At 54.1% G+C, this 65,768-nt stretch overlaps 1 protein-coding gene across 3 annotated transcripts; it reads right to left on the reverse strand.

Moving 5' to 3' along the window:
* Positions 1-2,854: 2,854 nt before the first annotated feature.
* On the reverse strand, positions 2,855-36,499 carry RPH3A (rabphilin 3A). Of its 3 annotated transcripts, none has more exons than XM_054172883.1 (20): positions 36,287-36,499; positions 35,559-35,573; positions 34,366-34,509; positions 20,202-20,331; positions 18,675-18,761; positions 17,838-18,003; positions 17,077-17,118; positions 14,446-14,598; positions 14,070-14,168; positions 13,422-13,478; positions 13,111-13,350; positions 11,189-11,268; positions 10,393-10,467; positions 9,187-9,296; positions 7,706-7,832; positions 7,045-7,101; positions 6,705-6,856; positions 4,926-5,007; positions 3,583-3,679; positions 2,855-3,210 (listed from the first exon to the last, which is right to left on the reverse strand). In XM_054172883.1, exons 1-20 carry the CDS (start codon positions 36,361-36,363, stop codon positions 3,080-3,082), a joined length of 2,121 nt encoding a protein of 706 aa, XP_054028858.1. In that variant the 5' UTR covers positions 36,364-36,499; the 3' UTR covers positions 2,855-3,079. The 3 variants fall into 3 exon arrangements, with proteins under 3 accessions (XP_054028858.1, XP_054028857.1, XP_054028859.1); XM_054172882.1 differs by having other exon boundaries at positions 13,422-13,481; XM_054172884.1 differs by lacking the exon at positions 17,077-17,118 and having other exon boundaries at positions 13,422-13,481; positions 14,446-14,594; positions 17,834-18,003.
* Positions 36,500-65,768: the final 29,269 nt, after the last annotated feature.

Below are 65,768 nucleotides of genomic sequence, written 5' to 3' on the forward strand. Positions count from 1 at the left end.
AAACAAAACCCAAACCCGCCCCAAAGCACCCACCTCTACCAACCCCGGGGGGGGGGGGTTGATACTCCCACAGGGAAGGAAACAAGCAGACTAACTAAACACAAAGCAATTCCATTTGACTTTGGATTCCTTTTTCCTTTTGTCCTTTTCCAATAGTCTCACTTTATTAGATGCCACATCGAGAGAGGACGTTGTGCTGCATGCAGCGGAAGACTGGAGGGTTTCTAGGTCCTGTGTAACATTTCCTTGGTCTCTTTAAGAGTTGTCAACGGAGTACTTGGCTGTAAAATCACTGCATGCAACTCAGAATGCAACCAGCAGTAGAAGAGGCTCTTTTTTTTTTGTTGTTGCTGTTTGTTTGTGTTGCTATTTCCCCACACCCCCACCCTATTTTTTTTGCCTTTTTGTTGTTGTTCTTGTTGTGTTTTTATTGTTTTCTTGCACCATTCCCAATTCCATACCTGCATGCTTTATTTACAATGCAAAAGGAGTCATTCAGGGCAGAGATTACCATCAGAAACCAAAAAAAAAGAAAGAAAGAAAGACACCCCCTTCCCCCCCCAAGAAATGGAGACAAAGGAGGATGAGCTGGGACAAGGGGGACCAGCAAGCTGCGTGGCTTTAATTTCGTGGGTGCAAGGAGATGATTGGAGCCTTGTTTGCCTGAAGGGAAAGCAGGCTGAGGGGAGAAGGGCAAGACAGGAGGTAGGGAAAGGCAACCTTAATTGCTCTGCACACACAAAAGAAGAGGCTGGGCTGCTGCAGGGCTCAGATTTGGGGGGGGGGGGTTGTTTTTAAAGGTAAATTCATCCCCCACCCATTTCCCCAGCACAGCTCAGAAGGACACAGAGGCCAACTGCTGCTCCAAGAGGTTAGGGAAAGACCAGCAAAAGTTTGGGGCAGGTTCCTCACTCTGGAAGGATGACACCACCCTACAGCCCAACCAGCTCTGTCCAGAGCAGTGAGGATTTGGGAATGGCTGCACTGAGGACCATGGGATGCAGAAGGAAATGATCCAAAAGAACCAGGTCATTCCCATCTGGGTCCTCCATGCAGCCCACAGTGAGGGTAACATGGCTCAGCGTCTCTTGCACTTACTCATGCAGAATTGAGAACTGCCTGAAGAGGAGGGGAAAGCCAATTTGGAGTGTCCTCTCCCACTGCAACACTTCCATGCACTATGACCTGAGGAGTTCCCCTCGTGGGAGCCATGCCACTGGGCAAAATCTAGAGTGATGGAGCAGAGCATGCACATGCTGCTTTAAGGTTTCTCCATCTGCGGTCCAAGGGTGGCTCCTGGTGGAGAGATGGCAACAAAGAACTTGCAGCAGCCAGCTGGGGCTGGAAGGAGGAAAAAGGACTTCCTTGCATGTGCAAGGTCTGAGCTGGGCTGGGAAAGGGCTGCTCTAAGGCAGCAGGATCACACAACCAATGTGGACATCACGCAGTGACATGGAGATCATGCAGCCCTGCAGAGATGCTCATTGCAAGCCAGCACTCAGAGCAAATTCTGCTGGGGGAAGAGTGGCGGTGGTAAAATAATCAAGAACAGGACAATAACTCAGCCAATTCAAGAAGAGCAAGCTCTGCAGTACAGCTGCATCAAGATCACATGAGAGGCCAGCAGGCCACGGCAGCAGGTTGCAAGGGCAGTGATGGGACAAGGAGCTGGGGTCCAGGGGGCACAGGACATGCACAGTGTGTAGCTGACCAATGACATATTCCAGATGTGCTTATTGTGCTACTAGTGACACCTCTGTGCTTGAGGTGGTCCAGAGACAGCCAACAGTACCCAACCTGATCAGCATCAAGTCTGAGAGCAGCTTGACTCTCCCGCTACTGAGAACACATCAAACATCTCCAGATGATCCTCAAAGTGCAGGCTGGAGACAATGGTCCTTGTGCATATTTCAAACAAACCCAGACCAACCCAAAGTCTGGAAGGCCTCTAACTGTGCCAGCTCATTTCAGTCCTTGAGGTCTTGTGTAGCAATAATCCTTGCAGACATCAGCTAGTTGGTGGGAAGTGTCTTCTCCTTCAGCTTCCCTCCTGAGTGTGGTAAGGAAAACAGAAAGGACAGTCTGAGGAGGACCAAGGAACTGCCCTGGGGGGTCCAGCTAGTCACTACTGCACAGCTAGGAGGTGAAGAGGAGGTAGTCACAAGCTTGAAACGTGAGTGGGCTCCTACAGCAAGGAACACAAACCAACCCAAATCTCTGTTTCCCTGCGAGCGCAGAGTGGCTCCTGCTCCTCCTCCTCAGTTTATCATTATAGGTGGCTCTGTCTCAGCAAGGGACTTGTCAGGATATTGCTCAGGTGTACCAGGTCAGAACTCAAGCTCAAGCAGGACTCACAGGGTTACATCAGTGACTCAGGCTTTAGCCTAATCATGACAACACAGATGCCGGGCTACGGCCACGACCCACACCGAAGCCAAAAAGAGCTTTGAGGTATCGATATCAGGCAAGCAGGAGGAGCCCACGCTCCCACCCCCCCGGTGCTCAAACCCACCCCGAAGGCTGGAGGAGAGCACAGCCAGGCTGGTGGCCGCGCACCCCCACCGGGAGATCCAGGGGCCACCAGCGGGCGGCGATCGGAGGAGCCAGGCGAGCAGGGGCTGGAGGAACACAGAGCATCACACACGCACACACACACACACGCACAACAGGAACGCTAACCACGGCGGGCGTGAGACTAGTGAGGAAGAGGAACAGGGAGGGGGCAACTATTGCTCGGCAAAATTGCACACCAGGATAAGCCAATGACTTCCCCCCCCCCCCCCCCCCGAAAAAACAACAACAACCCCTCCCCCCCAAAAAAAAACCAACACCCCAACCAACCAAACCAAACCAGAACCAAAACCAAAAGGAAGTGAATAGAAAAGATCTGGGTTAGTTTTGAGGTGGAGATAAGGAGCGGGCACGGAGGATGCTCGGAGAAGACAGGAGAGGGTCGCTGCCCTGTGACCAGAGGCGGGTAGCAAGACATGGCTGCGCTGGAAGACGGACATCAGGGGATCTACGGGGGCTCGGCAGAGAGGATGGGCTGCTCCGGGGAGGTTCAGGCAAGCAGCTCCTTTTAATCACTGGCAACGTGGTTCTCGTTCTGGAGGGTGTGCCAGCGTTCGATCTTCTTGTCCTTGTTCTTCAAGCACTCGTACCAGTGTTTCAAGCGCTCCCCCTTAGCCGTGATGCCCAGCTGACAGCCCCCTGGGGGAACGAGAAGGGAAGACACATCACATTCAGAGAGGAGGCTGACGTGAGGGGGAACCACTTCCGTGGGGACAGAGCTCACACTTGGGGCATTTCTCTTCTCCTCCTGGATTTAAAACGCAGTGGAAACAACTAGAGCTGCTCTGCTTGCACTGAAGACCCCCCACCCCCCACCTGTGATGCTGGAGATGGGGCAGTACAGTACCTGATGGACTGACACAAGCACCCAACCAACCTGCATGGTCCCTCCTCAAAGCCCAACCCGGGGTGCCTCAGAGGGGCTGGTGACCTACACATCCCTCCTGCAGAGGGCAAGCAGAGCACTGGGCACTGAAAGCACATCCCAGAGCACAGGGACTCGCAGCTCACCAATGTAGTCATTGGATTTCCCGATGTCATAATCCCAGACAGAAATGTCCAGAGACTTCTTGGCCAGGTCGTTGTGTTTTATATCATAGAAGAACTCCTGCAGAAGGAGAACACCTCGGTCACCCCCAGCACCCCCAAGAAAACACAGCCAGGAATTGCAGCTCAGGAGTTGCAGAAGATCCCTGTGGAGCCTGAATCCACAATCCAGCAAGAGGATAGTTAAAACACACCAACAAGGAGCAAATGCTCCTGCCCTGCAGCACCTCTCCTTCCAGGATCAACAGGGTGGTGCTCAGATGATGATACCAAACTGGGAGGAGTGGCTGGCACACCATCAGGCTGTGGTGACATTCAGCCAGACCTGGACAAGTCGGAGAGTTGAGTGAGAAGAACCTCATGAAGTTCAACAAGGGCAAGTGTAGAGTCCTGCATCTGGGGAGGAATAACCTTCTGCACCAGTACAGGTGAGTGGGTGATCTGCTGGAAAGCAGCTCTGTGGACAGGGACCTGGGAGGACAAGTTCATCATGAGCCAACAACAAGCCTTCGTGACCAAGAACACCAATGGTCTCCTGGGTGCATTAAGAAGAGTGTGTCCAGCAGGTCAAGGGAGGTTCTCCTCCCTCTCTACTTTGACCTGGTGAGGACTGGGAGAACTGGGTCCAGTTCTGAGGTCCCTAGTTCAAGAGAGACAGGGAACTGCTGGAGAGGGTTCAGTGGAGGCTGGCAGCAGTGCCAAGTGACAGGACAAGGGGCAACAGGTACAAACTGGAACCCAGGAGGTTACACTTGAACAGGAGGAGAAAGCTGTTTGGTGTGAGGCTGATGGAGGCCTGGACCAGGCTGCCCAGAGAGATTGTGGAGTCTTCACCTCTGAAGAGACTCCAAACCCACCTGGCCATTGTGATCCTGGGCAAGCTGCTGTGGGTGCCCCTGCTTGAGCAGGGGGGCCAGACTGGATGATCCACAGAGGTCCCTTCCAAATCTCACCATGCTGGCATTCAGTGACCCATCAGCTGAGTTCATCCCTTGCCTCTAACTGAGCATTTTGCAGATGTCCCACCAAAACAGCACTACCTTGAGGATGCTCATCCCACCCATAGCCCAGGCTGAGGTGACACAGGGTTGGCAGCATGGGCAGCAGGGAGCTTTCAGGGTGTAGTGGTGCTGCCCAGCCCTGCACTGGTGAGATCACCCAGAGCAAAGTGCCTCCTGAAATATTCCTGGGTACAGTAGGGGTAAAGAGAGGAACCAAACCTGGGGCAGTTTGTCTTCTGCCTCCTTGGCACAGCACATTAATTAGCTGAACTGACTTAATAATGCAGCAATCACATCTGTCCTTACCTCGTTAAACTCAGGATTCAAGGTTTTCTTCTTAATCTGTGTCTTGTGCTTGGCCTTTTTTCCCATGTCAGGTTTCAGCCAACTGGGGGCAACAGAAAACAGCTCAAAACTCAAGTGTGACATCAGCCTGAGCTTACTGACTAAGGGAAACTGAGGTTTGGGGCTAGAAAACAGCAACTGCAGGCTTCTAGAGTGAAGAACTGGGTTAGCCAGGCTCTTCCCTCCTTCTAAAATAAACATAAAATCAGTAAAATCCTGATTGTTATTTCCCCCCCTCCCTGGACTGCCAGATGAGACACAGGAAACCATAAAGACCTCAGCAGAAACCTCTCTGGAGGAGCATCACTTGCTGGGAAATGCTCAGACACCAGAGAGCAGAGTGTCCTGCACACAACTTTTGATGTCCTTCCAAACAATGCACTGGTCCCAAGGCTTCTTTTCCCCACCCAGGAAAAGAAAGGACCTCTTGTTCTCCAGCTCTGCAGCTCTGAGTCTATGCATTAGGGAACCTATGCATTCAACAGGCTGCCCAGGCCAGTGGTGGAGCCCCTACCCCTGGAGGGATCTAAATGACCTGTAGACATGGTGCTGAGGGACACGTTCTAGTGGTGGAATTGGCTGTGCTGGGTTAATGGTTGGACCTGATGATCTTAAAGGCCATTTCCAACCCAGATGATTTGGTGATTCTATGATTCTCACCTACAGGGACTGGAAGGGCCTAAAGGTTGAGTCAGTCTCACTTAGCTTCAGCCATGGCAGTGGTACCCAAGCAGAGCATTACCACTTTGCATGGTCAACTCTGGTGGGCATCTCACTCCTGCATGAGGTCTCAAGGTGGTTGGGGAAATGCTCTCCTCTCTCCAGTGGCTTTAGAAGGAGCTCTCAGCCCATCAGTTACTGCCCAAGGACAGTGGGTGGCTCCACAACCACATGTTACCACAAGGAATCACAGACTCAGAGAACTGTTAGGGTTGGAAGGGACCACTAGGATCAGCCAGTTCCAACCCCTGTGTGAGGAGAGGGACACCTCACACTACAGCAGGTTGCTCGCAACTACATCCAGCCTGGCCTTAAACACCTCCAGGGATGAGGCTTCTACCACCTCTCTGGGCAACCTGTGCCAGTCTCTCACCACCCTCATGGGGAAGAACTTCTTCCTAACATCTAATCTGAATCTACCCACTTCTAGTTTTGCTCTATTCCCCCCAGTCCTATCACTACCTGACATCCTAAAGAGTCCCTTCCCAGCTTTCTTGTAGCCCCCTTGCCAGGGGAGGTTTAAGCTGGATGTTAGGAAGAAGTTCTTCATAGAAAGACTTATTGGCCATTGGAATGGGCTGCCCAGAGGTGGTGGTGGAGTCCCCATCCCTGGAGGTGTTTAGGAGGAGACTGGATGGGGTGCTTGGTGCCATGGTTTAGTTGATTAGGTGGTGTTGGGTGATAGGTTGGACTGGAGGATCTCAAAGGTCTCTTCCAACCTGGTTAAATCTATTCTATTCCATTCCATTCTATTCTATTCCATTCCATTCTATTCAATTCCATTCCATTCTATTCAATTCCATTCCATTCCATTCCATCCCATTCCATTCCATTCCATCCCATTCCATTCCATCCCATACTGGAAGGCCACAATAAGGTCTCTTCAGAGCCTTCTCTTCTCCAGACTGAATAGCCCCAACTGCCTCAGTCTGTCCTCATAGGAGAGGAGCCCCAGCCCTCTGCTCATCCCCGTGGGCCTTCTCTGGACACGCTCCTGAGCCGTCCCCAGCTCCCACTTACAGCTTCACGAAGGGGTCGGAGTAGCCGTTGGCATCCATGGCCGCCAAGTGCACGCAGCGCACGATGCCCACAATCAGGCCTCCCTGCTGGGTGCTGTACATGAGGGACACCAGGATCTTCCCACGCTCCTCCACATCCCCACCACGATCTACCTTCAAGAGGAAGCAACCAGAGATGTGGACACACAGAGGCTGCGTGAGGAAAACTCAAGTGCGGAGCAGATGAGACCAGATGGGCACAAGGGGACCTTGCGTCGTCTCCATGAGGGGAAAAGGGGTTTGTCCATGAGGGATGAGGGGTGAAATGTGCATGGAGCATGGTGCCCTCCAAGGCCTCTTACCTCCTCTTCATACAGTGCCATCCCACGGGATGCGCCGGTTGTTCCGGTGCGCTTCGTCTTGGATCGGGAAGGGGGAAAGAGACTTCCATGAGCGACAGTAGTGTAGTGTCCTACAGGACAAACACCCCCAGGAGCCCACCCAGATCTTTTGCTGGCCTTAGGAGAGGAAGGTGGCTCAGGAGTGTTCATCTGCTCCACCAGCCTCCCTCCCCCTCAGCACCAGGGGGCAGAGTTCAGGGATGGAGTAACCTGACCTCTCCTCCACAGTGACATCCATCACCATAGGCTGGCAACACATTCTCCACCACAAGGTCAGGTTGGTCAGAGCTCTGAGAAACCTGATCTAGTCATAGATGTCCCTGCCCATGGCAAGAGGGTTGGAATAGATGAGCTTCAAAGGTCCTTTCCAACCCAACCCATTCCACGATCCTGTAACACCAGCAGATCTGCAGCCACTGCAGAGGTCACCAGAGTCACTTCCCCTGGATTCCCACCACGCTCTTGTCTCCTGGCCTTGATGTGCCACATCAGCTCAGGCATGGATGGGAATCTAACTCCTAAAGATGCCTGTGAAGTCAGGCACCCACGGCTCCAAGCTCACCACTACCTCCCTCATGTGCCAACATCAAGGCTAGCAGAAGGAAATGTCACAGGAACTCACTGGTATCACTCTCTCCAAGCAGATGTTGAAGTTCTTTTTCTGGTTGGCTTTGAGTTTTTTCAAGGACACTCTGGTTTCTCCAATAAACTCATTGTGGCCAAATTTGTCTTCATCACACACAGAGATCCTGAGGGGAACAGGAAAGATGAACATCAACCAGACTGGAGCAGCACCTGGCTCCGGAGCACAAACCTTCTCCTGCAAGGGCACTGGTGGACAACACAAAAGCACCACCAAAGCCTCCATCCATCTGGTTCTCCTCTGACCAAAAGCAGTCAGAAAGGTGAATTTCTCTTGTGCCACCAAAACTCACCATTGTTAAGGTGTGCTTTGTGATGGGGCAAGAAATCAAGAGGTGGACATTTCCTCTAGGAGGGGAATGCCAGAGGACTTTCAGAGGCCTCCAAATGTTCTGCTGGGACACTGTCCAAGCATGTGTAGATAGGAAAGACACACATCTCTACACTGAGAAGGGTTATAGTAAAGTAAATAATATTAAATGACAAGGCCAGAATTGTACCAGCAAATCTCTTCACAGAAAGGGTTGTCCAGCCCTGGGCCAGGCTGTGCAGGGAGCTGGTGGAGTCAGCCTCCCTGGAGATATGTAAAAGAAGCTTGGATGTGGTGCTGAGGGACATGGTTTGGTGGTAGTTGATTAGCAGCAGTGGTGAGGTTGTGAGCTTGAAGTGAGCAGTTGGGACTGATGATCATAGAATCAGTAAGGTTGGAAAAGACCTCAGAGATCATCAAGTCCAACCTGTCACAGTATCACCAAGGTTGGAAGAGACCTCAAAGATTATCAACTCCAACCTGTCACCACAGACCTCATGACTAAACCATGGCACCAAGTGCCACGTCCAATCCCCTCTTGCACACCTCCAGGGACGGTGACTCCACCACCTCCCTGGGCAGCACATCCCAATGGCCAACAACTCTCTCTGGGAAGAACTTTCTCCTCACCTCCAGTCTAAACTTCCCCTGGCACAGCTTGAGACTGTGTCCTCTTGTTCAGTGCTGCTTGCCTGGGAGAAGAGACCAACTTCCTCCTGGCTACAACCTCCCTTCAGGGAGTTGGAGAGAGCAAGAAGGTCTCCCCTGAGCCTCCTCTTCTCCAGGCTAAGCAACCCCAGCTCCCTCAGCCTCTCCTCACAGGGCTGTGCTCCAGATCCCTCTCCAGCCTCGTTGCCCTTCTCTGGGCACCTTCAGGTGTCTCAATATCCTTCTTAAACTGAGGGGCCCAGAAGTGGACACAGGACTCAAGGTGTGGCCTAAAGGTCCCTTCCAACCTCAACAGTTCTGTGGTTCTATGATTCTCAAATGCTTTTATTGCTCTTAAAAGGGCCATTGAGGTCAGCACGTTCACGTGGAGCTTGCTGGGTTTTGACCAAAACCTCTGCATTTCCTCCTGCTGAGGAAGGCTGGCTTGAGATACTCCACACAAGGAGACCCACTGTCCCCACCACCCCAGCTACTCTGCTTACCTGAGGGTTTTCCTCTGCATGTCCTCATCCGTGATGCCGTGGTACACCAGGGTCTCGTTCCACACGGGGTTGCGAGTGTTGCGCAGCGTCTTTGTCCTCAGCTTGTTTGACTGCAGCATCAAAACAGAAGAGGCATGATTAGACCCTTCAGCTCCTCCCCACCTCCACTCAGGCTCCTGGCAGAGGAGTGTAAATTAGATGCTCCATCACTTCTGCCTCACAGGAGTAGCTCTGACCGGGCCCTGAAGGACGTCACCGCTGCCCGCTGAGGCTGTCGCGCCTGTGAGCCATCAACTCCAGGTGAGCATCTCCAGCCTGACAGGGTGGACCTTTGTGCAAGCACCAAGGACTCAGCTGCCTGCAGTCACCAGGGTAGACTTCACCACCTGGCTTTTGTCACTGTCTGGGGTCTAGTCCCCCAAGGACATCTATACAAGAAGTTGCCCAAGGCAGGCTGCACAGGGCTTGGGGTTCTAAAGGAGATGCCAGCAAGGGACACGAGGAGCTCTGTCACTTGGCCATGTGTCCTTCACAAGCATATATGTAAAAGAAAACAACTGGAAGAGAGATCAGCAAATGAGACTGAGCAAAAACATATCCCAAGGTCTTGACACCTTGACAGACCCTGCACAAGACCAGGAAGTCCCCACACATGAAGCAAGCCTGGAGGCATCAGGCCAGCAGGCTTACTTTCAGATCCTCACTGGTTTACACCTCTTCTTCTGAAGCCCCCCCCGAAAGTCTCCTTGGGCACCAGGCCAGCAGTGGTCAGTCCTGCACCAAAGCTTTCCCCACCAAGACCTGCTTAGCTGGGCTGGGGAATGAGATCTTCAAAGGCTGCTTTGATGAAGGGAGCCAGAGTTTGCTCAGTGGTTATTTCTCCACCGCTCTAACCAGAACGTGCTGCAGCAGCAAATGGATGGTTCAAACCCCAGGAATAATTAGAGTATGTGTCAGGTGCTTTGTGATGCATGAACAGTGTCACCTCCTCTGAGGCTCCACTCCATCCCTGCTGTTCTTTGGGTAGGGGAGAGCATCTGCAGCATCAGCCCTTCCCGGAGATACCTCCCTGGTAACACAGCAGCAGCGAGTGACAGCATGGAGAAATCAAGGGGAGGAAGCTTGAAGCGAGGCAAGGAACTCAGGGGCCTTTGAGGAACCTCTGCTCCATCTCCCAAGCACACCCAAACCAGGCAAAAACCTCACCTTGCTGGCTCCAGGCAAGAGGTGCAGCTTGACATAGGGATCTGCCAGGCCATTGGAGTCCATTGGTTTTAAGCCCTAAAAGATAATCAAGAAAATGTGGTGCATGGATCCTCCTTAAGATAAAGCAGGGAAGACAGCAAGCTGCCCATGGAGCAACTCAGCAAAGAGAAAGCATGTTCAGCAAGCCAAGAACCGCTGCTCCAAGCAGGTGGGGGTGCCATGATGTGCTGAAATATCAGACCCACTCAAGCACATGTCCCACAGACCTCCCAGACCTACTTGAGGAAAAGCCCCAGAGATCTGTTGGAGCCATTTGAAGAAAAGCCCCACAGACCTTCCAGACCCCCTCCAGGATGAGCCCCACAGACCTTCCAGACCCCTTCCAGGACAAGCCCCACAGACCTTCCAGACCCCCTCCAGGACAAGCCCCCCACAGACCTTCCAGACCCCCTCCAGGACGAGCCCCACACAGACCTTCCAGACCCCCTCCAGCACGAGCCCCACAGACCTTCCAGACCCCCTCCAGGACGAGCCCCACACAGACCTTCCAGACCCCTTCCAGGACAAGCCCCACAGACCTTCCAGACCCCTTCCAGGACAAGCCCCACAGACCTTCCAGACCCCCTCCAGCACGAGCCCCACAGACCTTCCCAGTCAGGAAGAGTGGAGCTGGGCTGGGTGTGCTGAAGAGCAGCCTCTACCTGCATCCACAGTCCTTCCATCTCATCACACTGGGGGCTCTGGGAGCCAGATGGACTTAAATTGGTGAAAGAAGGAGAAAAAGAGGACCACTTACTTTGGCCTTGATGAGGGTGCAGTGCAGGGAGCTGTTCTCCTGGTCGTAGAGCAGGCTGAACTCCAGTGCTCCCAGTGTGGCTGAGAGAGAGAGGAGTTGGGGAAAGGACCTCAGCCAATTAGTGTTTAATCGGCTCTGATGAGTAATAATTAGGCAGATTTGTGGTGGAAATGTAAGAGCCATTCGAGGCACGTGGGACCAGGCTGGCAGCAGCCAGACTGCCACACACACAAATCCAGCTCTGGACATCAAAGCTTTGCAAAGCTGCAACTGCCTTTAAGGTTCAGCAGGCAAAGGAGGATGTAACCAGCAGGGGAGGTCTAGGCTGGGTGTTAGGAAGAAGTGCTTCACAGAAAGAGTTATTGGCCATTGGGATGTGCTGCCCAGGGAGGTGGTGGAGTCCCCATCCCTGGAGGTGTTTAGGAAGAGCCTGGATGAGGCACTTGGAGCTGGGATTGTTCAGCCTGGAGAAGAGGAGGCTCAGGGGAGACCTTCTTGCTCTCTACAACTCCCTGAAGGAAGGTTGTAGCCAGGTGGGGGTTGGTCTCTTCTCCCAGGCACCCAGCACCAGAACAAGAGGACACCGTCTCAAGCTGTGCCAGGAGAAGTTTAGGCTGGAGGTGAGGAGAAAATTCTTCCCATTGGAATGTGCTGCCCAGGGAGGTGGTGCAGTCACTGTCCCTGGAGGTGTTCAAGAGGGGATTGGATGTGGCACTTGGTGCCAGGGACAGTGACTCCACCACCTCCCTGGGCAGCACATTCCAATGGCTAACAACTCTCTCTGGGAAGAACTTTCTCCTCACCTCCAAACTAAACCTCCCCTGGCACAGCTTGAGACTGTGTCCTCTTGTTCTGGTGCTGCTTGCCTGGGAGAAGAGACCAACCCCCACCTGGCTACAACCTCCCTTCAGGGAGTTGCAGAGGGCAAGAAGGTCTCCCCTGAGCTTACAGATAGGTCCCAAAGTGGCAGCTGCCTTCATGACTTGAATTGGGAAGAAGTGGGAAGGGTGGTGTGAGGATTGAGACTGAACCATCACCTGCCAGAGCTCAGTAATGTGGTGCAAAACCAACTGACGATCCCATGAGCTGCTCCCAACTGACTGAGCAGGGACAGCATGCAAGAACCTACCCCAGCTCCAGAGCAACATTCCCCAAGGACTCTTCCCACCAGAGACCCACAACCTTACAATCACACAATCATTTGGGTTGGAAGAGTCCTCCAAGATCATCAAGTCCAACCATTAACCCAGCACTGCCAGGACACCACTAAAACACGTCCCTGGGCACCACTAAAACACCTCCCTGGGCACCACATGTCCATACCTTTGAAACCCCTGCAGGGATGGGGACTCCACCACCACCCTGGGCAGCCTAATGCTGGGAGTCACAGCCCCAAGGTGACCAACTCTTCTCAATCATAGAATCATAGAATTGTTAGGGTTGGAAGGGACCTCACCCCCTGCCATGGGCAGGGGCACCTCACACCAGAGCAGGTTGCTCACAGCCACATGCAGCCTGGCTGCAAAAACCTCCAGGCATGAGGCTTTCACCACCTCCCTGGGCAGCCTGTGCCAGTCTCTCACCACCCTCATGGGGAAGAACTTCTTCCTGACATCCAATCTGAGTCTACCCATTTCTAGTTTTGTTCCATTCCTCCCAGTCCTATCAGCCTCAAAAGTCCCTCCCCAGCTTTCTTGTAGCCCCCTTCAGATACTGGAAGGCCACAATTAGGTCTCCTGGGAGCCTTCTCTTCTCCAGACTAAACAGCACCAACTCCCTCAGTCTGTCCTCACAGGAGAGCAGCTCCAGCCCTCTGCTCATCCTCGTGGCCCTTCTCTGGACATGCTCCAGCACCTCCTGATCCTGGTTTCCCCCCCAAAAAACCACCCCCTGCCCCCCAGCCGGGTGCCTCGGGTACGTACTGCCTTCATCGGAGTCGTAGCTGTTGGCATCTTCCTCCTCCTCCTCGCGGGGCTGCTGCCGCACCGAGGCAGCAGGTGCCGGGGGGACAGCAGGGGGCTGCTGGAAGGTGGAGGGCTGCTGGAAGGCAGGGGGCTGCCGGGCTGGCCTCTCCTCCCTGGTGGGGGGCACAGCATAGCCCCCTCCTCGCTCCTCCCTGGCGGCGGCGCGGGCTGGCTCTGAGGGTCCCAGCGGTGGGCTCGCTGCAGGATGGACCCAGTTAGCCCCCGGCACACTCTGCTCCCCAAGCCCCTTGCAAGCAGCTGGACTTTACCTTGTCTCTCTGGGAACCGGCCAGCTGCCCCAGGGCCAGCTCTTCCTGCTGCAGGAGCTGCTGGGGACAGATCACAGAATCGTTTTGGGTGTAAAGACAAGAAATTGTTCCTCATGTCTAACCAAAATCTCTCCTGGGGCCACTTGAGGCTGTTTCCTTTTGTCCTATCAGTTGCTCCCTGGGAGAAGAGACCAACCCCCAGCTGGCTCCAGCCTCCTTTCAGGGAGGTAGGGAGAGCAATGAGGTCTCTCCTCAGCCTCCTTTTCTCCAGGCTGAGCAACCCCAGTTCCCTCAGCTGCTCCTCACCAAACCTGTTATCCAGACCCTTCACCAGCCTCATTGTCTTTCTCTCTACCCACTCCAGCCCCTCAGTGTCGAAGCTAGGGCCCCAAAACAGAACCCAGGATTCGAGGTGTGGCCTCACCAGTGCCCAGTACAGGGAGATGATCCCTGCCCTGGTCCTGCTGGCCACACTGTTGTTGATCCAAGCTAGGATGCTGCATTACTGGGCTATTCCCTGGGGTGATGCTCCTCATCCCATTCCCATCCCAGCACTGCCACAAGCAGGGAGGTATCTGCCCATGGCAGGGCATCGAGGTGTCACCCCCACAAACTGAGCCTCCTGGCTGCATCCCTCTCGCATCCTACCTGGGGATGCTGCTGGACCAGGAGCAGCAGCAGGAGCAGGGCTGGCAGCAGCTGGTGGGGGTGGCCGTGAGCCTTGCACAGAGCTGGTTCTCTTCAGAGCTGCAAGGAGAAAGGAGCATCAGCAACAACACTGGGGGGGCTCTGCCTGGGTCAAGCACGGGGCTGCAGCCAGAACTGGCAAGGGAAGGGCAGTCAAAGGCAGGAGAGAGAGAGGCTTGGTCCATGGGTGGAGGTGGCCAACATCTCAGCCCTCACACAATGTGCAGTCCCTTGAGGTTGCTAGGTGCTGTACACTGAGCAGAGACAACCTTTGTACACCTGGCAGCTCCATACCCCCCACCCTCTCCTGCCAGGCACCCCTCAGCTCGGCTCTCACCAGGGCTCCTGCTGACCCCACTCTCGGCAGCGTAGTCGCGGCCATCGGTGCCCCCTTCAGCGACCTCGCCGCCACCTGGATCTGCTCTGCCCTCTGCTGGCTTGCGGCCGGGCACCACGGAGCTGCCCCGGGCACCTGCTGTCACGTCACTACCTGCAGGGACAGGGTTAAAGCAGTGGTAAGCCTCACACCCTGGCCGCCCATCCATCCCCAGTGTGCCACCTGGGTGATGCCCAGCCCGGGTGTGAGGAGGATGGGTACAGCCACGGCAGCATCATCAGCGCATTGGGGACCGTCAGCCATCCAGCACCTGTGGGGTGCCAGGAGGGCTCCGCACCATCCAACCTGCACACAGCGGTTGGAAAAGCACAAAGGACATCCCAAAGGACACAGGAAACCACGGGGACAGGAGAGACCCACAGGGAAAACGAGGCCAGAGGTATCCATCACCTGGTCCTCAGCACCCATCAAACCCCTAAGGACATCCCAGCTCCACGCTCCCTGGGACGGGAAGATCATATTTTCTTTCTGCTGATCACCTTCCATTTGTCAGTGAGACAGCAGCGACAGCTGCCTTTGTCTCTCACTTCCATCACCCAGCAGCGACCATCCCAGTGGATAAAGCCCAGTCGTGCGCGCCGGGGTGCCGAGGCTGCTCCGGGGTGATGAATGGCAACCCATGGACGTGATGACAAAAAAGGTCTCGGAGCTCACCTGGCTTGTGCCTGCTGACACCAGATATAAATCTTTGCTCTGACATAAATGGGATGTTTCTCCTTGGCTGGGCTCTCAGGGTCACCAGGCAGAAGGAGAAAGCGAAACGCAACAGATTGTGGCTGGGGGGAGGGGGGCGGGGAGAAGATGAGGAGGAGGAGGAAGGGAGGGGGCCGGGGGGAGGAGGGGGGGAAGGAAATGAGCATCCACAACCCTGAGCCCCGTGGTGCAGAAATAGCAACGCAAGAATTAATTTTCCGAAGGAGCTTTAGGAAACCGATGGAGACGTCACCGTGTGCCTGCTGATCACCGGGGAGGAGCCGGGCAGCCCCAGCGACTGCGCGGGCGAGCCGGTGCCTTCCCGACAGCAGCCTGTTGTGGGGCCGAGGAAGCTTAATGGCACCAGTTACCAGCGCAATTAAATAGTCTTAATTAAGTGGTTTCCCCAACTGCTGCTGCGTGGGAAGATGAAGATCATCACTTGGCTGGGCACAGCCTTGCCAAGGCTCAGCCGGAGCTTCCCGCCGGCGCTGCGAGCTGTAGCATGGGGATGTGCCTGAGCCTGGATACCCTCAAGCTGTGGAGGGATCTCACACCAAGGTGTAGGATGCGTCCCCACGGTGAGCAGTGCTGGAGCGTGGAGAGGGTACAAGGCTGTGCCACATACCCTGCTCACTGAGATGCTGCCTGTGCACAGCCAGCTTGCCCAGCACAGGGCAAAGCCCCAGGCAGCTGCAACTGGGAAACCCAACACAGCCCCATGAGGCAGCCCTTAGCACTTCCTGGGCACCTGCAACCATCTGCCAGCCAGGTTATGGCCACCAGGAGAGATCCTGAGCCAAAGGAAGGATGGGTTGAAGAGGACAAAGCCAAGGGATGGTGTCCTCAGCCCCTCATTGCCTCCTCCATAGAGCTGAAGAAGGGCAGAGGGAGAGGAGGGTTTGCAGGCACTGGGCTGCTCCCAGGCTGATCATCACCGTGATGGCTCAGACAACCTCATCACCTTGGTGCTGTGATGCTGAACTGCAAAAATGGGGAGTAAGTAAAAATGAACTCCCAGCAGCACAACTCATTCAGGAGCAGCAGGAGCCCCAGCCCTGGCTCATGTTGGTGCCCAGTCCTGGCTCATGTTGGTGCCAGCAGCAGCTAGGAAATGTGGGTCCTGAAGGCATGGATCCAGAGCAGCATGGGATAGAGCTGATGGTTGGATTCAATGATCTTTAAGGTCTTTTCCCAATCAGAATGATTCTATTATGGTAGAAATTGGTAACCCCTGGTGAGGAACGTGACTTTGACCCTGTGAGGAAGAGGCACCAGTTGCTGTCCTTCAATGCAACCCCATCCACCAGCATCATTACAGACAGAATCATAGAATGCATCAGGTTGGAAGAGACCCTCAAAGTTCATCTTGTCCAACCCCCCTGCAGTAGGCCTAGGAGGGGGGCTGCAAGGTACAACCAGGTATAACCATCAAAATGATCACAGCATCCTCCCTTTGCTCTGGTGACCATGCACAGAGCAAAGCTTTGAGGTGAGGAGCCCTAACATGACCATGCCAGAGGGCAGAACCTCAGCTGCTCCATCCCTTGCAGGCATGCACAAGCTCCCTCTGCCCCCGCCCAAGCCTCCTAAAAGCATTCCCAGAAGTTTTTCTAGGGATTTCCATCAAATACCCAGAAAAACAGCTGCCAATCAACAGTGGGAAACCAAACACCCCCGGAGGCAGCTCTGCTCAGCGTCTTCACACCAGCCCAGGCGTCTGCCGTGGGTGGGGAAGCCCCAGAATAACTCTGGTCCCCGCAGAGGGGGCGGCAGCAGCCAGCAGAGGTCCTGCCGCTGTCACCTCCCAGGAAAACACAGAGGGGAAAAGAGGGAAGGAGAGAGGGAGCTGAGCGAGGTGCGAGGGTCGGTGCTTACCATCAGAGTCCTGCTCGGCCGGGGGACTGGGGTCTGCCTGGCCTTGGGGGGCACAAACAGAGCAAGAAGTGGTGAAGCTGCAGCTCACCCACCCCACCAGCAGCAGCCTGGGATGTGCTGCCACTCTTTTACAGGGGGGTTGGAAGGGACCTCTGGAGATCATCCACTCCAACCCCCCTGCTCAAGCAGGGGCACCCACAGCAGGATCACAACGTCCAGGTGGGGTTGGAATCTCTCCAGAGAAGGAGACTCCACAACCTCTCTGGGCAGCCAGCTCCAGGGCTCCAGCAGCCTCACACCAAAGGATTTTCTCTTCCTGTTCAGATGGAACCTCCTGGGTTCCAGTTTGTGCCCATTGCTCCTTGTCCTGTTGCTGGGCACCACTGACAAGTCTGGCCCCAGCCTCTTGGCCCCCACAGCTCCTTTAGCTCTTGCTGAGCATTGAACAGATCCCCTCTGGGGCTGCTCTTCTCCAGGCTAATCAGCCTCAAGTCTCTCAGCCTTTCCTCCTCACAGAAATGATTCAGTCCTCCCAGCATCTTCAATAGCCTCTACTGGACTCTTTCCAGTAGCTCCCTGTCTCTCCTGAACTGAGAGGTCCAGAACTGGACCCTTTAGAAACCAGGCAGCAGCTCCATGACTGCTCTGGATGCTCTTTGCTAGGGCTTACTCTTGCAAATGATGGGGAGAAGCCCCAACACCTTGCTGTGTTGGGTCCCTTGCAGTGATGGAGGAGGGGTCCAGCACCTGTTGTCACCTACCTCGGGTGGGTGCACGAGAGGGGAGCTTTTGGTCCTGGACCGGTGGTTCCACTGGGCTGGGCTCACTCAGGGCTTGGGGTCCCTTGCTCTTGCTGACAGGCATCGGCTGGGGCAGCATCTGCTTGGGCAAACCCTTGAAGAACCAGGCACCAGAGCGCTTCCACACCTGGGGGAGCAGGTAGAAGGGTTGTAGCTGTGCCTTGGGGGGATGCTGGGTACAGACCCCTCCTGCACCACCAGGGGCCTCCTCAAGCAAGCAATGCTGAGGACATAGACCCCTGCACCCGCCCTGCTCCACGGTCACAGAATCCCAGCACGGTGGAGGTTGGAAGGGACCTCTGGAGATCATCCAGTCCAACCCACCTGCTAAAGCAGGGGCACCCCCAGCAGGTTGCACAGGACAGCATCCAGGTGGGTTTGGAGTCTCTCCCAAGATGGAAAGTCCACCATCACTCAGGGCAGCCTATTCCAGTGCTCCAACCCTCAACATGCAGAAGTTCCTCCTCACGTTTAGGTGAAACCCATGGTTTGTGCCCATTACCTCTCATCTGTCCTGTTAATTAACTAACTCATCAGCTTTTGGACCCTGTAGGTGTCAGGGAGCCCCATCTTTGTCCCCAAAAGTCTCTTCAATCCCGTTTGCCTCAAAAATGAGCTCATCCTACAAGAGCCAAACTTGCCAGGCAAGACAATGCTCCATGGGAGAGTTCACCAGTCTGAAGCTTGTCCCATCTCAGAGGTCTGAGTTGGGAACAGACCAAGGTGAAACCAAGGGCAGGGATGTGTCCCCACTCCAGCACAAGGAGCCCCCAGGGCAGGGGATGATGCCACACTCACCTCTCGCTGCTCGCTGCAGATCTTGCAGAGCCAGATAGTGTGGGGCCGGTTGTTGGTGGTCTGCACCCCACACTTGGTGCAGACGTTCTGCAAGAGAAAGCAAAGCACCAGGTGGGGACACTATGGCCACCAAAAAAGTCTCACAGCACCGGCATCACCCCTGGGGAGTGTGAGGTTAATGAGAGTTGGCTGATGAGAGCTGGTTAACGAGAGGTCTCCTAGCAATAACATCAGCGATCATAGAGTCGGACTGGATTGGGTGGGAAGGCACCTTTAAAGCTCACCTGGTCCAACCCCCTGCAATGAGCAGGGACATCTACAACTAGAGCAGGTTGCTCAGAACTCCAAGCAATCTGAGATGGTTCCAGGGATGGGGACTCTACCACCCCTCTGGGCAACCTGGGACAGGGTCTCACTACCCTCAGTGTCAAACATTTCTTCCTTCTCTCCAGTCTCAATCTCCCTCTTTTAAATTCATAGAATCAATAAGGTTGGAAAAGACCTCAGAGATCATCCAGTCCAACCTATCACCCAACACCTCATAATTAACTAAACCATGGCTTCAAGTGCCACATCCAATCCCTTCTGAAATGTCTCCAGGGATGGTGACTCCACCACCTCCCTGGGCAGCACATTCCAATGGCTAACAACTCTCTCTGGGAAGAACTTTCTCCTCACCTCCAGCCTAAACATCCCCTGGCACAGCTTGAGACTGTGTCCTCTTGTTCTGGTGCTGCTTGCCTGGGAGAAGAGACCAACCTCCTCCTGGCTACAACCTCCCTTCAGGTAGTTGTAGAGAGCAAGAAGGTCTCCCCTGAGCTTCCTCTTCTCCAGGCTAAGCAACCCCAGCTCCCTCAGCCTCTCCTCACAGGGCTGTGCTCCAGACCTCTCCCCAGCCTTGTTGCCCTTCTCTGGACACATTCAAGTGTCTCAATGTCTTTAAATTGAGAGGCCCAGAACTGGACACAGGACTCAAGGTGTGCCCTAACCAGTGCTGAGTACAGGTACAGAATGACTTCCCTGCTCCTGCTGGCCACGCTACTTCTGATGCAGGCCAGGATGCCATTTAGTTTCAAACCATCACCCCTTGTCCTGTCACAACAGGTCTTGCTCTAAAGTCTGTCCCCAGCTTTCTGACTGGTCCCTTTAAAGCACTGAAAGGCCACCAGAAGGTCTCCCTGGAGCCTTCTTTTCTCCAGGCTGAACAACCCCAACTCTCTCAGCCTGGCCCCACAGCAGAGGGCTTCCAGCCCTTCCATAGCTGTTGTGGCCTCCTCTAGCGCCTCTCCAACAGGTCCATGTCCCTCCCACGCTGAGGGCTCCAGAGCTGGCCCCAGACCTGCAGGAGAGGTCTCAGCAGAGTGGAGCAGAGGGGCAGACTGCCCTCCCTCCGCCTGCTGCCCACGATGTACCCTTGTGCCACCTGCAGAGGGATGCTGGGCAATCCAACACGTGCTGAAAGGCTAAGGTGCCCATTTTTCCCCCAGGGTGGGCAGCGTGGGGGCAGGGGACAGGGAGCTGTCTCACCTTCTTGCAGTCCTCACAGACGACACAGGCAGAGCCCCGTGGCCCCAGCTGCTCCCCACAGAGGATGCAGCGGTTCACCCCATCCCCCAGCACGCTCCGGCGCATGTCCTCCAGCCGGGTCATCAGTCGCCTGGCAGAAAGGGGACAGGGACAGTCAGGACAGGCACTGCATGGGCAGGACACACAGGTCCTGCTCCCAAGAGACAGATGCTGCCTTTGCTCCAGCAGCTCCTTTTCCTGGTGCAGTTTCCTACAGAGCCTCTCCTCTTCCAGCAAGCCACATCCCAGAGGGCAAGACACATCCTAGGAGACATGTTGGAGTATTCTATTCCCCTACAGCTTTAGACCACACAGTTATTCATTTCCAGCAATGGTGGCAGGGAGCAGATCCCACCCCCAGCTCCCACATACACAAACCCCATCCAAGTCAGCACAACAAGGTTTGGCATCAGTGAAGCAGCTTTTTCTCCCCCAGAAAAGCTCCTTTTTTCCCCCTGAGTCCCAGTGATCATGGAAGAGCTGCAAGAGATGTTGGAAGGACTCTGGTAGGGAACTCCATGGTGTTCAAGAAACATGCAGGCATGACACTTCATGACATGGTTTAATGGCCATGGTGGTGTTAGGTTGATGGTTGGACTTGATGGTCATAGGGGTTGGTCTCTTCCCCCTAGTGTCAGGTGATAGAATGAGACAAAAATTGTGCCAGAGGAGGTTAGGAAAAATTTCTTCACTGCAAGAGTGGTCAGGCCAAATTTGGAACAGGCTGCCCAAGGAGGTGGTGGAGTCACCATCCCTAGAGGTGTTTAAGCAAGGACTGGCCATGGTACTTGGGGACATGGTTTAATGGCCATGGTGGTGTTAGGATGATTGTTGGACTCGATGGTCTTAGAGGTCTTCTCCAACCAAAGCAATGCTATGATTCCATGAACTAAGGATCCTGCATGGTATTTACTGTATGAAAATTTTCAGCCCTGTGAGGTGCAAAAAAGCCTGCTGGAGAACAGGCTATAAACCTGAAGAAGAAGAAGAAGAAAATCCCAGTCAAGCAACTTCTAGAAGATAAATCGGCGCTGGCAGCAGCAGATCGCAGAGCAAAGGCAGGAGAGAGCTGCTGCCGAGCTGTACACTCCCATAACCCAGAATCCTGCCCCTAAAAATAGCTCTAGAAGGGAGAAATGATGCATTATTTATGCCATTCAGTGAGGAAGGAGAAGGAACCAAGAGGAGGAGGAGGAGGAGGAGGAGGAGGACAGGATACCCAAAGCCCACCAGGGAGAGCAGCAGCTCCCACGGCAGCCTGACCCAAATCTGACAGAGCTGCTCACAGGGCAGGTGGGAAAAAACCACCTGATGTTTATAAGACATTTTCCCACATGGCTGATGGCAGCTTCAGATTTATGGTGGCTGGGCTGCCAGCACCTCTGAATCACTCAGAAACAAATCTAGGAGCTCTCCTCTCTAGAAGGTGCCTCCCTACTCTGTGGTTGATCTCCAGCCCTTCAGCTGAGGGAGCTGGGGTTGCTTAGCCTGGAGAAGAGGAGGCTCAGGGGAGACCTTATTGCCATCTACAACTACCTGAAGGGTGGTTGTAGCCACGTGAGAGTCAGTCTCTTTGCCAGGTAACCAGCACCAGAACAAGAGGACACAGTCTCAAGCTGTGCCAGGGCAGGTTTAGGCTGGATGTTAGGAAGACGTTCTTCCCAGAAAGAGAGATTGGCCATTGGAATGTGCTGCCCAGGGAGGTGGTGGAGTCACCATCCCTGGAAATGTTTAAAAAGAGCCTGGAGGAGGCACTTGGTGCCATGGTTTAGTTGATTAGGTGGTGTTGGGTGATAGGCTGGACTGGATGATCTCAAATACCTTTTCCATCCTGGTTAATTCTGTTCTGTATTCTGTTCTGTTCCAGGATGGCCAGCATGGTGTGCACCACCCATGGCAATGTGACTCTGCTACTGTGCATGGGGTTTTGATCAAGGAATAGCAGCAAAAGTGGAAAAAGGCAGCACTGTGGAGCACACAGCCTACTACACATCACAGGATGGCCCATTGCAAACCTGCTGCAGTCAATGGGAGCACCTTGAACCACTTCATGAGTCAAGCCCAGCGTGGGGATCACAGAATCACCAAGGTTGGAAGAGACCTCAAAGATCATCAAGTCCATCCTGTCACCACAGGCCTCATGACTAAACCATGGCACCAAGTGCCACATCCAATCCCCTCTTGAACACCTCCAGGGATGGTGTTCCAGCCTAAACTTCCCCTGGCACAGCTTGAGACTGTGTCCTCTTGTTCTAGTGCTGGGTGCCTGGGAGAAGAGACCAACCCCCACCTGGCTACAACCTCCTCCCTTCAGGTAGCTGTAGAGAGCAAGAAGGTCTCCCCTGAGCCTCCTCTTCTCCAGGCTAAACAACCCCAGCTCCCTCAGCCTCTCCTCGTAGGGTTTGTGCTCAAGGCCTCTCACCAGCTCCATGACTCAGCATATGTTAGCTGACCAAAGTCACATTATTGCAGCACCATGTTTAGGTGGAAGATGTCAGCCCTGCTGAAACCCAGTGGTGAATTTCCCACTGCTCCATACACAGGCTTGAGAATGCTCAGGGCTTCTGATGGGCAGCTGCCTTCCAATGGTTATTGAACCTGTAGACCCTTCCCATCAAGGATCACAATGTCCAGGTGGGTTTGGAAGCTCTGCAAAGGAGGAGACTCCACTGCCTCTCTGGGCTCCAAGGCTCCAGCAGCCTCATACCAAAGCAGCTTCTCCTCCTGTTCAGACAGAACCTCCTGGGTTCCAGTTTTGCCCCTTGTCCTGTCCCTGAGCAACACTGGCAAGAGTCTGGCCCCATCCTCTTGCCCCCCACAGGTCCTTTAGCTCTTGCTGAGCATTGAGCAGATCCCCTCTCAGGCTGCTCTTCTCCAGGCTCAACAGCCCCAGGGCTCTCAGCCTTTCCTCCTCACAGGGATGCTCCAGCCCCCTCAGCATTTTTGTAGCCTCCATTTGACTCTCTCCAGCAGTTGCCTGTCTCTCTTGAACTAGGGAGCCCAGACTCAGACCCAGCCCTCCAGATGTGGCCTCACCAGGGCAGAGTGGAGGTGGAGGAAAACCTCCCTTGACCTGCTCACCGCACTCTTCTTGAAACACTCCAGGAGACCATTGGCCTTCTTGGCCAAGCACTATGTTCACATCTGCATGAGTGCTGGAAATCACCACGCTCACAGCTACAGTGTCACCAGACAGCAGCTGGCTGCACTCACAAGCTCCTCCAGTCTTCCTCACCTGAAGTTTCAGCAGTGACCTCTTGAAGTGAAGCAATTCTGCTCCTCAGCCTTCCCTTGAAAAACAACATCCTCAGAGCTCAGTGAGCTGCTTTAGTGCCTTTCCACTTTGCTCTGGCAGCCTAACTCCCTGCTCCAGTGTCATTCCCAAGGGAAGTGGCTGCCTATCCCTGCTCTTCAGCTTCTGCTTTTGGCTTTGCAGATGACCCAAAGGTGATGTCTTCCTAGAGCTGCTAGATCCACGACCCACCCTTGGTCCCTTCCTGAGCTCCATGACCCTGTTACAAAGAGAGAGATGCCAAAGAGCTCAAGAGACCTGCGTCACCCCCTGATTCCCCAGCCAGCAACCAGCAGCATTCCAACTGAACCTGGAAGCTGGCTGTTCCTCCCCCATTTCTTATTTGAATGATATGAATCACACCATGGCTGTTCCCAGCCCACATCCCACCACATGCAATGCAAGGTCTTCATGAAGAGCCCCCAACAGCAACTAATCACCAACATCCCAGCACGCTGCTCCCACCTCAGAGAGAACATTTTCTGGGGGGGGGGGGGAGGTAAACCCTTTCTTTTCCTAGCAGTGAAGGCCATGCACAAACCCATTCTCTTCCACAGCTTCCCCCTCCCACTGTGCTGCAAGAGCTTTGCTCCAAGAGAAGCAGCTTCCAGTTGGAAATCTGCAAGCCCAAACAAACTTATTATAGAAACTGGAACAAATGGCACAATCAAAGAGAGAATGAGAAGGAGAAGAGGAGGGGGGGGGGAGGGGGGAGGAAAGCTTTTTGCATTTCAAGAGATTCATTATTTAGCCACAAGAAAAAAAACCAACATAAATCTCTCCCAGTCTCTCATTTACCAGAAGCATCTCCTTAAGAGGTTGTTTTGAACTGGTGGAAGAGCTTCAGCAGCCAGTACATACACCTGTGGCACCAGTATCAAACAAAGCACATTTGCCTAATTAAGACCAACCATTCAAGATGCAGAAATTGGCCTTTTTTCTCCCTTTTTCCCCCTCACTTCAAATGCTGCAGTGAAAGGACTGGTTTAAAAAAACATAATAATAAATTTAGAGATTAAAATGTAAGTCCTGGGGTGAAGCTGTGTGATGGTTTACCCCCATCCTGAAAGCAGGGGGGGAGGGCTTCTGAGAGCTTTGCCCTCCCTGAAGGGGGTTTTCCCCCCTGGGAGACTGAGTTAGTCTGTTCCACTCCCCCTCCCTGTCCAGCAAGCCTATAAAAAGGAAGACACCACAGCCATTAGCTCTCTTTTGGCTCCTACCTTGACTGGGTGAGGGCTGCTGCTGGCTTCCTGCTTCTCTGCCATGTGGTCAGGCCTGGTCCTCCTCCCTACTTAGAATAGGCTAGGCTAGGCTAGTCTAGAATAGAATAGAATAGACCAGACCAGACCAGGTTGGAAGAGACTGTCAAGATCATTGTGTCCAACCTATCATCCAACACCATCTAATCAACTAAACCATGGCACCAAGCACCCCACCAAGTCTCCTCCTAAACACCTCCAGGGATGTTCTCCTCCTCCAGCACCTCCCTGGGCAGCACATTCCAATGGGCAACCGTTCTCTCTGTGAAGAATTTCTTCCTAACATCCAGCCTAAACATCCCCTGGCACAGCTTGAGACTGTGTCCTCTTGTTCTGGTGCTGGGTGCCTGGGATAAGAGACCAATCCCCACCTGGCTACAACCTCCCTTCAGGGAGTTGTAGAGAGCAAGAAGGTCTCCCCTGAGCCTCCTCTTCTCCAGGCTAAGCAATCCCAGCTCCCTCAGCCTCTCCTCCCAGGGCTGTGCTCCAGACCCCTCCCCAGCTTTGTTGCCCTTCTCTGGACACCTTCCAGCAACTCAACATCTTTCCTAAACTGAGGAGCCCAGGACTCAAGGTGTGGCCTGAGCAGTGCTGAGCACAGGGCAGAATGAGCTCCCTGCTCCTGCTGGCCACACTGTTCCTGCTGCAGGCCAGGATGCCATTGGCCTGCTACATCCCTGCTACCTCCACGCCTCTCCACAGGACTCTAAAAGACTGGGGTTTGTATACGTATTTTCCCCATCCATCCTTGTTCCTTTCCCTTGTGAACCCTTCCTGTTGTTGTGTTCTATGTATAGATATAGTTTAAAGGAATTTTTTGCCTCTCTGCTTCCAAGCCAGCTCGAGGTGGTGGAGTCAGCATCACTGGAGGTGTTTAGGAAGAGCCTGGATGCAGTGCCTGGTGCCATGGTTTAGTTGCTTAGATGGTGTTGGGTGATAGGTTGGACTCAATGATCTCAAAGGTCTTTTCCAACCTGGTTAATTCTGTTCTATTCTATTCTTGGTAGATTTGCTCCTTCCCTTTTCTTTCTTTCCTCTTGAATGGGGAAGAGGAGAGGGAAGTGGGGGAGGGATTCTCAGCCTTGGCCCCCATCTGAGCTCTTAATCCCCAGTTAAAGCTCAAACCACCACAACCTGGCAAAAAGAGGAGAGGAGCTGGGTGAGAGGGTACTGCACTAGGACAGCTCCTGATTAAGGTAATAACTGGGAGGGGGGAAAAAAGACCCCAAAACACCAAAAAAGCTTTGACTCCCTCCAGCACCTCCACACACAAGGCAGAGCCCCACGCAAATGCTGTTCTCCCTGGAGAGATCATAGAATGGGTTGGGTTTGAAGGGAGCTTTAGAGACCATCTAGTTCCAAAGTTCCAACCCCACTGCCATGGGGCAGGGACACCTTTTACTGGACTAGGTGAGGTGGTGTTCTTCTCCTTTCCAGGAAGGAGCTTTCTGCCTTCCTAAAAAGCTTTTCCCTCCCTCCCTCTCCCCTCAGGCTCAGTTACATTTCTCTTTTTCTGATGGCACATAAAAATCACCATCCAGGTCATCACTCTCCCTCACACATCTCTGGGACTGCAGCAATACCTTCCTCACCATTACACTCACTTCAAAGTACCCATCCCTCTGGCCTCTCTGAAGTGAGCTTCAAAGAGCAGGAAATAGGCTTCAAATTGTTCAAATAGGGGAAGAAATAAAAAGCCAACCCAAGAGAGGAGTAATTGAAGGTGGTAGCAGGGAGCTGGCTAAACCCAGCAGCTGGGAGCATCCTTGATCCCAGAGCCAGCCCTGTGGAGGTGGAGAGAATCCATCATCTGCCAAAGGAATATTTATTAATGACTGATGGGAGCAGGAGAGAAGACCCAGGTACCAAAATGCTGCACTTGCACCTGAGATGCCAGCAACAAAACAGCCCCCTGAAAACAGAGAATAATTTTGGGTTGGAAAAGATGCTCTAAACCACCCAGTCCAGCCACAAACCCAGCACTGCCAGGGCACCACTAAGCCATAGCCCTCAGCACCACATCTACACAGCTCCTGTGAGGAGAGGCTGAGGGAGCTGGGGTTGCTTAGCCTGGAGAAGAGGAGTCTCAGGGGAGACCTTGCTGTCTGCAACTCCCTGAAGGGAGGTTGTAGCCAGGTGGGGGTTGGTCTCTTCTCCTAGGCAAGCAGCACCAGAACAAGAGGACACAGTCTCAAGCTGTGCCAGGGGAGGTTTAAACTGGATGTTAGGAAGAAATTCTTCCCAGCAAGAGTGATTGGCCATTGGAATGTGCTGCCCAGGGAGGTGGTGGAGTCACCATCACTGGAGGTGTTTAGGAGGAGACTGGCTGGGGTGCTTTGTGCCATGGTTTAGTTGATTAGATGGTGTTGGGTGATAGGTTGGACTTGATGATCTTGAAGGTCTCTTCCAACCTGGTCTATTCTATTCTATTCTATTCTATTCTACACAGGATAGAAAGCCACAGTGCTTTTATAGCATCAGCATTTGGTCTTGCATTAGGACCAGAGCAACTCACAGACAGACAGAAAGCCACTGGCATTAAGGGGTGATGATCTCTGGAAACAAGACTTGCCAGTGGGGCAGGCACACAGGAGTTTGTTGTGTTTAAATATTCATTGGCACTCTGCAGAAGTGAAGGGGCTAAGGAGCTGCCTAATGGGTTTGAAATCAGGCTGGGGAGGACATTTAATGCAGCCAACCGTGAACTGCTGCATGGGGACAGGAGAAGGGCCTGGCCTGCAAGGAAGGACCTGATCTGGGGCATCATGAGCTGAGTCCTCCTCAACTCCATGTGGCAAAGAATGCATTGGGTTGGGAGGGACCTTTCAAGGTCACCTCATCCAAGCCCCCTGCACCTAGCAGGGACATCTTCAACCACAGCAGGTTGCACAGAGCCCATCAAACCTGACCTTGAATGTCTCCAGGGATGGGGTCTCCACTAACTCCCTGGGCAACCTGTTCCACTGTTCCACCACCCTCATAGCAAAGATTTTCTTCCAGTGAGGGTGGACTCCAGGCACCACTTAGGTGGCAAGAAGAAATTCAAGTAAGACACAAAGGAGGTCAAGAAAGTGCCTCCAGAATTAAGCACTGCCTTGCCTCCTTAGGGAAATCATGTGCCTTAAAGGGCTGAATATTAAATTAAGGCTAATTTTAATGGTCTGAAAGAGGCAAGGAAAGAAGCCAAGCTAAGAAGCCAAGCTGCAGATTAAAGAAAACATAATTAAAATCAGGATGAAAAATTAGAAGCAATTATTTCCCCCCCCCCCCTTACCAGCACACAAGTAACTAAAAGTAAAGCATCTTCTGTGCTTTTATTGCTCAGCTTGCAAAGCTCACCCTCCACTGTCAGCCCTCACTGTGGAGAGAATCACAGAGTCACCAAGGTTGGAAGAGACCTCAAAGATCATCCAGTCCAGCCTGTCACCCAGCAACTCATGACTAAACCATGGCACCAAGTGCCACATCCAGTCCCCTCTTGAACACCTCCAGGGATGGGGACTCCACCACCTCCCTGGGCAGCACATTCCAATGGCAAACGACTCACTCAGTGAAGAACTTTCTCCTCACCTTGAGCCTAAACTTCCCCTGGCACAGCTTGAGACTGTGTCCTCTTGTTCTGGTGCTGGTTGCTTGAGAGAAGAGACCAACTCTCTCCTGGACACAACCTCCCTTCAGGGAGTTGTAGACAGCAATGAGGTCTGCCCTGAGCCTCCTCTTCTCCAGGCTAAACAATCCCAGCTCCCTCAGCCTCTCCTTGTAGGGCTTGTGCTCAAGGCCTCTCCCCAGCCTTGCTGCCCTTCTCTGGACACCTCCAAGTGTCTCAATGTCCTTCTTAAACTGAAGGGCCCAGAACTCAAGGACACAGGGCACAGGACTCAAGGTGGCCACCTGGGCACACTGCTGGCTCATGTTTAGGCAGCTGTCAATCAGCACCCCCAGGTCCCTTTCTGTTTGGCAGCTCTCCAGCCACTCCAACCCCAGCCTGTAGCTCTGCATGGGGTTGCTGTGGGGAAGATGCCCAAGGAGCCCAGGGGGCACTCATCCATTTCCAAGTGTCCCCTTTCATGCTGGTGCGTTGCTCGTTGTGATGTGCACCACCCCAGGCGATGCCTCCTGTGCCATCCTGCTGAAGGGCTGACATTGTGCAGGCTCATCCCAGGCTCAGAAAGAAGAGAGGAGGTTTTCCTGTGCTTTTATTTTCCCCCAAACCCCACCAAAACCCAAGCAGTCGTCAGGCCATGAATGAACCTCAGCTCCTCTAGAAGCTGGCACCTCAGGAGACCTTTCCATCTGCCTGCAGCCACCACTCTGCCCCTCCCAGCCCCTATTTTTATTTGTGTGTTGTCTGAACATGAGGAAGAAAATAGGAGCCTGTGCTCCCCAGTGAGCATCCCTGCTGCTGGCCACCGAGGTTAATGGCTTAATCCCCCATGACCTCAGCCATCTGCTCCAGCATCACACACGTGGCAGCCCAGCAATAAGCAGCCAAATTAAAAGGCAATCCTGCTCCATAGAGGGTCCTCTTGGAGGGAAAGGTGAGAGGCTCTGACCCATGGAGAGACAGTCAAACCACCACATTTTGAGAGGAGACCAGAGGGAAGGGAATAGCTGCACCCAGGCAGGGGCATGGCCCAAGCCAGGAGTCACAGATCCATGGCACAAGGTCCTCTCCAGAAACAGCAATGTTTAACTTGGGATAGGTTTAATATTTTCTTTGATGCCAAGACCATGATGGACCTCATTAGGCAGCAGGGTAGGCTCGGTGGGTTATTGATGACAGCTAATTAGAGGTGCATAATGGAGCCAATTAGTGCTTTCAGATGCTCCTGTATGGAACAGGCTCCTCATGGAGCACAGCGAGAGCATCACCACTGCTGCTGGAGATGGCACAGAGCTGCCACAGAGACCTGCCAACTGTGAGCCCAGGCCAAGCAAGGAAGGAGAAGGGATGACAACACATCCAGATCCATCCCTGCCACAGGTCTGCTCCTCCCTCCAGCCCCCATCCTCATCACTTTTTGGCTCCTGCACCTCTGAACAGTCCCAAAGGACTATCATAGAATCACAGACCAGTGGGGGTTGGAAAGGACCTCTGGAGATCGAGTCCAATCCCCCTGCTAAGGCAAGATCACTTAGGGCAGGTCACACAGGCATGCACTCAGACAGGTCTTGAAAGTCTCTAGAGAAGGAGGCTCCACCAGCTCTCTGGGTTATGGAGTCTCCCAGTCCCCAGGCAGTTGTGAAGTTCTTCATAAACTCACACCCAACACACTCTCGCTCTGTCGCTCTTTCAGATGATTTCAGCTCTCATTTTCTTTCTCTGTGCCACGAGACAACGACTCAGCCAACAAAAAAAACCCCACCTCACACACCAAAGCATCCCTGTCCTACAAACCTCATCAGCATCCAGAGCACGCCTCCTGCGGGCCTCCATCCACCCCCGGTGCTAAAAATACTCCTCTGCTACATTCATCTGAGCTGGGTGTGACATCAAGTCCAATTCCACAAACATCTTCTCTACAAGCAGCATCAATTTGTTCCCACCTCACTCCAGCTGGCCAAGCTACAGGGCTGGTGTGATGGTGGGTAGAGGAGAGGGGACGTGAGATGGAGGAGTTGGGTGGTGGGTGCAGGAGAGGGGACCTGAGATGGAGGAGATGGGTGGTGGGTACAGGAGAGGGGACACAAGGTGAAGGTGATGAACAGTGGGAACATAGAGGGGACCTGAGATGGAGGAGATGGGTGGTGGGTAGAGGAGAGAGCACACAAGACAAAGGCAGTGGGCAGTGGGTACAGAATAGAGGACACAAGGTGAAGGTGATGAACAGTGGGAACACGAGATGGAGGGCAGAGGAGAGAGCACACAAGACAAAGGCATTGGACAGTGGGTATAGGAGAGAGGACATGAGATGGAGGTGATGGATGGTGAGTGCAAGAGAAGGGACACAAGATGGAAGAGATGGGTGGTGGGTAGGGGAGAGGGGACATGAGACAAAGGCAATGGACAGCAGGTACAGAATAGAGGACACAAGGTGAAGGTGATGAACAGTGGGAATATAGAGGGGACATGAGATGGAGGAGATGGATGGTGGTTGCAGGAGAGGGGACACAAGGTGAACAGTGGGAACAAGAGAGGGGACATGAGAAGGAGGCAATGGATGGTGGGTGCAGAAGAGGAAACATGAGATGGAAGCAATGAATGGCAGTAAATCAGGCAGGACTTCATGGCACGAGGAGGTTCACCTGCAGCCAGCACCCAGCTGGAGACTTCATGATTGCTCAAGTAAAGCTCAAAAGCACCCCCTCAAACATCCACTTATGAGGACAATTCCAAGTATTTACCACATGTTCTGCCTTTGGAAGGTGCATCCATTGACCCCAGCTGTTCACTGTACTCATCCAAATCCAGTTTTTAACAGATCTTCCTTTTTTTCCCCTCCCCCCTCCTTTACAGGAGCAGAAAATCCCAGCAATTGGGAGAAATCCAGGAGCACCTCCTAGAGCAGCCTGTCCAACTGCAGAACTCAGTCACAACTGCTGGCACCCCTGCCAGAGGCCAGCCTGACCAGCCTGGATTATTGTGTCTACAAGGAGCTATCCCGGATAATGCCTGAGCAGCTCGGGAGCAGGCGCTGCCGCGGGACGCCATCCGGACACCGTCCCACATTTCGGTAGCTGCAAGTCCTACAGCTCCTCTTCTGCAGGCCAACAAGCACAAAGGAGTTGGCAAAGCTCCTGCTACTCCTACACACAGGAGGCAAATAAGCTGCCACTGCACATCCCAGCTTCTCCCTGCTCTACTCTGAGGACAAGCTCCGAGTCCTCCACCCAGCTTTTTTTCCATGAATGAGGAGGAGAAAAGCTCCTCCAGCTCAGCTGACAAAGCCAAGAGGGAGAGGTTTTGGCAGGGCTGCAAACAGCTGCAGCAATGCAGCACAACAGGGAAGGAAAAAAAAAACGAATCTCCCCTCACTGCTAAAGTTGATTTAGAATCATCCAATTGGTTGGAAAGGACCTTTCAGTTCATAGAATCCTAGAATGGTTTGGGTGGGTAAAAGCCCTCCAAGACCATCGATTCCAACCATCCACCTAACACCACCACGGCCATTAAACCAGGTGCCATGGCCATTAAACCAGGTGCCATGGCCATACCTTTCTTAAACACCTCCAGGGATGGGGAGTCCACCACCTCCCTGGGCAGCCTGTGCCAATCCCTGACCACTCTGGCAGCAAAGGAATTCTTTCCTATTCTCCAGCCTAACCCTCCCCTGGCACAGTTTCAGGCCATTTCCTCTTGCTCTGTCACCTGATGCTAGGGAAAAGAGACCAACCCCCCCCAACCATGAAGTCCAGCTGTTAACCCAACACTGCCAAGCCCAAATTTAAGTGTAATCCAAAGAGCAGCACATTTGAGAGGCTTTCTTACTAGGCTATAAATAGAGAGTCACCATCCCTGGAGGGACTCAAGAACTGTGGGGACATGGCACTTCAGGACATGGTTTAATGGCCATAGTGGTCTTAGGTCAACAGTTGGAGCCAATGACCTTAGAGGTCTTTTCCAACCTAAATAATTCTATGACTCTTTGATGGGAAGCCTCTAAGACTCTCTGCTGCAGCTGGAGCTTCCCATGCCTGCACCACAAGCACACCCTCAATATTTAAGGGTCATTAAGCAGCTGGGGGGATGGATTAAAGGCTTGAGGCAAAGCTCTCCCCAAGCTACAAGAGGGGCTTTGAGGTTCTCCAGGCAATGGAGAGCAGAGTCCTGCCTGGACCTGAGTCTTTTCCCTGCAAGGGAAACCAAATCAAATTTTAAAGAGCAGTGGATGCTTAAGCTCAGCAAGAAGCAAATGCTCTGCTGTGCTGAGAAAGGCATGAGGGCTGACAAATGGGATTAGGGAGATTCCCTCTGGAAAACCAGCCCCAGCAGAGCAGGGCCACAGCCAAATCTCAGCATTATGTCACCAGGCACTGTTGACCAGGCAGGGAGGAGATGTAGTAGAATCATGGAATTACTTTGGTTGTGAAGACCTCCAAGATCAAGTCCAACCATTAGCCCAGCACTGCCAGGGCACCACTGAATGATATCCCTCAGCACCACATCTTCACAGCTCTGAAACCCCTCCAGGGATGGGGACTCCACCACTGCCACAGGCAGCATGGGACAGGCCTTGACAACTGTTTTGGGTAAGAAATTGTTCCTCATGTCCAACCTAAACCTCCCTTGGTACCATTTCCTCTCATCCTACCGCTTGTTCCTTGGGAGAGCTGACCAATCGCCACCCGGCTCCAGCCTCCTTTCACAGGGAGATGTGGAGAGCCAGGAGGTCTGCCCTGATAAAAGCAGACATGGACACTTCCCAGCCTCTGCTCCATAGAATCCATAAGGCTGGAAAAGACCTCAAAGATCAGCAAGTCCAACCTGTCACCCAACACCTCATGACTACTAAACCATGGCACCAAGTGCCACGTCCAATCCCCTCTTGATCCCACCAATCCTCCAGGGATGGTGACTCCAACACCTCCCTGGGCAGCACATCCCAATGGCTAACAACTCTCTCTGGGAAGAAGTTTCTCCTCACCTCAAGCCTAAACCTCCCCTGGTGCAGCTTGAGACTGTGTCCTCTTGTTCTGCTGTTGGGTGCCTGGGAGAAGAGACCAACCCCCTCCTGGCTACAACCTCCCTTCAGGGAGTTGTAGAGAGCAAGAAGGTCTCCCCTGAGCCTCCTCTTCTCCAGGCTAAGCAACCCCAGCTCCCTCAGCCTCTCCTCACAGGGCTGTGCTCTCCCCAGCCTCATTGCCCTTCTCTGGACATCAAGAGTCTCAATGTCCTTCTTAAATTGAAGGGCCCAGGACTGGACACAGTACTCAAGGTGTTCTAACCAGGGGCACAATGACTTCCCTGCTCCTGCTGGCCACACTATTCCTGATGCATGCCAGGTACCTCAGCACCAGGGATGCCCCAGCACCCACCAGTGATCATGGGTACCCCCCACAGATATGGCTAGGGTAGAACCAGCACTTGCAGTCCACTCAGGAGCTGGTCCCAGCTTGTGGCTGAGCATCACTGAGATGTATTCAGCCTCCCAGGCAGCTCATTTCTGGCTGGCAGGAGGGATTAACCACGAGGCAGCAGGGGATGACGGATCCTCCTCTGCTCCCAAACGAAAGCACCTTGCACCTTCTGGTGAGCCTTGGCTTGTGCCCACGGGTGCTCGGGCTCAGGACTGGGCAAACAGCTTCACACCACACAATGAGAGGTTATTAATGACCCCTTCTGGACCAACAAAACAAACCCCCCAGTAAAATCGATGAGACTCTGAAATCTCAGTCCAGAGCACAGCAACAAAGCGAGCGGCAGCAGCACACCGAGCAGCAGCAGCCCTCCCTGCGCACAGGTTCCTCCTGGCCGAGGACCAACTGCAGCTCGAGAAGATCCCCCGCAGGCTCCTTTCAGGAGAAACACTGCAGTGCAGTAGCTGCTGGCCAGAAAGGCAGCCAACCAAGAGCCTTCCAGCCACGGCCACCAGCCCGCCCCGAGCTGCCTCCAGTCCCACCAGCAGCGCCTCACCCGATCCGCTCCTGCTCCATCTCCTCCATCTTCTCGGCCCGGGCGATGACTCTGTTGATGATCTCCTTCTCTTCATCCGTCAGCTCCTCGCCCTTCCGCTGGCGCTCGGGCTGCCCACCCCGTGCTGTCCAGCCAGCTGGCACCCTGTGGGCAGAGGGGAACCAAGGCTTCACCCACAGACCCACACGTGCGCACGCCCCTGTGCGTGGCTGTGCCACCACCTCTGTGTGTGTGCGGGCACTAACCAGGCGCCGACTCCCCGGCTCAGGAAGAAGGAACACAACATCTCCCACAGGATGGTTTTGGTTGGAAGAGACCTCGAAATCATTGAGGCCAACCCTTAACCCAGCACTGCCAGGTCACCACTAAACCACTGCCCCCAGCACCACATCGCCATGGGGCTGAAACGCCGCCAGGGATGGGGCTGAAACGCCGCCAGGCACGGGGCTGAAACGCCGCCAGGCACGGGGCTGAAACGCCGCCAGGCATGGGGCCTCCACCACTGCCCTGGGCAGCCTAGGTCAAGCCTTGACAACTCTATTGGGGAAGAAATTGTTCCTCATGCCCAACATAAACCTCCCCTGGTTCAACCTGAGCTCATTTCCTCTCATCCTATCGCTTGTTCCTCGGGAAAAGAGATCTTCCAAGCTCTCCTCCAGCAGGAAGCTTGGAGACAGCCCCCTCCCTGAACTTTTATTTCTATTTTCAGGAGGTTTCATGTGGAAACACTTGTTTCATGTGGAGAAAACTCCTACTTTCAAGTGTATTCTGGTTAACTCCACGTTAACCATCAAAGGACATGGCTCATGTTGCACCTGCTCTCTGCCATGTCACAGCAGGTTTGCCAGCAAGCCACAGTACCACGGTGGTGGCCACAGGAATGAGCATTTTTGGTGAACATTTCACCCAACACAGGAGGTTTTTCCCCTCCTGACATCAGTTCCAAAGCTCCTTTTGCACAGCCTGGGCATCAGGCAGCTCTAACGTGGTGACACCATAATGTCCAAAGACCTTTCCTGGGTCATTTCCCTCTCCAAGGCTGAGCAGACTCAAACAGCCTTAAACCTGAAATCCATTAAAACCCTGTGCAATGCTCCCCCAGATGAATGGCTTTTTTTTCTTGCATCCAGAGCAAAGTCCTCTCAAGATAGCAGCAAGCAAAAAAAACCCAATAAGCCAAGTGAGATACTTACTGCTCCTTCTCGCTGCTGGGAGGGACAAGGAAAGAGAGGGAACAAGGATTAGAATGGTGGAATGGCTTTGGTTGCAGATCTGTAAGATTGTGCAGTCCAACAGTTAACCCAGCACTGCCAGGCCACCACTAAACCACGGCCCTCAGCACCACATCTGCACAGCACTGAAACCCCTCCATGGGGTGGGGACACCCTGGGCAGCCTGGGACTGGCCTTGGCAAACCACTTTGGGGAAGAAATTGTTCCTCCCCTCAGCCTCCTCTTCTCCAGACTGAACAGCCCCAGTTCCCTCAGCTGCTCCTCACCAGACTTGTTCTCTGGACCCTTCACCAGCTTTGTTGACCTTCTTCAGACACACTCCAGCCCCTCAAGTCTTTGGTGAGAGAAGGGACAAGACAGAAGCACCAGTGCTTTCGCTGCTCTGCAGGGACAGCATGCCCTTCTCCACAGACCCTCGCTGCTCCTCCAAAGCAGCATGGAGCAGTGAGCTCCAAACACAAGCTTCACCCATCCTTTGTACCATCTGGGCACCTCAACCCCGGGGGTCTGTCCTCTCCACCTTTCTCAGGGGCGGTTAGGAGGCAACATGGCAAAACATCCCCATCCAACCGGCACAAACCCGGGTCCCAGTGACCCCCAGAGGAAGAACCAAGGTGGCTTGATCCACACCTCCCACCCTCCAGGACCAGCAGCATCCCACCCACCATCCCTTGTCTCCCTCCTCTCACCTGGCTCGGAGAGACATGGTCCTGTCACTAGGGCACATCCACCGGTCAGAGCTGCCACCCACTACCGTGTCGGTCATCACAGGCGGCCCAGGGGACCGAGGTTGGGCACACCAATGCTCCACCGGCTCTGCACACTGGGGAGGTCACTCTGCTCCTCTGCCCAAGCTCTCAGACAGCAGTGACTCTGGAGAAGGTGGCTCGGTGCTTCCAGCTGGGCTGTAAGGAAATAAACCCCAAACCCACCAAATCATGCTGGGCAGGGCTTTGGTTTGGGCAGGGAGAGGAGTGGGAGCAGCGAGAGGAGTGGGAGCAGGGAGAGGAGTGGGAACAGGGAGAGGAACGGGAATGTCACTGCCTTGATGTCATGCAGAAGACACAGGAGCCTACAACCACCACCCTCCCAGGAGGGCACCTCAGCCACACTCAGCACAGACATGATTAATGAGGCACCCAACCTGCCATTAATTATTATGAGGCTTCAGAGCTGGGAGGGGAGAAGAAGTTTCCAATATCAGAGGATAAAAAAAACCCAACCCAAACCTACAAACTAGGAAGCTTTCTCCCCCAAACCCAGCAGGTCTCCCTGTCCTCCCCCAAGCCACATCCCCTCCAGAGCAGAACTCTCCTTTTGCAGTTTTGTTCACCAAAAGTTTTGCACAATGACACAAAGAGAGGCTTTGGAGGGTGTAGCAACACAACCCACAGAGGATATTGTCTACTTGTCTCCAAAAGAGTGTCACAGAATCCCAGCTTGGTGGGGGATGGAAGGAACCTCTGGAGATCAGCAGGTTCAACCCCCCCTGCAAGAGCACACTCACCCAGAGAGGGCTGCAAACCCTTCTGCTTCCACCAAACCCAACAGCTGTTGTTAAACAGAGAATTGTTAGGGTTGGAAGGGACCTCAAGGATCAGCTAGTTCCAATCCCCCTGCCATGGGCAGGGACACCTCACACTACAGCAGGTTGCTCACAGCTGCATCCAGCCTGGTCTTCAACACCTCCAGAGAATAGACTAGAATAGACTAGACTAGGTTGAAAAAGACCTTCAAGATCATGGAGTCCAACCTCTCACCCAATACCATCTAATCAGCTAAATCATGGCACGAACTGCCCCATCCAGTCTCCTCCTGAACACCTCCAGTGATGGTGACTCCACCACCTCCCTGGGCAGCACATCCCAATGGCCAATCTCTCTTGCTGGGAAGAACTTCTTCCTAACATCCAGCCTGAACCTTCCCTGACACAGCTCGAGACTGTGTCCTCTTGTTCTGGTGCTGGGTGCCTGGGATAAGAGGCCAACCCCCACCTGGCTACAACCTCCCTTCAGGGAGTTGCAGACAGCAAGAAGGTCTCCCCTGAGCCTCCTCTTCTCCAGGCTGAACAACCCCAGCTCCCTCAGCCTCTCCTCACAGGGCTGTGCTCCAGACCCCTCCCCAGCCTTGTTGCCCTTCTCTGGACGTGAGAAGGAACATCAAACTGATGTGAAATTCAGAGCCTGAGTGCTGGTGTTCCCAATGTTCTGGGAATTTTCTGGGCTTTATCCCACCCCCCCTACCACATGGCCATGGGGACTTGACAGCAAAGCCCACGCTGATGCTGGCCAGCATCGCCCAAGGCACAGGGGTAGATCCACAGGTAGAGCAGGGCAGGATCCATCCTCCTGCCCAGCCACTTGCCCCTGCCTGTGGTTACACCACAAGTCACTGTCACCTCCGGACCACTCTCAGGATGATCATGATCCCCAAGAGCAGCTTGCAGGTCCCTGGATGGCATCACCCATCAGATATCCATGGCAGAGAGAGAAGCTCAGGTTGAGCCTCCTGTTACAGTCATTACAGTGGAAATAAATGGGAAAAGGCCATCAAACCATCCCTCCCATCCTCCAAGGGCTTGGCTTTGCTGCAGCACTGATGAGAGCCCAAGGCACTGAGGAGGACACAAACCACCCCTTCATCAGGGAAAGGTTTTGGGAACTCAACTATTTCCCATTCATGGATTTTTTGTTTTCCCCCCCTGCCCATCTTCTGCCCAGATCACTCACTCCCAGCACACACTGGCATCCCACCACAGCAGCAGCCTCCTGCCTGCATTGCTGGCAAGCATCTGGATTGGAATCACTTCCTCCTGTCTGCAACATGACCAAAATCCCACAAAATCTCAAACTCCTCTGCAGAGCCCAGCCTGCAGCCAACAAGGACCCTCCACAGCCTCCCCAACCTGCTGTCCCAGGAAGATGCTGCCTCAGATTCCTCCCCATCTCAGCTACCCACATCCCACTGGGTTGCAGGATCAAAGCCAGCATCCCAGAGCTGCCAGTGGGTCCCAGGAGGATTGGAGCTCAGCCCAAGCCTGGCAAATGCACCTCAGCGAGGGCACAAAGCCCCTTGGCAGGGGCACAAAGCAGCCCCCTTGGCAGGGGCACAAAGCAGCCCCCTTGGCAGGGGCACAAAGCCCCTCCAACTCCTGGCAGAACTCCCAACAGAGGCACTGGGGAAACACCCTTGGCAGGGCACAGAGAACCTCCAGCTCCCAGCAATACTCCAGCAGAGACACTGGAGAGGCTGTCCCCAGGAGATGATGACAGAAAACAGGAGCTGAAAATCCACCCCACCGAAACCACAAGAGTCAGGAAAAGCAAAATTGCAACTTTCCTAGGAATGAGAAGGGGGGAGGGAGAATGGGAGGGGGAAATAAATGTGCATTTAACCCCCAGCTTCCACTTTCTGCTCTGCAACGTTGCAGAGGTTCCTCCACCACTCCCTGGAGCGTCAGCAGAGACTTGAGGCTCACCTTTGCTTCCCTGATAACTTCCCCAAAGACACATTTTTAACATATATCTATGTAAAAAGAAGGGAAGCACGTGGGGTAATTAGTGCCCTGCTGGTTTCCTACAGTGACTGTTCCTGTGCCAAGCCAGGAGGCTCTGATTGACAAGGTCAGTTAAATAAGCAAATTGGTCCTTTAAGTCCCCATCGCCACCTCCGTGATCTGCACTGCAGCAGCAAACTCCTGCCAGGGAGGTAGGGAATGGAGGAGGTCTCCCTGGGCCAGACATGGATTTAATGGGATGTTCCAGGAGGAAGGGCAGCACTGTGCCACCAGCACCCAGTTTGGGGCAGATGGGGGTGGGTAAAGAGCTTGTCCAAGGTCACCAGGGGGTGGCCTGGGGGTGGCTTGAGCTGGAAGGGAACTTAAAGACATCTAGTTCCAACCCCCCTGCCATGGGCTGGGACACCTCCCACTAAACCAGGCTGCTCGATGCCTCATCCAGCCTGGTCTTAAACACTCCCAGGGATGAGGCAGTCACAACTTCTCTGGGCAACCCATTCCAGTGTCCCACCAGAGCAGCAATTAGGAGGGGAAGAAGAAGAAGAGGAGCAACTAGGGGAGGAAAGATGACAAAGAGCAGCAGCTGGCGGGGGGGGAGGAAGAAGAAGAGCAGCAGCTAGTGGGGAGGAGAAAGAAGAAGAGCAGCAGCTAGCAGGGGAAGAGCAGTGGAAAATCTGTTTTCACCTAGTGAAGAGGGTAGACCAACCACCAGCCTTTCAGCTGCTGGAGGAGGACAGCTCCTTCCCCAGCTAGAACTTTCTGCCAAGACCAGCCTGGCCATGGGTGTTTCACTTTGTGGTGGATGGAGCTGAGCCCAGGGCCGGCTCCAGGAGGAATACTCAAGCCCTTCCCTCTGCCTGTAAATAATAGATTTTGAAGATCTACTTTGCATTGCTTCCAGCAACTACTCTTCCTTGTCCTAATGCTTCCTTCTGCATTTTTAGCATGCAGCAAAGAACAAAACAACAACTTACAATCCATTTCCCCCACCACCTCCTGCCAAAGTCTTGCTGGGATAAAAGGATGCGGCCATCCAGGTCGAGATTGATAGGATGCAGCAGCGGCGTTTAGTTAATGAAATGGAAATAGCCCATCCTAGGCAGATGCCAAGACCTACCAGGGTTTGGCTGGCCCCAAGAAAGGTCCCAGGATCTGCTTCCCCTCATCTCTGCATCCTCTCACCCCCACGCCGGCTGCTCGAGGTTCCCCGAGCAGGAGGGAAGGAGGTGGCAGCTCCTCGCCGGCAGGACCGCGGCGCGGCCTGGGCAGAGCCAGGAATAGAAGCAAGGTCTTAATTTCTGGCCTTAAGGAAGAGCCACATGACTCTCATCAGGCCGCTCCGCTGCTCCCGTGTGACGGAAGCCATGGATGTGGCCGTGCCCTGGCCGACAGGGACCGAAGGCCTTCCGCGAACCTCTCTGCCTCCCCCCGAGCCGCTGCCGGCGCTGCCGTCCCGTGCGCAGAGGCCGAGATGTGCCAGCTCACAGGCCTGCCGCTGGCACCCAGAGCGAGGCAGGTGCAGCATCACCAGCCTGCAGGTCCCTTTCCCCCTCCAGCAGCCTTGGGTAGGCAGCAAGAGGCAGAGGAAGCCCCCATGGAGCAGCTCCGTGGACAGCAGGAGGGGACGTGGGGCAGCGGGTGCACAGCGCGGGACCCAAAGCCACCAGAGGGACCCAAGCTGCCACCACCTGCAAAGAGATCCCACCACTGAGCTGCCCAGACACACTGGTTTTAGCCATCTGGAAATAACATCCCTGGGGTAGAGGAGAGGGGGAAAAAAAGCAGTGTTTTGGAGGCTCCTGATGCAAGAGTCAGGTTTTGATGGCGAGCTCGACGTTTCACACTTGGCGGTGCCTGCAGAGATCGGCTCCACCAGCAAAGACACTGACACAGGCAACCTATTTCTCCAGCCTTCTCAGCTCTGCAATGCAGCTTTCTTAAATATTGAATAAGTCTGCTGCTCTCCACCACCTGCCAGTGCCAATGATGAGGTAATTTTTGCATTGACAAAGCCCTAACACAATTAATCTGGGCTTGAGAAAGCAGATTTTAGAGCCCGGCCATTCACCTAGCTTGTAGACAGAGCATCAGCCAGACCCCAAACAGATCACCCAAAAACTGCTGCTCAGGTGCCAAGTGAGAGGTTATTTCTGTGTGTCATCACCAAACAGGAGGTTCTGGACTCCAATGAATCCAAACACCATCCTTTCCACACTAGCTCCAAGGCCAGCCCGGGCACAGCAGCTGATTGCCCAGAGAGGTTGGGGATGCCCCCTCCCTGGAGGTGTTCAAGGCCAGGTTGGATGGCAACTTGGTCTGGTGGGAGGTGTCCCCTGTCCATGTCAGGGGGGGCTGGAACTAGATGATCCTGAAGATCCCTTCAAACCCAAGCTATTCTATGATTGACACTCCCCAGCTGGATGGTGGGGATGGGGAGGGGAAAATAAGGTATGAGGATGAGGTTGCCTGACAGGGCTCACTCCAGCTGAGTATTTTGAGGCCACAAGGTCCCAGTGGGAATCTCTGACGCTGAGCAGAAGCCAGGATGTGCCAGCAGCCCCAGGATGGGAACTGTGCCTCCCTGAATACCACACACACATCCCCAAACACCATTTTTGTCTCTCCCAGCTAGTGGTGACATCTGCAACCAACTCACAAGCTCCTCAGGGCCAGGTCCTGTCCTTCTCTGTGCCCCATGTGCCTCCTAGGTGCCTAGAAACCAGGAAAGCTGTGCAAGCCACAGGGGACTTTGGGTCCCAACCAGACCACAGAATCACAGAACTGCCTAGGTGGGAAAAGACCTTCAAGAGCATAAAACCCAATCATTAGCCTACCACTGCCAAGTGTTGGCTAAACCATGGCTCTCAGCACACCACCACCACTCTTAAACACCTTCAGGGATGGGGACTCTACTACCTCCCTGGGCAATCTGGTTCCAATGAATCAGAGACACTGCACCCCACATCCAGCTCTGTTCCAAGCATCTCACAACACCCAGGCTCCTCTTATCCCAGCAAAATGTTTTCCCATGCACTCCCCCCTACACCCCCAGCATCCCCTATGGCATGGCTCTAGGAGCCATGGAGAGATGGCCAAGCCAACAGCAGGGTGCTCAGTGCCCTCCAGGTTAGGAGGATTTGGATTTACCTGCAGAGGTGTGAGGGGGGGAAGGTTTAAATAGCCCCCCAAAAGCTGCTGTGTAATGCTGCAAAAGCATCAGTGGAAGAGCCAGGGGAACAAGAGAGGGCAGCCCAGCTCTGGAGAGAGAGTCCTGTGCAGTGAAATTCCCTCAAAGCCTGGCATTCCTGGGCAGCCAGGGCCTGGGCTTTGCCTTGTCTCAGAGACAAATTGCTTTAGAAAGTTCGGGCAAAACTGGGCAAGCTGCTTGGTGGCTGGAGCTCCAGGAAGCAGCCCACGCCGGAGACTCGCCTTTAAAAAAGGAAAGAAGAGGCAGAGCTCAGCTGGCAGAAGTGCGTGGAAGTGGCAAACCGGAGCTGCTCGGCCTGGAGCTGCCTGCAAGCACCCAGAGAAGCCTGGCATCAGGGCACAGGACAGCAGGACAGGCACCCTGTGACTCCAGGTGAAGCACTGAGCGACCCACAGCGGGAGCAGCATGTGCTCCTGTCAGGACCTGAGCACCCCAGCTGCCCAGGAGTGCTGTTCTGGTGCAAGGTGGGATCAGACCTGGAGATGCTGAGCCCTTCAACCACACTGCAGCAAAGCAAGGGCCAGGGACCCTGGAAATCCAGCTTCCAGGAAAGACCCAGAACCAGCAAGACCTAACCGTGGGGTTGCTGCATCCTTTGGTCATTGCATCCATCAGCCCCATGCAAGAGCCTTACAGGGAACAGAAGCCCCACAGCATCCCAGGCCAGCCTGACACTAGTTGGTTAATTAAGGCTAAATGTGGCCCCAGTGGCGATGGCCACAATCCACAGATGACTCTGCTCCACAGAGCAGAGTGTACACAAAATGCAAAGCAATTGAAGTCCTGACCACCCTCTGGTGTCCCCAGTCCCATGGCTGCCCCTACGAAGCCCACCCTGGCCACAGTACCCATCCACCCAGCCCCATGGCACGTTGGGATGGGACCACCACAGCCCAGCACATAGGACCCCACTGAGCTGCTCCTGCCTCTGCCACCCTCCAGCTAAAGCCCACCACGTACCAGAGCAACTGGGCTGGAAGCCCTCCTGAATGCCCGTGCCTTTTGGTTTGACCAGTGGCTTTCCTGCCTTTAAATCCACAGAAGGTGCTGAGAGATGCCTTTCTTTGCTTCCCCTCCTCCCTGATGCACAGCTCCCTGCCACTCTCCTGACAAAGATCCCTCCCAAGGCAGCCGAGAGCGGCGCACAGTCAATTTTATTTAAGCAGCACGTTGACATTTCCTCCAGCAGCTCCTTCCCAAACCAAACACTGTTATGATGCTGTCATGAGGATTTACTCCCCTTGATTAATTACAGGAAAAGACAATGGTGAAAAAAAAACCCCACAAACAACCCCAAAAACCAAACCAAAACCAAATCACTTCTGGGTTCATACAACTTACCCTTGGCTGCTGGAGCTCAGGAGGGGGTCTTCAACTGGCTGATGCCTGAGTGCATCCCAAACCTACCCAGAGCTACAGCAGCAGCGTTGCCATCTCTCCTCTTGTCGTGGTAGAGCTGCTCCAAAGGCTGCTTAGCAACAGATTGCTGCACTGACCTGGCACACCGATCCCACCTGGAACACCAACCCCACCCTGGCCACACCAGACCCACCTGGCACACTGATCCTACCCAGCACACCACCAGGGGTAGGACACAGGGCTGCTGCCAAGCAGCATGAACCAGGCCCACGGAATCATAGCATGGCTTGAGCTCTTAGGCACCTTAAAGATGACCCAGTTCCAAACCCCCCCTGCCAAGGGCAGGGACACCTCCTGATAGATGAGGTTGCTTAAAGCCCCATTAGAGACACTGGCACAAGGACCCTCACACAGCAGCAGGAGCAGCTAAAGGAAGTTTAGGGATGGGAAAAGGTTGGGAATGATAAGAAGCATGCCTGGAGGTGATGGTCCCCACAAGATATCCCAGCAGTAGTCAAGGACCACAGTGCCAGGCTGTGCTGCAGGAGTGACAGCTGGGGGTGGCCACATGCTGCAGCCCCAGGCCAACAGCCTGGGTGGAGGATGCACAGGGCTGCAAACCCATTCGCTTTGGTGGGCAGCAGGGATGCTCAGCCAGGACCAGAGGAGCCACATGGAGCCAGGCACCTCAGAACAGGAGGAGGTTCCCTCAACACCACAGCCCAACCCTCTCCAAGAGCCTAGGCATCAAGGAGCATACAGCCATCCAGCTCAGCATCTGCACCTTGCTGAGAGCTGCTGGGCTCCCAGCTTGCCCAGTCACTAAAGGCAGTTTCTTTCTCCCCTCACAGCCCCTCGTTAAGTGTCTGCTTTCATGCCCCCCATCACCATACATCGTGCCCAAACTGCAGAGCCCATACCCACCTCCTGAGGCTGCAGGAGAGCGATGCTGCTCAGAGCCATGCAGGGAGCAGCAGCAGGGATGGAGTCAGGGCACCTTCCAGCACACGAACCTTATAAACCATTCACCCCAGCCTCAGCTTAAGGAGGATGGGCAACTTAATCAGGCTGGCCACAGGAGCACGGGGAGCAGAGATCCCTCCTCCCTGCCCAGAATGCTCACTGGGACCACCTGGAATGATTCATTACCCGTTATCACTAATTGGCAATGACTGCAGTGACATGCCTGCAGGCAGGAGGAGGGCACCAGGCTGAGGCCACCAGCAGCACTGAGAGTCACCGCTGCTACCACAGCCCCCAGGACCTGCTGTGGGCATGGAGGACCACCTCCTCCTCAGGTTCTAGAGAAAGCCCATTAAAACTTAAGGCGAAAAAAAGAGCTTCCAGAGCTGCAAGTCCCCTCCTCCTTCCTCCGTTTTACTCCCCTTACCCTTTCCAAACCCAGGGAATGTTGAACACCAGCACACGCAGACCCACACGGCCACAGAGGTGCAGCAGAGTCCTGCAGTGGAGTCCTGGGCTTCACCCTCGCTGCAAAGGGTGTTCCAGACACCCAAACCTGTGCTTTTCCCACATTGGGCACACGTTTCAGCTCTCCTCAGGAGCCAGGGCACTTGCAAATGCAAGACTGGGAAAGAGGAGAAAGCTGCAGCCAGCACCGAGCAGGGGACGGTGCTGGCACCCAGGTGGGATGCTCTCCAGGGGGTTGGTGGGGCTGATGCAGGGGGGAACTTCACCGGAAGCCCATCCCACAGCCCACACACAGGGGTGATGGACACATCTCCCACCTCATCTCCTGGACGCGGCGCAGCTCTGCCCAAGCGCTCAGCCGGCTGCGGGGCTGCTGCAGACGAGCATCACCCACCCCACACAGCCCCCACCTGCCCAGGGGGTGCCCAGCAAAGCACCCACAGGATACCACAGCAGCTCCCAACTCCAGCGTGTGGGCCTCGGCCCCCACAGCTCCACACCACCCCGGGGCTGATCCCCGTGGAAGGGTTGGACACATCTCCTGAGTCAGCCCCTTGAGCAAGACGCTCCCGGCTCGCTCAAACCCCGAGCAGATGAACGATGCATCATCAAACAAAGCCCAGTATCACAACACGCACGGTATTTATTTCCAGGCTAAGCTGCAGCCTGGGCTTTTGATACCAGTAATTAAAGCAAATGGTTCATCTGTTGTCATATTTGCATCCCTGGAGCCAACTGGCTGCGTTGTGAAGCCCTGTATTACCTTTTCTCTCTCTTTCTTTTTTGGTGGTTGTTTTTATTGCAGCCTCCTGGAAAGTGGGGAGGGGTCGTGGGGAGGGGTAGTGGGGTGTGAATATCAGCACGATCCACAGAGACTTTGTTTTTTACATCCTGGGGATGGTGTAAGGACGGACCAAGCTCAAAGCAGAGCCACGTTGCAGGCAAGCCACCCTGCCCTGAGCTTCTCGGCAGCGAAATGAAGTAGTATTAATTGCTCAAAGACAAATTGCTGCTCCCGTTTATAACTGCAACCTAAATTAATAGGAAGACACCAGCCAGAGGATCAGGTCCCTTCTCTGGAGCAACCCCGGAGGTTGCAGCCTATTGTCTGAGCCGCCTGGGTTTGCTTCCAGGAGGTTTCACGCTATGATTCCAAACAGCTTCTTAACGCCTCTTCCGTCTGTCCTGGGAAAGGAGCAGCAAAGGCACCTGCTAAAGCCCCTGAGTCAGCCCTGAGCTGGGCAGCGATGCCTGCCCAGACCCCAGACTTGGGGGGCGGAAAAGCCCAAGGCACCCTGACAGCACATTCTGTGCCCCAGGACCAGGCTGCTCCCTGTGTCCCAGCACTGCCATATGGCCAAGGATGCAGCTCAGCTCCCTGCCCACACAGCGGGACCAGGGGCAAGGGACAATTTGAGGGGTGTCAGCCCCCAACACGCTTCAAAGTTGCCTGAGCACAAAAAAGTCCCAAAGCAACACCCAGAGCAACCCTCAGCCTGCAGCCACACACCGCGGGGGTGATGCCGGCCCCAAGGACCAGCCGGTGCCAGCTCTAGCCGCTGTCCCCAGCCAGGAACCACGGGCAGGGGAGGGGGGAACACCTCCCACACAGCTCCAGGACGATGCAAGTTTCCTCGGCCAAGGAATTCTGTTTGCCGAGTATCCCTGGATCTGCACCCTCCGGAGCGGGGACCCCCTGCCCTCCGCCGTTCCGCCCCTGCCCAGCCAGGAGTAGTGAGACGCCCCCCACCTCATTTCCCTGCTGCCACTCCTGGCTCCAGAGCCTTGAGGGACCCCCATCCCCCTAAACACACGCACACCCCTGACCCCTCTTACCTGCTCCGGGGTCGGGGCAGGCCGGGGGCAGCGGCAGCCCCGGGCTGTCCCCCCGCGCTGGGCTGGGCTCGGCGCAGCAGCTCCGGCGGCAGCACTGCGGAGCGGGGCGGGGACAGCACCGGGACCGGCCCCGCTCTGCTGCCCCCGCCCCGGGCACAGCCCGAGCCCTCCCCCGCTCCCATTCATCCTCCTCCTCCTCAGCCCTCTCCCATCCCCAGCTCCCAGCCCTTCTCCATCCCTCCCCCGTCCCTCTCCCATTCTTCCTCCTCCCCAACCCTCTCCCAATTTCATCTCCCATTCTCATTCCATCCCTTTCCCATTCTTCCTCCTCCCTAACTTGCTTCCATCTCTCCTTCTCTCCCATTCTTCCTCCTCCTCAATCCTCTCCCATCTTTAGCTCCTTTCCCCTCTCCATGCCTCCCCCTTTCCCATTCTTTCTCCTCTTCATCCCTCTCCTCAGCTCCCATCTCCTTACCAATCTCATCTCCATCCTCCTCTCCCATCCCATCCCCCTCCATCCTTGGGGGACTCAGCAGTTTTTTGCACACACACCCTGAGAGAGACTGACCAATGCACATCCAATCTCTGGCAGGGACCAAGCTAGAGCCAGGCTGAGATGGAGCCTAGCTTACCACCACGTTTTCTGTCAAGTCCAGCAGCTCAAGCACCCCCATTTTACCCCCTTTCCATAGTCCAGTGGGGCATCATGACACCCCCCAGCTTCCATGACTTTCCAAAAGATCTCCTGCCAGCTGCTCCTGCATCATCTCTCACCAGGTGAGGTGAGGTGGAGGGGATGGAGCTCAGAGTTGACCTGACACTTCAGCATGGGCAGCCAAGGAGGGAAAGTTAATCAGACAGTTTGATAAAAGGATGATGGGAGATGAAGTCAGGGAGATGAGATATGGCTGCAAACTGCCTCTGAGAGCAGGAGACCAACAGGCTTTGAGCAACACTCAGCCATGGCCAAGGATGTGACACCTGAGACAAGAGGAAGGAAAGTTTCTCATCCTTTAAGCTGGATTTCATCATAGGATCACAGAATGGTTTGGGTTGGAATGGACCTTAAAAGATCATTTAGTTCCAACCCTCTGCCATGGGCAGGGACACCTCCTACCAGATCAGGTCCCATCAACCTGGTTAGGAACACTTCCAGGGCTGGAGCCTCCACAACTTCTCCAGGCAACCTGTTCCAGTGTTTCACCACCCTCGTGGGGGAAGAATTTCTTCCTCATGTCTAATCTCAGTCAAGCTTCTTCGAGTTTGAAGCCATTATTCCTTGTCCTGTCACTCCTTGACTTTGGGACAAGTCCCTCTCCAGCTCTCCTGTGGGCTCCACTTTGGGACAAGTCCCTCTCCAGCCCTCCTGTGGGCTCCACTTTGGGACAAGTCCCTCTCCAGCTCTCCTGTGGGCTCCACTTTGGGACAAGTCCCTCTCCAGCCCTCCTGTGGGCTCCACTTTGGGACAAGTCCCTCTCCAGCCCTCCTGTGGGCTCCACTTTGGGACAAGTCCCTCTCCAGCCCTCCTGTGGGCTCCACTTTGTGACAAGTCCCTCTCCAGCCCTCCTGTGGGCTCCACTTTGGGACAAGTCCCTCTCCAGCCCTCCTGTGGGCTCCACTTTGGGACAAGTCCCTCTCCAGCCCTCCTGTGGGTTCCACTTTGGGACAAGTCCCTCTCCAGCTCTCCTGTGGGTTCCACTTTGGGACAAGTCCCTCTCCAGCCCTCCTGTGGGTTCCACTTTGGGACAAGTCCCTCTCCAGCTCTCCTGTGGGTTCCACTTTGGGACAAGTCCCTCTCCAGCTCTCCTGTGGGTTCCTTTCAAATATTACCAGGTTGCTCTGCATTCTCCCCAGACCTTTCTCTCCTCCAGTCTGAGAACAACCCCAACTCTCTCAGCCTGTCTTCACAGCAGGGGTGCTCCAGCCCCCTAATCATCTTCATGGCCTCCTCTGGAATATGTCTCACAGCTCCATGTCCTTAATCATTACCACAGAAAAGATTTGTTTTTTAACCACCAGCAAACAAACCTCCCATGAAAACCCTACTTGGGAGCTGGGGGGTGGAGGGGGAGGGTGGTTAGAAAAGAAAGAAATCCCTGCAGACAGAAACCCTTGCAGGATGGAGCACGTTCCCTGCCTCCAGCAAGCAAAGTGTTCCACCACTGGATGCTGATTGGCATTTCATTTAGGAGCTTGATGGACATCTTCTCCCTCTTCCAGGCTCAGGGATGTGTTTCTTCATTTAGGGAAAGAATGCTTATGCAAAGTAGCTGGAGACAGGAGCGCTCCCAAGCTGATGTGTCTTGACACCTTCCTTAGAGACTCACAAAAAGCAGCAGCATGAGCAGAAACTGGAAAAATCAGACCCAAAAAAAACCCTCCCAACCCCCATCCCTGCTTTCCAGAAGAGGGGAAGGAAAATGAGGGGAAGGGAGGGGGCAGAAAGCAACAGCTGCAGGTCCCTGCTCTGGGTACCTGGCACTCGGACTCCCCCTTCTTTTTTTTTAGCCCATCTTCTAAAAATAGGGGGAAAAAAAGAAGCTGGTTGGATTCTTGTGGGATTTGAAACACTTTTTGGCAGGCTGGTGTCTCCTGCAGCAGATCAAAGAGAAGGAGGTTTATTCTCTTATTTCCTCTCAGGTTTATTTTGGTGTTCCCCAGCCCTCAGCTTCCCAAGGATCTGTTAGGTTTCCCACTCAGCGCCCGGAAAATTGCCCAGTCCGACCTCAGAGCCATCCAACCTCAGCACTGTGCCCACACAGACTCAACAGCATCCCACAGTCCCAGCATGGTGGGGGGTTGGAAGATCATCCAGTCCATCATCCCTGCCAGATCAGGGTGACTGACCCACAGCAGGTTGCCCAGGATGGTGTCCCAGGAGGGGTTGGAGGACTCCAGGCACGCTGAAGTTCAAGTGCAGCGGCAGGGATGGAGCCTGTGGATGAAACTGGGAATGGAGCCAGGGAAGGGAGACAAGGGATGGAGTCAAGACTGGAGCCAGGATTGGAGAGGGGGATGGAACCAGGAATAGAGCCAGGGATGGAGCTAAGGATGGAGCTCAAGATGGAGACAGGGATTGAGGCAGAGCCAAGGATGGAGCAGTGGATGGAGCACTTTCCCATGGGGCAGCATGGCCACCCAAGCACATCCTGATGGCAGGGTGCAGGAAACACAACCACACCAGCAAAGGAAAGCCCTGGGAGAAAACCTCTCCCCTCACCTCACAGCCCAGTTAGTGACATCCAGCTGAAGGAGATCAGGAGCAGTGAGACAGTGCCAGGCTGGGGGCATCCCTCAGGCATCTGCAGGGTCAAGCAGTTCCATGGCAAAAGGAACACAAAAGATATTCTCTTTGCTTTCAGTTCAGATGAAAAGCATTCCAGTGGGAATCTAGAACTCCCCCAGACTGCTGCCACTGACTCCAATACCACAAAAAATAAACCAGGAGCATGCCAAACCCTCCCAGTACTGTTGAGTGATGGCAGCTCAAGGACCCAGGAGAGCATCTTTCACTTCTCTAAATGACTACAACCTGAGCTGCTCCCCTGCCAAGCCCTCCTGGCCACTGATCCTAAAGGATGTGCCCAGGAGCTCCTTGGGAGGTGATGGTAAGAAACACAACTGACTGCATCAGAGCTCACCACCACCCACCAAAGCACAGTCTCTACACCATGCTCAGCCCAAGGGCTTCAGAGCTGGCTGAATGATCTGACACACAAGAGAGATCTGCTCCCCTTCTGCCCTGCTGAGGCCACAGCCAGAGTCCTGGGACCACTCCTGGGCTCCCCAGTTGGAGAGACAAGAAACCACTGGAGAGAGTCTAGCAGAGACTACAACAATGCTGAGCATCCAGGAGCTCCAGAAGCACCTGGTCCCTCCTCATGAGGTGATGGTTGTGCCACAGTGATGACACCTCCAGGGATCACACTTCCACCAAGACTCTGCTGAGGCAGAGAGGAGATGGTTTAGGGCTCCCATGGTCTAGGGCAGCCTGAGAGAGCAGAGCTGTCAGCTCTGCCAAGCCACTGGGGATGCTCTTCCCCTTGATTCAAGTGCCATTCGAAAATGTAAATTGAAGATATGAATGAAAAGGGAAAGGAAAGGAAATTTCCCCCCTTGATTGGGGTGCTGGGGTGTTCCAGGGACACCCAGCTGCTCCAGGAGCTGATAACAGGGGATTTTTTTCCCTCTTCTGCAGAAGCAGTGGAGAGAAAGAGAGGAGGAAAAGTGCCTTGTGAGGATGCTGGCACATGTTTCACCATCCCCTGTGTCTCTCTGCAGCGTGCCAGCCCCGTTCTGGCACCATCCCTGCTGGGGACACAGTAAAGCATCTGCAGCGAGGCCATTTCAACACCCCACCCATCCCAGGCACTGGCAACCCCAGGAGAAAAATCCCCCCCTCCCCAGCCTACTCATCACCTCACCCTCAGAGCCACCAAGCCCTGATAAAACCCCCAGGGACCCCAAAGCCCTCACCATCATCCCCCATCTCCCCTTCCCACGTCGCTTGCGGTGGCACAGGCAGGACCTGCCTCCCCCCCGGCCCAAGCTGGGGGCTCAGCCTGTGGTCCCAGCAGCCATGCAGAGCTCAGCAGGCTCAGCTCAATCCTGTAGGCAGCTCATTACACTCTTTTAATAAGCTATGTGCTGGTTTTACATCCATTTTCCCTTCCTGATAACGCTCTGTCCTACATAGCTGCACCATTATCCTCGGTGAGGTGAGGGGGAAGAATCTCTTCCCTAAAAGACAGCCTGCATTAATTTTTCAGTAAGAGCCATCAAAGATTTAATCTCCAGCTCCTCTTTTGTTAATGGGATTAGCAGAAATTTATTTACTGATTTAATTAATGGCCATGCCTTCCAGCCAGCTGAACACTGGAGCTGGTTTGGGCTGAGGAGAACTGGGCTTCGCAGGCACTGCACACAAAAAAAGCAGCTGCCTGGAAGGTCTGAATTGTTTGAGTGCTTTGCAACAGGGCACACTGGAGTGAGGGGAGGAAGGAGTTGGAGCTCCCCTTCCACCCATGAATGTGGAGCATCAGCTGTGCTCCAGTAGTCCCAGTAAATCATAGAATGATAGACTCATAAAATCATGGAACCATAGGATGGAGGAGAATCCCAGAAACATTCAGGTTGGAAAAGAACCTTAGGATAGGGTAGGGTAGGGTAGGGTAGGGTAGGGTAGGATAGGATAGGATAGGATAGGATAGGATAGGATAGGATAGGATAGGATAGGGTAGGGTAGGGTAGGGTAGGGTAGGGTAGGGTAGGGTAGGGTAGGGTAGGGTAGGGTAGGGTAGGGTAGGGTAGGGTAGGGTAGGATAGGATAGGATAGGATAGGATAGGATAGGATAGGATAGGATAGGATAGGATAGGATAGGATAGGATAGGATAGGATAGGGTAGGATAGGATAGGATAGGATAGGATAGGATAGGATAGGGTAGGATAGGGTAGGATAGGGTAGGATAGGATAGGGTAGGATAGGATAGGGTAGGATAGGATAGGGTAGGATAGGATAGGATTAGAATAGACCAGACCAGGTTGGAAGAGACCTTCAAGATCATCACCAAGTCCAACTGATAACCCTACTCTACAAGGTTCTCCCCTAAACCACATCCCCAAGAACCACATCCAAACCACCTTTAAACAATTATTGAGACTCTTGAACATGTCCAGAGAAGGGCAATGAGGCTGGGGAGAGGTCTGGAGCACAGCCCTGTGAGGAGAGGCTGAGGGAGCTGGGGTTGCTTAGCCTGGAGAAGAGGAGGCTCAGGGGAGACCTTCTTGCTCTCTGCAACTCCCTGAAGGGAGGTTGTAGCCAGCTAGGGGATGGTCTTTTCTCCCAGGCACCCAGCAGCAGAACAAGAGGACACAGTCTCAGGCTGTGCCAGGGGAAGTTCAGACTAGAGGTGAGGAGAAAGTTCTTCCCAGAGAGAGTTAGCCATTGGAATGTGCTGCCCAGGGAGGTGGTGGAGTCCCCATCCCTGGAGGTGTTCAAGAGGGGATTGGATGTGGCACTTGGTGCCATGGTTTAGTAGTCATGAGGTCTTGGGTGCCAGGTTGGACTTGGTGATCTCTGAGTTCTTTTCCAACCTTATTGATTCTATGACATCCAGGGTGGGTGACTCCACCACCTCCCTGGGCAGCACATTCCAATGCTTAACCACTCTTGCTGGGAAAAAAAGTGTCCTGATGTCCAGTCTAAACCTGCCCAGTGGCAGCTTGAGGCCATTGCCTCTTGTTCTGTCACAAATTACCTGTGAGAAGAGACCAGCACCAGCCTCTCTACAGTGTCCTTTCAGGTAGCTGTAGAGAGCAAGGAGGTCTCTCCTCAGCCTCCTCTTCTCCAAACTAACCATCCCCAGCTCCTCCAGTTGCTCTTCCTAAGAGCAACTTAAAGATTACCTAGTTCCTACCCCCTGCCATGGGCAGGGACCCTCCTACTAGAGCAGATTGTTCAAGGTCCCATCCAGCCTGGCTCTGAATGCTTCCAGGCTTGGAGCCTCCACAGCTTCTCTGTGCAACCTGTTCCAGTGCCTCACCACCCTGGTGTTAAAGAGTATCCTCCTCATGTCTCATCTCAGTCCAGCTTCTTCCAGTTTGAAGCCACCATCCCCACTCCTGTCACACCATGCATTTGTGTCAAGTCCCTCTCTAGCTCTCCTGTAGCCCCCCTCAAATCCTAGAATCATTTGGCAAAGGCCTCAAGATACCCAATCACAAGCTCTCACTGTTGCTACCATCCTCCAGCACACACTGGTGCTGATTCCAGGGACCTACTCCATCCCTTGGTGGTCAGAGGGACTTGCCTGCATCCCACCATGGAATCCCATCATAGAATGGTTTGGGGTAGAAGGCACCTTAAAGGTCATCTAGATCCAGCTCCCTGCTTCGGGCAGGGACAGCTTCCACCAGACCAGCTTGCTCATGACCTTGACCAGCCTGGCCCCCAGGGAGGGGGGCAACACCTCCAGGGGAGGGGGGGGGCAACACCTCCAGGGGAGGAGGGGGGGCAACACCTCCAGGGGAGGGGGGGGGGGCAACACCTCCAGGGGAGGAGGGGGGCAACACCTCCAGGGGAGGGGGGGGGCAACACCTCCAGGGGAGGGGGGGGGCAACACCTCCAGGGGAGGAGGGGGGCAACACCTCCAGGGGAGGAGGGGGGCAACACCTCCAGGGGAGGAGGGGGGCAACACCTCCAGGGGAGGGGGGGGGCAACACCTCCAGGGGAGGGGGGGGGCAACACCTCCAGGGGAGGGGCAATGCCCAGCTACACCACATCCTCACCTAACACGTGGGTTTATGCATTTCTCCACCTCTCACCCTCTCTGAAGCCCGGGGCAGGGATGCTCGGGATCGCAGGATGCCCAGAGAGGGGCCCTGAGCTTCAGCCCCGGGGCTGGGGGGAGCAGCACCCCCCGACACCTCTTGCCTTGCTTTATATAGGTCAGGCTGTGCTCGGCAGCCACGCTGGCAGCGGGGGAGGTTGGACTTCACACTCTTGCTCTCCGAGCTGCTTTTCTAGGTCACCAGCCCACAGCGGTGCATTAAAATAGAGTCTCTGCACTTCCCATTTCCCACGGCCGTAGGCTGCGATCCCAGGATGCTGCAGCTGCCAGCCGAGGGGGAAGGAGGACTGGAACTTGGGGGGGTGGGGGGAGGGGGACGGGGGGGACGCTGCAAAACCGGATCTGTGCCCACCCTAATGGCAACCCCCTGGGCACTCCCAGCAATACACAGGGTGGGCTTGGGCGAGGGGGCAACACTGCACCCCCAAAATGAGCAGCTCCAAGGATGTTGGGGTGGGTGCAGCAAGCTGTGCCCATGGGGACAAGGGGGCAGTCTCCATTTATCCCTCTCTCGACCCCTCTGAAGACAAAGAGGTGCTGATGGCTTGTCCATGGAAGGGTCCCTCTGAAGCCAAAGGGAATGGTGCTCAGGGCCATGAGGTGCCCACAGAAGGGTCCCTAAGTGCAGCTCTGGGGCTGGGGGACCAGTACCCCCTGACAGCTCTTAACTATCACTTAGAATCATAGAATCAATAAGGTTGGAAAAGACCTCAGAGATCATCCAGTCCAACCTGGCACCCCACACCTCATGACTGCTAAACCATGGCACCAAGTGCCACATCCAATCCCCTCTTGAACACCTCCAGGGACAGTGACTCCAGCACCTTCCTGGGCAGCACATCCCAATGGCTAACAACTCTCTCTGGGAAGAACTTTCTCCTCACCTCAAGTCTGAACTTCCCCTGGCACAGCTTGAGACTGTGTCCTCTTGTTCTGGTGCTGGGTGCCTGGGAGAAGAGACCAACCCCCACCTGGCTACAGCCTCCCTTCAGGTAGTTGTAGAGAGCAAGAAGGTCTCCCCTGAGCCTCCTCTTCTCCAGGCTAAGCAACCCCAGCTCCCTCAGCCTCTCCTCACAGGGCTGTGCTCCAGACCCCTCCCCAGCCTCATTGCCCTTCCCTGGACACGTTCAAGAGTCTCAATGTCCTTCTTAAACTGAAGAGCCCTCAATATGAATAATATAATTCACCCTGTGCAACAGGGACCAACAAGGACCTGCTGCCCAACCCCGTGGCACCAGGACTCACCCTCCATGACCCAGCAGGTGAGATGTTAACCACCCTGTGCCAGGGTTTATCTAAGGAGACAGAGATGCCAACCCCCACCCCAGGCTGGGAGCTGCAGCCTCCAGCAGTGATTTCTGTTCGATCCACAATCGTCAGCTCCCAGCAAGGAGTAATAGGCAGGCAAACAGGCAGGCATATTCCAGCCAGGGACAGAAACCTAGAAGCATTCTCCTGTGGAGAAATGAGCTGCTCTGCTTTGAAGTCCAAAAAGCATCACTCAGCTCTTCTCTCACTCTCCAACAGCTTCCAATTGGAAATTTTACCCCAGGAAAGAAAAAGTGAAGCCCAGCAGTGAATGGCAGCCTGCAGGTGTCTGCTGCCTTTCCAGCCTGCCTCCAAGAATATCTGCCCATCCTGCCAAAAAAAGCAGCACACTTCAGCTGGTGGCTCCTCCATCCCTCCCCAGCAAGGGGAGGGCCCACAGGATGGAAGCAGAAAGGCAGAAGAAAGGGGTGGTGAGGATGGCAGCACCAGGCCACCACAGAGCTTCTCACCGAGACACAGGACACACCATGACTCTCCCTGAGACAGACCAAAGCAGTACAGAATTTCTTGGTCTTTCCCAGGGCTGGTGAACACAGCCCCTGGTCACTCTCCCACCCAAGGATTCCTTGGCAGGGCCTGCTGGGTCTTGCCCATTTGATTCATTTGTTGTTATTTCCCTTCCCTTCCCTTTGATTTTTAGGACGATCATTTCCCTGCCCCCTGGGTGTGCTGCACAGCTCCTCCACAGAATCCCAGCTTGGGGGGGTTGGAAGGGACCTCTGCAGACCATCCAGTCCAACCCCCTTGCTCAAGCAGGGGCAGCCACAGCACCTTGCTCAGGATCACAATGCCCAGGTGGGTTTGGAAGCTCTCCAGAGAAGGAGACTCCACAACTTCTCTGGGCAGCCTGCTCCAGGGCTCCAGTTTGAGCCTCTTGCCCCTTCTCCTGTCACTCAGCACCACTGGCAAGAGTCTCACTCTATCCCCTTGCCCCCCACCCTTTAGCTCTTGCTGAGCATTGATCTCAGGCTGCTCTTCCCCAGGCTCAGCAGCCCCAGGGCTCTCAGCCTTTCCTCCTCACAGAGATGCTCCAGGCCCCTCAGCCTCTTCAATAGCCTCTGCTGGACTCTCTACAGTACTTTCAAGATCTCAACCTATAGTGCTCCAGGACCAAGCATCATCCCCTGCACCACAGAACCCACCATGCCAGGGGGCTGAGGTCCCTCCCCAGTCCTGGTGCCAGTGACATAACTCTGGAGGGCTGAGAGCAGCACGTTGGTGGGGACCCCTCTCCATGCTGACCATGCTCCCTTTTGCCATAAGGATCCACAGCAAAACTCTTGGGTAGTCTGACCATGCCAAAGCCTCTGCTCTTCCCCTGGTGATGAAGAGGTTAAATCAGTACATGCTATAGTCACAGGGGGACCTTCTCCAGCAAGCACAGCATGTTTAACAAGCTCAGAAATCGATCCTGTCATCAAGTCCTCCTCAAACAGCAGTGCAAGCGAGATACCTCTGCAAAGGGATTTGCCTGGCAAGTCCTGCCAGCATGGAGTGATTTGCTGGGGCTGATCCCAGGAAAATCCCAGCCCAGACAGGACAAGGAGTGGGTGATAGTTTAAGCTAAAAGAGAGAGATTCAGACTGGGGAGAAGGAAGAGATGTTTGACACTGAGGGTGGGGAGAGCCTGGCCCAGGTTACCCAGAGAGGTGGGAGATGTCCCATCCCTGGCACCACTGCAGGTCAGGTTGGCTGGGGCTCTGGGCAGCCTGCTCTGGTTGCAGATCTCCCTGCTGGCTGCAGAGGGTTGGACTGGGTGAGCTTTGATGGTCCCTCCAAGCCAAACCTTTTGAAGATTCTATGATTCCATCCCCTGATTCCCCAAGGACACACAGCCCAAAGCCACCAGCATCCTCCTTACCCAAGGAGCTGGTTCCCAGCTTCTTTTCTCTCCCAGCAAAGGCTGTGGGACATGGATTGCTGCTCAGGTCACTGCCCTGGGGGGAGGATTTGCTCTGAAAGATGAAAGCAGCAGCAGCAGCCGCGGAGTTTCTCACGCAACTGGGAGGTGGGGCTGCAAGGGGCAACGCTGCTCAGCTGGTAGCACAAGGCTCCGACTCCAGAGCTGAGAGCTGGCTGGAGCTCCCAGGTCCTGCAGGTGGTGTATTTACAGCTGCCCTTGCTTCCAGCGTGCCCTGCTTTGGGAAGAAACCCAGCAGACATCCCTCATCCTGTGCACCAGCCAAGCAGCAATGTGTGCTGAGAGCTGAGTGCCAGAATCTCAGAGAGGCAGGGGCTGGAGGGGCCCTCTGAAGATCATCCACTCAAACTCTTGCTGAGCATTAAGCAGATTACCTCTCAGGCTGCTCTTCTCCAGGCTAAACAGCCTCAGGTCTCTCAGCCTTTTCTCCTCACAGAGATGCTCCAGGACCCTGAGCATCTTCAACAGCCTCCACTGGACTCTCTCCAGTGGTTCCCTGGAGCCCAGAACTGGACCCAGTCCTCCAGATGTGGCCTCAGTAGGGCAGAGTAGAGGTGGAGAACCTCCCTCAACCTGCTGGGCACACTCTTCTTCATTCACTCCAGGAAACCTTTTTGACCATGAGGGCATGAGCTGCTCCTCTCACCCAGTGAGGACAAGCAGCAACTTGCAGCCACCCATGGAGCAGGGTGTGAGCTCCTGCAGACCTCCCTAACCCTGGAGTGCTGCCACATGAATATTCCCCAACCACCTGCATCTCCTCAGCAAGCAGAAGGAGAGGAGAGTCTGTGAGTTATGCCAGAACTGGTGGCTTTGATCTTTAGTGCTGTGGAGTTGTTTTGCTGCTGTTTAAAGGGAAAATGGCCTCTGAGAGCTTTGATATTCCTGAAGGCACCAACAGTCAGGCTCAGAAATGCTCCCTCCAGTTCATGTGTCCCCAGGCTCCCTTCTGTTCACCTGGATAAAGAGGTTCCTCCAGAAAAACTCCAGGTTCCACCTGAGAATGCTTCCAGGATGGGGTTTGTATCATTCTTCTTCTGGAAGAGATGTGCAGAAGGTCAGGGAAAGTTCCCAGATCAGATCCATAAATCCAAATTACCCACCACTGGGCAAACTGCCTTCAGGTAGTGGAGATCTATGGCTCTGAGGGGTCCTGCTGGAGAGAAACTGCTGGTGCTGGACACATGACCCAGAAAGGGACACAGCGTGGAAGCCACATCCTCAGATGTGTTGCTGGGTGTTCACTGGATGGACACAGATCCAGAATCCCTCCTGGACACCCCAGGAATTGAGGATTTCCAGGTTTTGTCCTGACTCTGGGCAGCATCTTCTCATCCCAGTGCTGCTCCTGCTGCAGTGTTGCAAAGATGGATCCTCCCAGCTGCTCGGCAGCAGGGACAATTGCAAACCCACCCACCCCCACCCCCGTGGCAGGGGGGTTGGAACTAGATGATCTCTAAGAGCTTTTTCAACCCAAACCATTCCATGACTCTATCATCCAGGTGTTCTGGTGAATCCCACCTTTGCTTTAGCAGACACTGCCACAGCCAGAGACAGCTGCTCCCATCCATCGATTCCACCGGGACATGCTAAGCACCATACGTGGCCTCTTCCCCACTTCAGAAGCAAAGGGGATTACAAGTCCTCCTTAACTGCTCTTCAGACAAAAGTTGTGGCTGTAAATCTGTGGCCTGGCATCCCAATGACATCTCAGGGACATCTCAGCCACAGCTTCCACACAGGCTGGATGGTGCATCCTGATGGATGGCCTAAATCTCTCTCCACGTCTCCCTCCAGCCCTGGCACAGCCCTGGCCGCGAGCAGGAGGTGACCCAGTTGGGGAGACACACATCCCCCAGAGCCTTGGGGCTTTGGCAAAAGCATTTCCAGGTCCTGTGCCCAGACCTGGCTGCCCCTGAGGTCATCAGGGTAGGGAGGGTGACCATAACAGCATCACAGTGGCCACCATGCTAACAAAGCACCGTGTCTGCATCCAGCCAGCTTCCCTTGGGCAGAGACCACAGATGGACAGAACCTGCCTGTCCCAGGGACAGGCAGGACTGAGCAGCACAGCTATGATCAGCAGCTGCTTCCAGCCTCACCAGATCAATAACTGCTACCTGCATCATGATGCCTTTGCAAGGAAATGAATTAGGTGGGCAGGACACCAACCAGCCAGCCACAAGACTTGTGCCATGGGACAGAACATCTCCTAATCCATCCCAACAGGTCCAGACCTGGATCCAAGCCAGCAGAAGACAGCACACTCCCAGAACTGGAAGCCAGCCCTGGTCCTGCACAATCATCTGCTGCTGTCTGGATGTCTTCATGTCCTTTGGTTTCTCCAGCCTCTGGATCCCTGCATGGAATGGACTAGGGAAGCTTTGCCCATAGGGTAGGTGAAGAAATCCTGACCTGCTGCTGGCTGGGGAAGGTCCTCCCCAGCCTGGCCTTGGATGTTGACTCAGGCATGAGGAACACATGGGGCAACCACAGCCGTTGGAGGTGAATGGGAGGCACCAACCAGGTCCTTGCTCTAACCAGGCAGCAACTGCTCAGAGAATATAAAACTGAGCTTCTGAGGGGGATGGGGTGGGGAGAAGGGAGGAAAAGAAAGAGAGGGGAGAAGGGAGGAAAAAAGAAGGAAAGAAGGAAAGAAGGGGGAAAGGAAGGAAAGAAGGAAAGAAGAAGGGGAAAGAGAAGGAAAGAAGAAGGGGAAAGAGAAGGAAAGAAGAAGGGGAAAGAGAAGGAAAGAAGAAGGGGAAAGAGAAGGAAAGAAGAAGGGGAAAGAGAAGGAAAGAAGAAGGGGAAAGAGAAGGAAAGAAGAAGGGGAAAGAGAAGGAAAGAAGAAGGGGAAAGAGAAGGAAAGAAGAAGGGGAAAGAGAAGGAAAGAAGAAGGGGAAAGAGAAGGAAAGAAGAAGGGGAAAGAGAAGGAAAGAAGAAGGGGAAAGAGAAGGAAAGAAGAAGGGGAAAGAGAAGGAAAGAAGAAGGGGAAAGAGAAGGAAAGAAGAAGGGGAAAGAGAAGGAAAGAAGAAGGGGAAAGAGAAGGAAAGAAGAAGGGGAAAGAGAAGGAAAGAAGAAGGGGAAAGAGAAGGAAAGAAGAAGGGGAAAGAGAAGGAAAGAAGAAGGGGAAAGAGAAGGAAAGAAGAAGGGGAAAGAGAAGGAAAGAAGAAGGGGAAAGAGAAGGAAAGAAGAAGGGGGGGAAAAAAGAAGGAAAGAAAAAGGGGAAAAAAGAAGGGGGGGGGGGGGGGAAGGAAAGAAGGGGGGGGGAAAAGAAGGAAGGAGATAGCACAGAGCTGTGGGCAAAGAACTGCTGCTGCAGAGGCAACGTGTGGCTGTGCCAGCCTGGCAGCGAGCAGGAGGTTGGCAGCCACAAGCAGTGACACTTCAGGAAGCTCAGCACTAATTAAACTCCAGCTCCTTTTCCTATCCCTGCGGAAGGGGAAGAGAAGGCAGAGGCTGGAGCTGATGAACCCTGCCTGCCTGCAAGGACCCGCGCGGCCAGAGCTCGCCTTCCTCTTCCCCTTTATTCTTGGAAAGAGCTCTAGGATGTCAGCCTCGAGATTTGTGGCTGAAACAACCGAGTGACAAGGAGCTGAAAGCCGAGGTTCTGTCACAGGAAGCACCAGGCAGCTCAGGCAACGAGCAGCACGACCAGCTCCGACTGCAGGAAAACTGCCGCTCTGGTGGGCTCCAGGCTCGCTGGGATGCCCACAACCAGGCTGGTGCCAATGATGCTCCAGCCAGGACCGGGAACCACCAAACCTTCGACCACAGATGGATTTTTCCACCCATCCACTTCCCCAAAAGTGGCTTTCTCAGAGCCTGCATCACCACAGAGCCCCGAGAAACACCCAACTCCCATTCCAAGTCCCCCCCTGGTGCTCTGGGTAGCCTGCAACTGGCTTTTCCATCTTCCCAATACCTGTCCCAGGAGGGAAGCCTGGAGCTGGGCCAACCTTTTGCCACCCCCACCCCCCCCCCCGAGCAGGCTGCTGTAGCCTTTTCTTTGTTAGGGCTGTAAATCCTGACACAGAGCTGCCTTTTATTCCCCTGCCTCTCCCCACCCCCCTCCCCCCCACCCCCCCTTTCCTTTTTCCCTGCTTCTTGCTGTTTGGCAGCCGTTCAGGTTGTATTTGTGTTTTGGCTGCCAGCAATGCAGCATTTACAAACCTGCCCTGGATTTATCTGCTGCAGCATCAGCCACTAAATTAACAAATACAAAAGTTGGGGATGTGTTGGAAACAAGGATTTTACAACCACCCCCCCCCCACCCCCAAAAGATGCATGACAGCTCCCACCCCCACCCCACTCCTCCTGCCTCCATTCATCCCTCAGCAGCATCAATCAGCTTCAGTTTTCCCACAGTGGATTAAATACATATTTGGATTTTTCTTCCCCCCTTCTCTATTCCCTACTGAGTCTTCTCCTGGGAGCACTTCCCCACAGGTCAGGACCCCACTCAGACCTCCTAATTTGGGGGTTTCCCCTGCCCAGGACATTTTGTGGGGTCCTGAGTAGATTCTGTGTTGTCTGGTATAAAGACTGAGTGCCTGCTCTCACATCTCTCGAGTGTTTTTACCTCTGGCTGGCTGCTTAAGCACATCAATTTGTAGGAATTTAATTACCTTTGGAACCTTGGATGCTTTATCAAGTGGTTGGACAGCTGATATGGTGCTGGAGGATGGGGGGAAAGGCATAGAGCAGCCACAGGAGTCTGTGGTTTGGGGGAAAGCAGGCTCAGGAAAGATGCTCTGCAGATACCCAGAGCTGACATTCAGGATTAAGCATCCCAGGGAGCACTCCCAGGGCTGCACACACTGATGGTTCAGTTAACCAACCCCAGCCTTGCCAGGCTACAGGGAGTTCCAGAGGGATACAGTTTGTCCATGTTCAGTTATCAGCTCATCCCTGCTCTGCTTGGCTTGCAGGAGCAAAGCTGGAGCCTGTTTGCACTCAACAAGTCTGTGACAAGCAATGCTGGCTCTTCCCACATCCCATCTTCCCAAACCATCCCAAGCTTTTAACTCAGCTCCATCCCTGGAGCCCAACCCATTGGCAGCACTTTTTGGCCACCCTTCCTTAAGAGCATTCCCAAAGTGGTAAGGACCAGACAACAGTGATGCAAAGTTACCATCACCCAACACCAATAAACAGTGGATTTCAACCAAAAAAAGGGGATTTTCCTGGGCTCCTCAGACTCTAGTCATGAAGTCAGGACCCAGCCTTGTGCTCACCAAATTGGGCACCCTGAGAAAATGCTTTCAGACTGAAGGAAGAAGGTATAGAAGGAGAAGACAAAAGGTCCTGTCTCCCCCCTGCATACAGCATCTTCCTCTAGAACATGGACACACATTGTAGGTCAGCCTTGGGATTAATGTTGGTTATTGAGACCTTCTCCCTCCCTCCCTCCCAGGTTTTCACCATGGGATCTGACCTCCCTGATCAGTCCCGAAGTGATGCACTCCATGTGTCTTGGTGGCTTCCTTGCAGCACCTGGGTCTTGAGAGAAACATCACCATAGACTTGATGAGACACAGCAAGTGAGATCAGCAAGTGCAGCAAGGTGGTTGGACCTGATGTTCTTAAAGGTATTTTCCAGCCAAAATGATTCTGTGATTCTACAAGAAGACCCTGGGGGAAAGGATTTGTGGTGCTGGCACATGCAGTCCCCACCCCTGGCAGTCTCCTGGAGAGGGTGACAGGATCATGCTGGGACATCTCCCCAGAGGACAGCTCTGAAGGATGCTTGTCTGGTTCACTTAGCAACCAAAAAGCTGAAAGCATGATGACACCAGGGGCAGGGGCTGCTGTGAAGTGCCTGAGCTCTTCCCAAGGGCTCTTCCTGTGACAAAGACACCTCTGCTCCATAAATCAAACCAGCACAAACTGTCAGAGACAAGCAGGGACAGTTTTGGAGAGGTCACTCCTTCCTCTGGCTTTGCATCAGCATTACACTCCAGTGATGACTCCTGCTTCACATCTTGTGCCCACTGAACTGAAACCAAAGAAGGACCAACAGAACAGGATAGAATTAACCAGGGTGGAAAAGACCTTCGAGATCATCAAGTCCAACCTATCACCCAACACCATCTAATCAACTAAACCATGGCACCAAGGGCCTCATCCAGTCTCTTCCTAAACACCTCCAGTGACCAAGCAGCAGAGCTGAACCAGGACTGATCTTGGCACCATTCCACAATGTTCTGGCTGCCACCAGACCCACAGAGCAGAGCCCTCCCTGCTGCTGAGCCGAGCCAAGAGGTTAAACACAGACTCATCAGCTGCCCAGACTGAATCTCCTCCAGTGATTTAGTTCCATGTTATCAAAGCTAGCTTACAAAAGACAGAGGCTGGGTTGGTTTTTTTTTTCAAGAGCTATCAAAAATTCATTGAAGTGGTGACCAAGTGACCCCAAACCCCAGGCTCTGCTCTGGTGCCCGGGACAGGGCCTGCAAGCGCTGGAGCCAGTGGTGCTGGGTGTAGCTTTTGGTCAGCCTGCACATACCTTTGTATTCAGGGGATATTATTGCTGCATGAATCATAGAACTGTTTTGGCTGGAAAGCCCTCTAAGGTCACCAAGTCCAACCATCAACCCAACACCACCATGGCCGTCAAATCATGTCCCCAAGCACCATGGCCACACGTTTCTTGAACACCTGCTGGGATGGTGACTCCACCACCTCCCTGGGCAGCCTGTTCCAATCCCTGACCACTCTTCCTATTCTCCAACATAACCTTGCCCTGGCACAAGTTCAGGCCATTGCCTCTTGTTCTGTCACCTGATAGCTGCAGAGAAAAGATCAACCCCCACCTCACTGCAGCCTCCTTTCAGGGAGTTGCAGAGAGCAGCCTCCTCTTCTCCAGACTAAACAAGAAGAGCAAGAGCTGTTGAACTTAACAGAGAGAAAACTGAGTCCAAAGGCACCAGCAAAGATGAGATTTAGAAGGGCTAAATGCTCCTAAATGCCAGCACAAAGATCACACCAGTGATCCCCCCGGGTTGGCAAGAGGCAGGATCCTTGCAAGGAACACTGGTGGCTCCTTTCTTCTAATCAGAGTTGGTGGGGACAAGCCAGAGGAGATGGGGACTCTGCAGGGAAGATCAGGATTTAGATGCATTATCCTGCAGGATGATGACCCAGCCAGAACCACTCCTCTTAGCCAGAGGGACTGGCACAGACTGAGGTGTCCAAAGATGAAGAAGCGTGACGAGATGCCAGCAAGGACTGAGCAATGAAGGGCCATGCAGACAGCAGCTCTGTCTGTGCCCTAGAGCAAGATGATGCTCAGCATGCAACATCCTCAGCTTCCCCTGCCCAGGAGACCTCCAGAGACCTCCAACTAATCTAGTTTTAAAAGCCTCCTCTGAACTGCAGCTCCTCACTGTCTTCACCTTCAGGGTTTAACTGTTAAGGTCTCCTCTGTGCAACCACGACCCTGGTGATGAGAAAAAGAAGGAAGCAGGTTTAATTCTGCCCTCATCACTCAGCCCATGTCCTGATCTCTCACCACCAGCATCAATCCAAAGCCACCCTTTACTTCCCTGGAGCCACTCCTCATTTACATCAGCTTAATGGATCTTCTGGCTCGTTAGGTTTTCACACACGGCTTCCAGAGCTTAGTTAAAATTCGTTGAAGCTCCTTCCCTGCTCAAAAGGATTTAAGACACACAGAAGGAAAAAAAAAAAAAAAAGACAAGAAAAAAAAAAAAAGGTGAGGAAAAAAAGGACAAAAAGGATGTTTGTGGAATTCTGCAAAGCCCTGGAGCCAGAAGGACCAAACGTCTCCAACTGCTCCGCAGTGCAGCGGGAGCAGGGCTGTAGTAAATCAAGGGGGGTGACGCAGTGATCCCTCCTGCAGATGCTCCTCTCCTGCCAGCACAGATGGTGGACCCAAGGCTGGAGAAACCCCTGAGCTTCTTAATGATGGCCCCTAAAGAGGGATAGCTGCAGCTCCAGGCTGGCAGAGGTGGACACTGCCCCAGTGACAGGCTAGGAGATGGGGAGGACAAGTGGTCACTTGTCTGCTCGAGCATCCCTTGGGCTTTGAAATAAAGTTGGGCAGAATGGACCTTCTCCATCATCCAGATACAGAATTAACCAGGTTGGAAGAGACCTTTGAGATCATCAAGTCCAACCTATCACCCAACACCATCTGATCAACTAAACCATGGCACCAAGTGCCTCATCCAGTGTCTTTTTAAACACTTCCAGTGA

Source organism: Dryobates pubescens, chromosome 25 (genome assembly GCF_014839835.1).
Source record: "Dryobates pubescens isolate bDryPub1 chromosome 25, bDryPub1.pri, whole genome shotgun sequence".
NCBI classification, from domain to species: Eukaryota; Metazoa; Chordata; class Aves; order Piciformes; family Picidae; genus Dryobates; species Dryobates pubescens.

Excerpts from the sequence above, each read along its gene's own strand:
- RPH3A (XM_054172882.1), bottom strand. The coding sequence starts at position 36,363 with ATGACCGACACGGTAGTGGGTGGCAGCTCTGACCGGTGGATGTGCCCT. Across the intron at positions 20,332-34,365 it reads ATGGAGCAGGAGCGGATCGG|GCGACTGATGACCCGGCTGG; the intron begins GTGAGGCGCTGC and ends CCTTTCTGCCAG. Across the intron at positions 13,351-13,421 it reads CCGGTTCCCAGAGAGACAAG|CGAGCCCACCGCTGGGACCC; the intron begins GTAAAGTCCAGC and ends TCCATCCTGCAG.